This window comes from Poecilia mexicana, unplaced genomic scaffold, assembly GCF_051168715.1.
Source record: "Poecilia mexicana isolate PSO_F unplaced genomic scaffold, ASM5116871v1 scaffold_6, whole genome shotgun sequence".
Taxonomy (NCBI): Eukaryota; Metazoa; Chordata; class Actinopteri; order Cyprinodontiformes; family Poeciliidae; genus Poecilia; species Poecilia mexicana.
This window is the reverse complement of record NW_028263375.1, coordinates 29,685,921-29,742,775: the sequence shown is the minus strand read 5'-3', so window position 1 is coordinate 29,742,775 and position 56,855 is coordinate 29,685,921. Positions and strand designations below refer to the sequence as shown.

The following is a 56,855-nucleotide window of genomic DNA, read 5'->3' as shown; positions in this document are numbered from 1 at the left end:
CAAAATGTCCTCTGCTGCTTGTTTGTGAGGCAGCTCACCTTTTCTTCAGGGTGCCGTGGGGCTCCACAGGGTCCCCTCTGATTAGTGGGACCACAGTGGTGAAAACACAGCAGCACATCACAGTTTGGAGAGACAATCTCATTTTCGAAGCTGTCAATCAGAATATGTAAACTGCATTTAGTTTGCTCAAGATTAACAAGTTATGACTCTTTACAGCTTCTAGATTTAATGTTCTCAATATTTAGAACGGCAATTTAAAATCCACAAAGTGTTACTCACCACAGAGTCTTTCTTGGGACGTGATATAGAGGAATCAAAGTCTATTATAAGTGAAGTTGGGTTTTTTTTTTTTTCTTCAATGCTGTAAAGGCTTTGCCATGGGTTGAAGTCTGAAGATTACATTGCTGACATGAGGGGCTTTATAAGAGGAGGGAGGGAGCTGTACCTGAATGCCAGACCCAGTGGGAGGGACTGCTTGACAGTTCATGTCAACCCCGTCCACCCCTCACGAAGACACTCAGACCAGAAACATGCAGAGACCGACTGCTGCAGGCGGACCCACAAATGGCATGAGTGATAGTTTGTGGGAATCAAAACTTCATCAAAGTTATTGCTCCTTTTTGTCCTGCTCTGACATGTTACCAGAATAGCATGCTTTCACACTTTGGCCTTTGTAAAGTTCATTGACATTTACAGCCAGGCTGCACCAACTGTGGTTTTCTGGGCGATCTTACCGATCTTTAAGAAGCCTGACCTGCCGATTCCGACTTTAGTCGAAAAGAGAAAGATTAACTGCAAACCTGCAGATGTGACCTTGTGGGGAGCGGTTCTGTCGGTCAAATCTCTCACACAGTAGAGCAAAAGAGAACAGTAGATGATTTTTAGATCTTTCCCAAGATCGGCTTCACGTGTAAGTCATAGTATATTTTGCTTATAATGTCCTTTACATCTTGACATCTCAAAAGGAGAAGTATCAGTTGATTACTGATCTGCCAAAATTAAAAAAATCAAGGTTACTGCTGGACTCCTAATTTATGGTGATTATGAAGTATTTATGTCCCTCAAACTCTCACATCGTGTTGCTTTACATCCACACATTTCATTATATTTCATAGGCATTTCCTATGATAGCATAATTGCATTTGCACATAGCTGTCAAGTGAAGGTTGTGATTTGCTTTTCTGTTCTGAGGTGAACATTAACCTGAGTCTTGAGTCTCCTTTCTTTTTTTATGTCACTTGTAATCGAGGGAAATTAAAGTATCCCTATAGAATGATGGTGCCACCATGGATGACGTACAGTTCAATCAATCAATCGATTGACAAACTGAACTGCACGTTGACTGGGCCTGATATGGCACCTGGCACAGCTCTTTTTTAACGCCGTTCTTCTTGCCAGTCTTCCATAAAGGCCAGATTTGTCAACAGATTCTTCCACCTGATCTTTACTTGCAACTCCCCCAGAGTTATCATGGGCTGGTTCTTTGATCAATGCTCTTCTTTCCAAATCGGTTGTAACTTCTTCAGCCATGTTTCACCAAGCCATTTCTGTTTTTATAATAGTGATAATGGAATTTTATCTATAACACACTTTACATGTAAATTTCAACGGGCTACGGAATTAGAATAAAAACATGGATGACAGATTGTATATGGTGGAAAGTCCAAAGCTTGGTGTGTTGTTTTTAAATTTATACCTGCTTTAAACTTCTCCATAACTTTATCCTTCCTCTGTCTGCTGTGTTTCTTGGTTTAAGTCATCTAAAACAATCCTTAGCAGGGGATTTACTGTATATAGTTACTAACTAGGTGGTTTCTGAAGGCAAGTGGATGCACTGGATCTTAGTGTGGGCTATAAGGAAAGGAAAAAAGTTGGTCTACATAGTCAGGTTTTCATTATCAAATTTTTATAGGTGTATATTCTTCAGCTTTCACTGCACCATAGTATGCTTCTAAAACCCTGATAAGATTCTGTCCTGACAGAAGCTTTTGGTTGTGATTAAAACATAAAGAACTTTTTTTTCTCTCGGTTGTTGTATAGAGACTGTTTCTGAGTGTCTGGTAAATTCAGAGTGTAAATGAGTGTTTCAAATGGCTTAGCTTCACTCTGACTCAGTCAGGTGTGATTTTAAATTTCCACACAGATTCCATTATGTATAAATTAGCCCATTGTCGTTATGGAAACTACACGCACTGCAAAAATTAGGAACTCAAGCTTTAAGCTGAACAGGCGCTCCCCAACATAAGCTAATCAATTCAAACAAACCGGATCTCTCCATTAGCATCTGTTTGTTGGTGACAGAATGAGTGTGCACTAAAGTTTTATTCCAGGTGTCAGAGAGTGATGGCTGCTATCTCAAAAGTTTGTTGTGCTAACCCTAAAGCACTAGTGATAGACATTAGTTCCACTATTGCTAAATCGCTACACCAACAAGGTATTTAGCAGAAGCTAATGCTAAAGTGTTAAACTCAATGATGTTCATATCTACTGTGTCAGTGATACAACAACTGTGTATGTCGCCCTCATAAGGGACAAGTTGCACACCTACCTGTCTGGTTGTATTTCAAGAAGAGATTTTTTGGAACAGAGCAAGACTATAAAACGTCTGACTACTTGAAGAACAGTCGATAACAAAAACTTCAACACAAATGTTCAACTTCAACTACTAAAGTTTATAAAATCGTAAAGTAAATTAGCTAAATTAATTTAAGGGAAGCTACTTGTGCTAACTGTTTTCAAAGTTAGCAAAAACCCTGAACAAAAAAAATATCTATGCTATTAACACATCAGCTAAAGTATGCTCATCACTGCCTCCGCCCAAAACAATAGTAAATAAAACAGTAAAATCTGATTAAAGTAGCATTAATTTAAAATGGTTTCTAGCGGTTATGGTTTAAAACCCACATAATGCCACGCTAATCCCAACCGTTGATTGCCCATCAGAAAGCAAGGTGACAGAAGACAGAAGACACAGAAGACAAAGCAGCTGCCACGGCTCACCAGAAAGTCCGTTGGATGTTAGAGTCTTTGTACCGTTTTTCTTTGGTAGCCCGCACACTATACTATCGCCATTGCTTCTTCCCAGCCGGCCATGTTTGCTTACTCTGAACTCACGTTGGGTCTCAAGACATTTTGAAATCTGAGTGACAGTGAATGAGTTTGTGTATGGTGTGTGTTGCTCCTGCCATGTGGCCCCACACCACGCACTCTACAACCAAACCCATTATACCCAAGACTTTTTATCGTGTGTGTCGTCTCTCACACACCTACAAATTGGTTGATAATTTTAAAATTTTGCAATGTGTACCAGGCAACAGTCTCTTTGGAGGAGTTTTTTTTCACCCAAAACAATAATTCAGGTTCTGTCATAAGCTGCACTATTTATGACGTAAAATGGTGTGTTTCGTTAAAACGAAGCACACCAAAGTAAAAGTTGGTGTGCTTCGTTTTAACTGTCATTGTAATTTTAGGAAAAAGGAGAGTCTTGAATTCCTAGAGCTCATCCGATCTAAACTCTCACCGTTCCAAAATCAGCAATACCTCCTCCTTAGTGGCACTTAAAGGCATTACGTAAGAGCATTACTCTGGAGTAAGAAGGATTTTTTTTGCATGCAGCTCAGTCAGCTGCTCTCGTATGCAAGCAGTTGTCCCGTTGACATGGGAACTGATCAAAACAGATGACGAGTGCCAGAAGGACCAGAAGAAATCACTTAGTCAGCACGACATCCAAATCAGTGTGAAGGTTTTTGAAAAATACCAGTGAAAAAAAGAAAATCACAATATGGGATGAGAATTCGACCAGAGCCGGGTTTGGGAGGGTGTGGGCCCCTGGGGCGCCAACAAAATTAAGGCCAGCGAATATAAATAATGATGGTACAAATCAACTTGATGGTGATGAGTCACACAGATCATAATATTAAATGTAACCAGAGGTGCACAATAACAGGAAAACAATTTTGCTACGATGGCATTGATTATCATTAACCCACTTTTTTATTTTTACTCTTTTTTAATATAATTTTATTTTGATCAGTCCAAAATGTCCATAGTTTACTGTGAGCTGCAGCATCCTAGCTACTAAAAATGTACATCTGATCTGGGCATCAAGACCAGTCAGAGTTAGTTGACACTATTGAGACTAAATATTAACAAAAAGCTGCCTCGGTAACTGGCAGCTTTTTTAGTCACCAGAATCTCCAACTGTCAGTCCGTTTTCTGCCAAAACCTTAAGAGAAAAAACTCAAAATTTCAGTCCAAAATCAGATTATTTATGTCATTGTGGGTTCACAATGACCTAAAGCTAAAATGTGTTTCGAAGCAAGACTAGTTTTTAGGATCACTGAGACGTCAACATGCAAAGAAAACAAAGCTGTGATTGACAAAGATTAAGGATGTTTTCCACCTGATAGTCTGGTAGACTTGGTTTGATTGGGGACCAAAATTGAAACATTTGTGACATTTTCAGCTGCTGCAGTATCAATTGATCCAAACCCTTTAAAAAAATCTGTTTCTCTCCTCGCCTGTGGTGGCGCTGCACCAAGTACCACTGAAGGAAACAAAACCACTAAATAAGACACTGAACGCAACTTTCTTCTTCGTGGAAGATCTCAGTCAGGTGTTAGCAGTTGTAGGATTTCTCTTTTGTCTTAGGCTGCTAGCATTTCTCCCACTAACACTGGACTCATACGCTTGTTTTAGTTGTATGTACCCAGAATGCCTTGCGCTGTAGTCCGCTTGCTGCTTTTAGTGTGATCTCCGGTCCACTTGCCGTTCACATATGCACTCAAACCGCGCCAGAGTTCACCTCAACCGAACCAACACCAAGATTTTTTGGCAGACCAGATTTTGCTTTTTAGGCCTGCAACAAATGTTTGCTGAAGGTTATTTAGTGCCCGAAACATGTGTTTGTTGTTCTAAGTTAGAGCAACAAACACATGTTCCATCTTCACAACAAGACCAAAGCATGGCGAGTTATTTGTCCCGGCAGGGTGGGCTTCTCTTATCTTTGGCTCCTTGTAACTCAACCAAACTAGCTGCACGTTCCAAACATGCAGACAGTCATTTTCCTCTCAGTTGTTTACATAGAAATAAAAGATCTGACTTTTGAGTTGGTGCTCTGTAGATTCATAAAATTAATCATCAGTCATGAGGATTTTTTTTTTCATACCCAAAAGTTTTCAAGACATAAAAAAAATAAATCATGATTATGTTGGCACATTTAATAGCTTTTTTGTTCACAAAAGGATGCGGGTGATCCAGCAGTTTCTTGTTAAATTGATTGCACTGTTGAGGATATGTTGAAGATATTTCTCTAACAATGAATTTTAATTTCTATAGGTAGTTTACTGCTGTGGAAATGCTCACATGTAGACAAAGATAAGCAGAGGAAGCTGTGAATGATGGCATCTGACGGCTGGAGGAAACTTTATAGCTCTCAGAATCAAGGAAATCCATGTCATCGTGACCTTATCGCAAACCCAAAACATCTGTAAAGTCTCTGTGTCACTAGTAATAGCTTAAAAAAGGTTTATGAGTTAAAGCATGATGGTGACAGTTTGACAGTGCGACTAGTGACTTCCAAGTTTCTTAGGAATTTGACTTTTACACCAAGGGGAAGTTCTGGCACTGACTGGATCAAATTCCTAAAGATGGAATGGTTAGAGATTTTATTGAAGAAGATAGTAAAAATCTTCACATTAATCATTGCAAGGTAAGCAACACTAGATAATAACATAATGATAAATGTAGTACAGTGCCTTGCAAAACTATTCATATCCCTTAAAATACACACAGGTCATGGAGTCAGGAGTGGTTGTGCACAAAACATTTTGTGCACAAAAGATTTTGTTTTGTGCACAAACTGTGTGTGTGAGACAATTGCTTTTATAGCATTTGTTTTCAAATAATGCTTTTCTACATAAATGTGTCAGTCATTGTCCAACCTAGTGTTATTTTAGCTTTCCATAAAGTCAAAGTTTACAGCAGGTGTCACAGTTATTATCATGTTATATCAGTGAAAAAGTTGCTAAAGTTGACAATTTTTTTATTGGTAGGGTAAACAGAAAAAAAAACCCACAAGTGAAATCTTCTTTGGTTTCCATACTTTAAGAAGCCACTTTAACAAAGAGCTCTTTATTTTACATGGATATATATGGACAGGTTGCATGTTATTATTTGCATCTGGAAATTTTGCGCTTTTCTTTTACATCCTTCAGAATCATTTTGTTGACAAAATGAAACCTGGAGATGTAGGTATTATTAACTTATCGCAGAGCGCCACAGAACAGGTAAAATAACGCCAAAAAACTCAAAACCACTTCTATTCTTCATTTTTCTCTGCCCGTGTCAGCTACGCTACGCACAGACGTTGCCATTGCAACTGATAACGCCACTAATGTATCACAACTCAACACCAAAAAACATGCAAACCTTTCCCACACAAAGAAAACATTGTGTGGGATACAGCTTTACGTTTTCAGGCTTGATGTTTATTACTAAAAGTTGCTGTAGTTCTGCTACCACTGCTATTAGCTAATCTACAGCAGTGGTTGATTAGCTAATTTAAACACCTGTTCTACTTATGATCTGAGTTGGTGTGTGAGTCAGCTTTTTTGTTTTTTACTGAACCGAAATACATCAAATTCAACAGCAAATCTAAGTGTTACGGTTGTCAAAGTCAAGCTAGCATAATTGACCTACTTCCTCACTATTTTTTTTTTTATTAAAACTTTTTTCCTGACTTTGTTATCTAATTGTTGTCATGTTGACAATTAGTAGTAGGTCATTGTGTCCCTTTTTCTTTTAAATATCATACATACATTTAAGATTTAGCGCATTGTGTTGACAACAGCTACAACCAATGCTAGTCATCATTAGCTAGCAGTTTTTTTGCCCTCCAGCAGGATGCTGGGGGCTCGTGACGTCACGCTGCAACGTGTCTGTGGTCATATGGGCATAATTATGTTTTATTATGAAGAGCATAGCCCATAAAACAGTAAAAAGACATCTCTAGCAGTTTCTCTGACATTCATTTTCACTTCAACATGGCTTAAACACACTATGCTATGCTTCATTTTAACTTCTGAAACAACACAAAGTACAGATATATCTTGTGGTATGTTGTTGTACCTTCGCATATCCTATAAAATAATCACGGTGGGCCACCATAACCAAAAACGCCAGCGCCATCTTTTGGGTCCCAAGGCTTACTTGTAGCGTCCTGAGGAGCACAACATCAACGCTGACCCAGTTAGGACGCTCTACCAGCCACGTGCAACCGAGCAAACAGCCAACGCCCTGGAGAATGAAATCGTTGGCGTGCACACCTGGTGCCTGCCACACTAATGAGCCACGGATCGCTGCAAACGGAAAGCCGGGGGGCGGGTGGCAGGCGGAGGGGAGCCGAGGTGCGTTCATGGGCCCAACACGGGTGGAACATTGCAATCACCACCACATAAATACTAATTTAAAAACCAATAAAACACCGTAAAAAATTTTTTTATTGAATTTGTCGTTTTCAGTAGCCACATTTTCAGTGAAAATTATGAAGTATGTCACTATACATGCAATTATTAATTAAGCTTGTAATTAATAACTGATGAATGACAACCATAGTGGTGTCACACTTTCTTGAGATGCACATGTTCCGCAGGTCGGACTGCTCTAGATCTTAAATATTTCTGAGAACAGGAGAGATGTTTGCCCACTGTGCATAAATCTGAATTTATCGTACATGCAGTGTTTTCTGACTACAGCACTAAAATCAAAGCAGACAATTGCTCTAAACTAGAGTGCATCAGCAAGAAAACAGCTTAAAGCTGCAGTATGTAATTTTTAAAACATAATGTTTTTTTACTTGTTTCTTAAAACTGTCACTTTGTCATGACAGTATGATACAAAACAGATCTGTGGAAAAAAACCACTCTACTCCACATCCTCCCTGGACTATTACTGCTGTCCAAAGAAATGTGCCACAAAAACTACCAATGAGAGACAGAGGGGGGGACCTGATGCTGCCAATAACCCTCATGTACTCGCTGCTAAATGTGTAGCACTTACCTGGCGCAGAAACAACTTACCGTTACAAGAAAACAGTTTATCCACCGTCATCAGTAGCTATGCTAACTAGCCTTAGCATTCACTACAGGCTCTGCTAGCTGCAGCATAGCAGAGAGCAAAGGGGGGATGAGCATCACCATACGGAGGATGATTTACAGTGCTAAGTCCCGCCTCCTGGCTCTGATTGTTTCTAGTTAGCGCTGCAAAAAAGCAAAGAAGCTAAAAAAAAAAAAAACAATTCACAGATTATGTGTCTCATACCTTACTTTCACGACATGGTGACAGTTTTGAAAAATATCTAAAATAACATTTTTATAAAAGTAACATAGTGCAGCTTTAAGTAACACGTGAGCTACTGGTTTTAATCCAGAAGTATAATGTCAGAGGAACACAGCGTTACGTCTCTGGAAAATAGCTTATTACTCTGTGCTTGGACGCCGTCCAGATTTTTAGTTGCATGTTCTGCATGTTGATCATGAGCTCCAGAATTTTATGTTACCCAGACAGTGCTCTGAAGGTACAGACCATTTTAAAATGGACTTTTCAGTGTTCTGCATGAACTGATTTCATTGTTAAAAAAAAAAAGAAACAGAGACAAAAGCAGTTTTCTTTGGATGCCGCTCGGGATGAAGCTGCGGTGGATTTCCACACCGAAGGGTCAGTAGAACACAGCATGAGCTCAACACTGGCAGGCAGCCAGCGTGTGATATTATTAGTTACTTTGAGACTATTTATAGTTCCACATTTCATCCAGCGTTTTTATTACTTCGGAGAATGATGTGCAGGAAGCGTGAGGCTCTCATTAACTCGGCTGCTCTGGAATGTGACAGAAGAATTTTTTTTCCTCTCTCTCTCTCTCTCTCTCTCTCTCTCTCTCTCTCTCTCTCTCTCTCTCTCTCTCTCTTTGCTCTGAAAGAACATTTCCTCAAAATGCCTTTTTTTTCAGATAGACAGCCCAAACATTCCTCTTTGCGTTTTTTTTCCTTTCATTTTTCCGAAAAACAATGCAGAAAACAACAAGAGAAATAAACAAATGTCATGCATGTGTTTTTCCTTTTTTGGTGGAGAGCTACAAGTTCAGGAATCGTCAAGTGGAAAATACCAATTTGCCCAAGGGAAAAGCTATGTTGCACATAGTCTGACAGAGAAATAATAGCCTGGACTGTTTAGCTGAGGCAATAATTTTAATCTCTTGTTTTTACTTTAGCCCAGATGTTCCTAGAAAAGCCAAATCCAAATCTTAATACTCTGTCAAGCAGACTCGGTCTGGGTTTAAAGTTAGATCTTTCTGTAGACTGAAACATGGCGGTTACCTCTACTGACTCTGAAAAAAAAAAGCATCAGCTGGTCATTAGCACTAAACACTAAAGCTGTGTTTATTTTTGTGTTTATTATTAGTGTTTATTTTCATGTCCAAAATCAAAAAATATGAGAAAATGTTAAAAGGTAAAATTTATTTCTTTGAGCATCAAGTTATAATGTTATTCCCTTTAATCTCCCATGGCAACCATTCAGCTGTACAAAACGCCCGGGTGGAATAGAATAAGTTACACACAGTGACATTTTCAAACCTTAAGTACAGCTAATGACTTTTATGATTAGAATGTTGCAGTAGATCAATAAGAGAATATAAAAAAATGTGGACTTATAGAAAAGTATGTTATTTGCAGAAAGTGCTTTTAGTCTGACAGATGAGCTTCATTGGAATTCACATTTTAATTTATGTAATGTGACTGCATGTTGCCATTCCAAAATAATGATTTACAATCTGTCATTCATTCGGCTCAAACAAAGCAAAATGAGTCACTGCTGTAGGTAATTATTGTAGATAAACATAAAATAAAAGCATTTGGAGATGGCAGTTTGTGGTTTTATTTCGGAAAATGATTTGTGGACTTTAACAGATTTTCTTGTGTTGACTTATGACATATGAAATGTGAAAACTAGATTTGCTTTAGGTGTATGAGGAGAAGTATGTCCTTTAAACTCCAAATCTAAGAGAGAAAGGTTAAAAATATATAAGAAGTCCTTAAATTCCCCCCCAGTGGTCAGTCTGTAAATTTAGCTCATGAGGGATTAGCTTTGAAATGCAGCTTTAGGTGATCTGACACAACTTTCGAAACTCCATGACTCACAAGAGCGACTGACATATTTGAAGAGGAATCAGTGAAACTTGTTTCTGGTTTGTCTTTTTGTTTTGTTGAAAGTGCAAAACACACCAGGGATCCATTTGGAGAGTCCTAGCATTCCACCGGAGGTCGAGCAGGACGGAAAGTGGATTCTGATTGCCAGAAATTTCAGCACCTGTAAGAGAAGTCTGTGACAGTGATCGACATCAGCATCTCGTTGAGTTCTGGTTGAAAAGCAGCTTTAGTGTTGACCAATGACCAATGTTGTTGTCAGGAACAGTGGGTTCCCGACCACTTTCACTAAAAACATGCCTTGGTCCACCGACAGACATTCTGCACCTCACACCATCATTACACACACACACACACACACACACACACACACACACACACACACACACACACACACACACACACAAACGCACACCCCCACACACACACACACACCCCCACACACACACACACACCCCCACACACACCCCCCCACACACACACACACACACACACACACGCACACACACACACACACACGCACATACCCTTGTACTTCCACAAAACTAACTGTGTATTGACTTAAAACTTACAACAATTATATATTTTAATAAATAAAAAATAGCTATGCTGGCTTGACTTTGACAACCTTAACATATAGATGTGCTGCAGAACTCTGTGCTTATTAAAAAAAAAAAAAACAGAAGGCAGCCCACACACTTACTAACAGGTCAGTAGCGCAGGTGTTTAGCTAATTAGCTAATTGAATTAGCTAGTCAGGCAACCACTTATTAATAATCGCAAAATAAAAATCAAGACTGAAAACATAAAACTGCAACAGACTGAATGTTCTGTTCTTTGTGTGGGAAATGCTTGTGTGATTTTTGGTGTTGAATCCTGATACACTAGTGGAGCTGTTGTCAGTCAGTTGCTATGGCGACGGGTCACGTAGCCCAAAAGGGACATGAATGGTTTTGAGTTGTTCTTTAATGGTTGTTCTGCGTTGTTCTCCCTTTGCTGACATAAATGAATAACACTTACATCTCCAGGATTCATTTTAAAGGAATTGTTCTATAGCGGCAGAGCGTTTTATGGATAGCAAGTAAATGAATCGTCTTTTTGCTCTGCAGCGTTGTGTGCATGCACAAAATTTCCAGATGTAAGCAATAACATGCGACATAGACCCGGACCCAAAACCTAATCATTACTACTACATGCCTAACCCTAAACCTAACTTAAACTCAGTTCACATCTTAGTCCTAAACCCAAACCCTAACACCAAGCAGAGCTTCCTCTTAGGAGCAATGAGTCCTCACAAGGCACTAACACATACTCTAGGACTTTTTCCTAAAGTTTGTGTTAGGAAAATGCCCTCACAATGCATCCAATACAAGACCACAGACACAAAAAAACTTTGCATGCCAGTTTGTTTTCTTTCCCCCGTTAAACTATAACGCTATTTTTTTTAGGAGTGAACAGTCGCCTTTTTCTTTCATGCTTCCGTACATTCTGTACTTTCTCATGCTAATGCTCTGGTCTGATTTGTTGGTTCGTTTACTTGCTGGAATGTATGCGGGAATGTGCAATATGTGTTTTTATAGAGCAATAAGTGTTTTATTTTATTGTGGTGTTCACATGGCTTATTTGTGGCGTGTTTAATTGTGGAAGCAGCTTTGTTCGGCGTCCAGTGTCTAAGATTAAGTATTTACCTACCTACCTTAAGTACCATGTGAACACATGAGGTCACATTGTGACAGCGTGAAAGTTGCCACGACTTCCTGAATGCTCAACAAACCTCCTCTGAGAATCACAAGGCATCAAAAACGATATTCAGTTTGAACACTAGAGATTGGTCTATCTGGTTTTCAGACTTTATATCTGCTTAATACTTCCACACACATCCCACTAACCACTAAAGTCAAACATAATCACCGTCTTATACTCCCTCATTTTAAGGTAATCGTGGTTAATCTCTTCATCGCCGTTGGGTGTTAGATTTTTCACCCGTCTGCAAATAGTTGCTACGTTTTTTTTTTTGTTTGTTTGTTTCTTTTCTCTCGACTTGGACGAAGGCAACAAGCAGAGCGAATTCAGATTTCATTTCCAAGATGCTTCATCACACATCGTCTCCCTCAGTTCCAAGTGATGGATCCCCCCCGAGGGGCCCATGAATGTGTTTCGAAAATAGCATGTTTACTATTGTTAGCCTTCCGATGTTAAAAAAAAAAAATCGTAATTAGAAATTATATTTCCTGTTCCATCGCATTCTGCAATCATGAGTCATGTGCAGCTTTGCGTGCTGAGCCCTTTACAGCCCCCCGACCCCCATTCAGATCCTAACCCGCCCAACGCTGCATTCACAGTGGATCGAAACAATAAATCTGGCTTGCATCTCTGGCCATCACTCCCTCTGGTTTCCTCAGCGAGTGATTCAGACTCTCTGAAATGTTACCCTGGAACTGCAGTGTGCTAAATGCTTGTGTAACACATCATTAGAAACGGGGGATTATCTGTAGCTTTGGAACCAAAGGATCACTTTCACATTGTCTTCATTAAAGCTTTACGGTTTAAGGGATGTTTTGTCACTTTCTAAAAGGATGATTGTGAAACTTGTGGATTTAGAACATATTTTCTAAAGGTTTGGCTCTTCAAGCTGCCCAGCAAGGTTCAACTCTGGAAAATTGGTCATTTTCATGTGTAAAAACAGATGACATTTGGTACAACATGTAGGTCTCCGCAGCATATCTTAGATGCTGTAGGAACAGAACTGCATATTTCAGTTCTATACGACTGAAACGTGCGTGTCGTATAGAACCGTTTGATGCTAGCAGCGTTGTTCATCCAGAGGCTGAACTTTACACACATCTCTGAAAATTTGTTCCATCTGAAGGATGAAACCAGCAATGTGCAAAAATAAAATGGAAATTGTCTGACATGAAAATAAAAGTCTGCGCGTCGATAACTTTTGCAAATACGCCTTTTGGCATATTTGTTCAAACTGTTGTGACAGTTTGTTACGAGACAGACAATCTGTGAAAAGATCGATCTCCTCCACCTCCTCCCCAAGCCGCTACTGAACCACTCCCGACCAAAAACAACCAATCAGAGCCAGGAGGCGGGTCTTGGCGCTGTCAATCACCCTCATGTACTCGCTGCTAAATGTGCTAATGATGGAGAAACAACTTACTGTTACAGGTAAACCATTTATCTGTTGTCGTCATCTGTGGCCAATCTATCTAGCCACATTAGGCTCCAGTGTGGTGAACTAGCTGTAGCATAGCAGAGATAGGGAGAGCATATAGATACAAATACATACATACTAATTTTTTCTAGAGTTGTATGACGGTGATTGACAGCACTAAGACCCTCCCTCCAGGCTCTGATTGGCTGGATCGATGCATTTGTTCAGATAACGGTACGGTAATGGATGATTTTTTCACAGATTATCTTTCTCATAAACCGTCACAACATAACAGCTTTAACAAATACGTTAAAAAAAAGAAACATTTTTAAATAAAAGTTACATGCTGCTGCTTTAGCGTGATATTTGCTCGTACCAACAAAGAGAAATAGAGACGGCATTTAATCCTGAAGTCGAGATCTATGATAACCAGTCCAGGGTTTTTCTAGCTGAAATCACAGGATAGAAAATGATGTACAAGTCTAAGATCGCTGCTATTCCAGTGTTATTTTAATTGTTGTGGTGACACTGATATTTTTTAAAATACAAATTAAAGTCTGTTACTCATCAAGCAATTGAGCAAGTGTAAGCAGTGCGTCTTCTCTGGGTTATGAACAACTCTCTCACCTTGGAGCTGCGTGTGATCGCTCGGATGCTCAGAGTTATTATTCTCGCTGCACAGCTGACATTTTTCTTATGGTAACAAACCTGAACGGCGTCCCTAATGAAACCCAGACAGCATCTCGCTGTCAGTGCACATCCTGCACAGCTTGTTTAATGACAATTTACATCCAAATGTGTTTCTATTCACGCACAGTGTAAACAGGTAAAGTTCTCGTCATACTTACCATTGACCTCTCTGGTTTTTCGCACACAAATAAAAAAAAAATAGAGGATTTTTTATTTTTTCACGCTGATGGAATGAAATGGATGACATTAGTTTATAATGGTAAATTAAACAAAGCTGCCTGCTTCAGTTTATGCTTTCTGGTATTTTTGCATTGTTTACACATATTTTTTCAGTGATTTAGACCTAAACTTAGATCACATTTACTTTAAACCTAGACAAAATATTTACAATTGAAACCCGACATTTTCATACAACTTCTCCCCCCCCCCACCCATCCCTCTCACCAACTGAAGTTGAATCAGACCAAACTTCTCTCTCGTTTTGGGTTAGTTAGATTTACCAAAAATATTTTTTATTTGCTAAATAAAAATGAGAGAATATTTCAGAGATTTACTCATTAAGGTCTTCAAAATCAGAAGTTTACGTACAGAACACTTCGCATCTCTTCAAGCTACGATGTAAAGCCCAGACAGCGATTATTTTATATGGTCGTTCGAAAGCAGATGAAACCTTAAAACAACAGAACCACGATTCAAGAAATCTACCGAAGCGTCTGACAGACAGACATTCTCGTCTCAATATTTTGAAGAGAGACTGCTGAAATTTATAGACTTTAAATATGCTTCTTTCATATATAAGAAACAAGCTCAAGTTTCAGTTCAACCAGCATGGAACGTTATTGAGGTTTTTCTTTAAACTGTTAGTTAGACCTCAACGTTTCATTGTATTGAATTTGCGGAGGGTTAGTTCACAGGAGGACTGCGGTCAGCGATGTAAAGTCAGGGCTCAGGAGTTAAGCACAACCCACATATGGAGGCCTGAGTCCTTGAAGCGGCCGTCACAGGTTCGATTCCCGACCAGGTGACCTTTGACCCATGTCTTCCCTCTTTCTCATTACCTGTCTGAGGCCGCCTGAACAAAAAAAAACAACAACAATGGGACATCACAAAGGTGCGGTCAGCGTTAATTTGAACTAAAATAGCATCACAATGGACGTTTAAACCGAGGCAGAACTTAGCTATTTACTGGGAAATTCCAAAGTATTTGAAAGTAACAGGAATATTAATATAGAGTTATTTAACTTCCCTGAATTAGCTGTTTGTGTTTCATGTAACATTACATTGTTGTAATACTTGTTTTCATTGATTTGTCTCTCCCTGATGTGATTAACACCTAATAAAATCTTTGAAAAGTTGAAATTGATGTAGCCTATTTATTGTAGTTCAAAGTTCAGTGGAAACATGGCCAGTTTATCCTTAACATGTCTAAATTACATCTCATCCAAAGTAACTTCTTTTAAACCGTCCTGAGTGTAAACACCTGGGAAACAGAGAAGTTTTACGCAATAAAAGATTTTCTTTCATATTTTGTTTAGGTCGTGATGCATTTTTTACATTTCAAGATTCCAAAGTTTAGCACGGTGATTATTGGTGATTTGTTACTGCGCTAAAATGTAGTCTGGATCCTTTTTCTAATCGATTCGCAGCACTAATTCCTCAACAGATGCTCCCTCATCCTCTCATTGTTCAACTTGATTCTTGCAGCTCTCACTGTGTTCAGAACTTCGGCAAAGACAGATTTTATTTTTTTAAATCAGTGGAATGACAAACAATCTGTGTCTCAATCTGATGGAAAATTTAAGATGGAAAATGGTGACATGTAAGAAAAAAAACCAAAGGAAAACAGGTTCGTGACAAAAGCTCCAGTCTCAACTGTTATGTAAGACAGCTATTGTTATCATTGGTTTTTATTAGTGAATCTACCACCAGCGGTTGTCTCGCCACAAAGACGATTTTTTTTGTTTTTGTTTTTTAAATAGTTACAACCAAAAGCTTGAAACACGCCGGGAGCGTGAAGATGGTAAACCTCCAGCTGCTCTCCTCCCTGCTCTGTCCCGCTCAGGTTCATCCAAACACTTCACCAGATAAACACCAGCTTCGCTTGACCTGCTCCGTTCAAACCTGCTGCGCTCGGTTATATTTTTTTGCACGATCGCATGCGTTCTGTGCAATTAGGTAGGATGCGTGTAAACAAATGCTTTGGGAGAAGGCCATCTTCCAAATGTGGCTCAGCTGTGATAAGCCTGACTGTTTAAGCTGAAAAAAAAAAAAACAGAGGGGGAGAGAGGGATGTAGCTTCATGCGCTGGCAGGAATGCAGCAGTCCATGGGGGGCTGCAGGGTATTTTTTTTTCCCCTCTATCCTCTTCTTCTTCTTCTACACTTGTGTTTTATATTTGCGCCTTGCTACACATTCTTTTGTGTTCACGGGGGAGGAAGAAGATGAGTCTCTGACTTGTGAAGTCTTTCCGTCTTGTCACGTAAAGCGTTCTTCAGATACGTCGTAGTTACGCCGTCGGTTGCCTATCACCTATTGTCTGAAGGGCTCCAGTTAAAATGTCCTCTGTTGTTTACCTCTTCCTTTCATGCGCCACTAACTCTTTAAGTGCTTCATAGTTAGGAATGTGTCACTGCGCATTTGCGTTCAAATGTGCTTGCATCTTCATTCCTGTTATACAGTTGTTTACTTACCTCTTACCTGTAAGGGATGATGGTAAATTAAAAAAGGGAAGTCTGAGTGGCACAGAGGTCACCTTTGGCTCCTGGTTGTCAGTAGATATTTATAATCTGGAGGGAACAATTGAGGAAGAGGGGTCTGATTTCCCTGCCGCGGCCTCGGGCTTGGACTTCCTGTGGGTGCAGAGACAACCTAAGTCAGATGCACTGATTGGAGCCAGATTCCTCGTCCTGAATTTTGTCTCCCTGCACCCTACAACCTCATGGAATTTCTAAACCAAAACCTTCAGTCTCTGGTGTTAGTCCCACATTAAACAAGTCCAACTCTAATACGGTATTGTGAAATGTCAGGAGGGTGGGTTCAGGGGGGCGGCGGAGGGGGGGGGGTGTTTAGTGAAGAAACATGTGGTTGTGGTCAAGAAGGATGACATGCAGGTGAAATGAGGTTGAAGGTGACATTCCAACAATGAACCAACAGCGGTCTTTCTGGCAGTCGTCACCGCGGTTCTCGTGCAGCGGAATGCAGCTGATAAAGCTGCATTCTCTCATTCCTGCTAAGTGCTTTTCAGTTTTATGAGGCAGAGGAGGACATCTGCTTGCATCATTGGCCCTTAGAGGAAACGTCTCGGGGGGGGGGTCCTTTGATTTTCCATGGAAATCTATAATGTGAAAATGCTATTTTTGTCTGTCTCTTTTTGTCTGCCTCCATGACCTGCTAATGCTCTGCTATCACACCCCTGGGTTTCGTGAGCTGCCATGTGCAATACGGTGAAGGAAGGGAAATGTTCTGCAGGTGTTTGGTTTTACTGGTCCTCAGGTTCAATTCTGCTCCTTAAACCTACTACGTCCCTCGGGTGCCATGAGAACCTCATTTACTGTAAATACCCAGAATTCCTAAATCTTTCAAACCCTATGTATTTTTGGAATCCCTTGGTTGTCTTACAAATGTCTCAGATGCTAGAAGTCAAGGGAGGAGTGAGGTAGGCTTACAGAAACACAGTGCATTGGAAAAGTATTTACGTACAACAGCAAACATCTATTAGTTTGTAATCCTTTAGGGATTTCTGTCAGAGACTAAACATTGTATGATAGTGAAAAAAACAGACTAACATGTATGCTATTTTTCAAATAAGAGTCTGAAAAAATGTGTGTGTTACCAATACACCTGAATGATTCCAATAATACATTTTTATGTCTAACCCTATGTTGTGTTGGCAACAGCCCAAGCCCAGATACACTGGATGGATGGACACCGTCTATGAAAGTCGGTTTTCTGACATGAATATGCTTTGATCTAATTCACTGCAGCATAGGTTGAGCTAATTGTCATTCTGAGTTGCTGGAAGACGAATCACTCTATTGCCCAGTATCAAGTCTTTCCTATCTCTTAAGGCCGATACACACCGGCTCCATTGGCATCTGAGCCAATGGAAAATTGGATCTGATGATGTGCATCTCAATTACAAGAATCACGACAGACTCCACGACCAACTCTTCGCTCACATACAGGCTCTGACACAACGGTCCCTCCATGGACAACCAAGATTGAGTATTCATGTGATAGTATGTACACAGCATGAACATGAAGTAAAACATACCCACTTTGGGGGAAAACACAAACTAAAATATTTTACTTGCAGGAGCTCAGAAGTACAGAAGTACATCTTTATGCTGGTGGGATTTCCAGTACGTACTCTAACAGGAACACTTGACCTTGTGACCCTAGTGGTTCATAACGGGACCCTCGACTCAAAGCCTGTATCTCAGCATGAAGGATCAGACACAAGCGGTGTGTCATGGCCTGTGACAGCGTTTCTTTCCCTGCTGAAAAGCAAATCATTCCCACAACATGATTTTGCCACCATCATGTCTCACCATAGAGATGATGTGTAGTGTGAAATGCTGTGTTATGAAGTGTATGGGGTGCTCATCTGACATGGTTTGTGGCGAATGTAACTTTAAAAGTTACATTCCAGTTATCCTGGATTTTCTTTAGTAGTATCAAATTAAAAGGGGCTTAAAACTGCATGCCCTTACCTTTCAGATTTTCATTCGCTAAGAACTTTGAAACCATGAGTAATTTTCCTTCCACTTCATACATTTGCACGTCCTTGCCATGGCCTATCACATAAAATCTTTATAAAATACATTGACATTTGTGATTGTAACTAAAGAAAATATGAACTCTAAGGGATACGAATAGTTTTAGACATTCTAACCCAACCACAGCTTCCACAGACACACACTCTAACACACAGAGATATGCTATAAACCCCCTGCGATGGATTCCAGATCAGGAATTTAATGCATTTCTGTTTCGCATCACCTCCCAGGAATGCAGCACGCGTGCCACAGGCCTCATAACCTCATCACAGTGATTATGAGGATATATAAAGATGGAGCGATGATGGGATGCAGACGCTGCTGGGGGTTGTGGGGAGAGCTGGGAGTGATCGGAGGCAGAAGGGTAAACAGGGCGCATCCGGCACTCTACTCGACATTAACGTCGAGCCAACTTGTTGTATAAAGCGGTGTTAGTGCAGCTGTGGTATGTGGAGACTGCATCTGGACAACAGATTTTTTTTTTTTTTTTTTTGGAGAAGTGGGGGGAGATTTGTGTGTATGTGTTTGTTTGGCCCTTCCCTTTTCGCTCAAATGACTGTTGCACGATACGGAAAAGGGATGGAGTGAATTAGCTTGGTTGGGGATTCTGTGAGGATGGGGCTGAGGAAGGGGTGAAATAATAGTGGAGATTTTACAAGGTAGATTCATCTGCATAGAATGTGGATAAAATTTTTCTGTTGTAGGATGTCAGTCATTGAGATAATTGAGTTTTAGGACCGGACGTTCATTGCTGGGTGGATTTCCAGGAATGATGTGGAGCTGGGAACTTGCCTAATTGAAGTGGGGTGAGGCAGTAAAAACTCGGAGTTTACTTTTTTTTTTTCTTTAAAGTTTGATTTGGAATGCAACAGAAATTTTGAAACTTAGATGGGAAAAATAACAACTGAAGAGCTTACACACGAGAATATATTTTTTTAACCAATATTCATTATGATGTCAATGCTGGTCTTTTAAAAATAGATTTTCTGGCTCCCAGCCCTAAATCTGAAGTCAGAAAAGTCTAAGCGACAATAAGCAGGGACGATGTTTTTCCAGCCAACTCGGAGTCTGTCGGTCTCTTCCCCTCCTGCTGAGCCTAATTGAAATGCCTGATAAGGTTTAATATTTTTCTTTCATTTATTGGATTGCTTTGCCTGTTGTTGCTCTGCAATCCAATAAATATCTCTTTTATGATCCGTGGAAGTTGGGCGCCTGAAATATGTCCAGAACTATAAACACATTGACCTTACCTGACTGCGGTGAGCATCAATTTTATCTTCGACTGTACTGAAACACCACTGTAAATAAGAAAACCTGTTATAGCCTAAAGACTGAAGTCTGGAACTGAGGTCCACCATACTGCAGGATAAAAAATTACTTGTCTGTGATTGGCTGGTGATTTGGATCATTTACATATAACAAGTGGCGAGCACATAGAAACAGAGCCGCGCAAGTATTAAAAAATCGGAGCTAGCAGAGAAACAGTTGTGCGTGAGCAGAAAGCAGATTGAGTGAGTTGTCAAGAGATGAGCGCGTACCGAAGCACTACGGAGTGAGCTTTTGTGAGATTTAGGGTCCGTTCACACTGCAGCCTGAAGTGACCCAATTCCAATTTTTTGGCAATTCCGATTTTTTTTGCCAGGGCCGTTCACACTGCCAGTAAATGCGACCTGTTTGAATTGAATTGCTTCAGTGTTTGTGGAAGTAAACATGTAAACATGGTTGCTAACGGTGGAGCTTAGCTTACATATTTTTGAAGTTGTTGTCCAGCCGGAGCAGCATATTAACAACTTAATCCTCATATAATCCGTTTTGGTTGTTGTTTTTCTTCCCACTTGCGCTTATCAGGACGCAGAATAGTGAGATTTGTTGAGAAACAGTGACGTTCAGTTCGGATGAATGCGGCCTGGACGTTAGGTCGCATTTGAATCGGATACGTATCGGATATGGGTCACATTCGTAAAAGAATCCGATCTGTGTGCTGTTCAGACTGCCCTGAAAAGATCGGATACAGGTCGCATTATGTCAAAAACAATCGGAATTGGGTCACTTCAGGCTACAGTGTGAACGCACCCTTGAACACACTCCATTGAAATTATTGCTCGTTCACAAAGAAATGTGCGACCAGATAGCTCACTTAGCCCAATTGGTGGCGCAGAAATCACGCCATATTTTCATTTGATTTTGGTAGAACTTTATTCCCAAAGGGACTTAAGGCCTCTGTGAGGGGGAAAAGCCTAGATATGCTTATCAGAGAAAACTAGAATGTGTTTTTATTTTGCTTTTGTAGAGACATGTTTTTTTTTGTTGGGGTTTTTTTGTGTGCATATTCAAGCAGTTTCACTTTCAGATAGGTTCAAGTGTTCATATTATTTCTCATTTTACAATTGGAATTCACTTTGGGAATTATTTCTGTTTAGTAGTTGAAATAACAGTAAGACTTTCTATTATATTGAACGTCCATATGTTTGTTCGTTTGTTGTTTTTTTAAAGAAAAACTGCAATTACATTTGAAAACAATAAGAATAGCAACCCACTGATGTGAAAAAGTGCAAAGGTTTCTCCACAAGAGGGCAGCTGATGCTCAGCAATAAGCCAGGTAGAAACTTCCTGTGGTGCAAAATAGGATGCAATATTTGAGAGATTGAGGCAAAGAGATAAAGGTGGAATCTATAGATTATTTTTCATTCAACAAAGAGTCTCTCCAAAGATTTTTATGAGTCTTTTCCAATATAAAACTTTCTAAACTAATACTTTTACAGTAATGTATAAATGTGTACTTCCAGTGACAATATGCAGTATTTGCAGCAAACAACAACAAAGCTGGTGAACAAACAAGAGGTCTCACTTTGACATAAATAGGTGTGTCTGTTGATTTTTTGGCCAATACTTGTTTGTTCTTCATTCACTGAAGTTACTCAAAGTTGGCAGCATATCCAGAAACTACACTACGCTACCCAAAAGCGATACTTCATAATATTATTCAATTAAAAAAAAAGGGTGGTTAGTTTTTAGTGAACTGAGATTGTTGGAATTAATAAATATTTTTAAGCGCCAGTGTTGTTTAGGTTGTTTGTCCGGGGAGGTAAATATTGCGCACAAAATAAATATTGTTTAAACAATAATAAGCATATATTTGCGTCAAATTTCTACACCCTCTTTCATGCTTACAAAAACAACAAAAATACACAAAAATATATTCTGATATGTTTAGGAGAGATGAAAACAAACCTACAATGTCATAAATCACAATGAAATCAGATGTCAGCTATAGTCATTACTCTTTTTACATGTGATCAAAAACTGTTCTTTCAAATTCTACATCTATATTTAGTGTTAGCTTGTCCCAATACTAACTGTCGTATTAAAGATACAAATAAAACAATTTCATATCATTTCATTCATTATTACCAGTTTTGCCTGTTGTGTATTTAGTGCAAAATTTAGTTGTGCACAACAAATGAAGGATTTATCTTTTATTAACAATAGAGTAACAAAACTGATTGTTGTGTTGGCTAAATTTATTATTGACCTTGGCGCCCCCTGTTGGCAGCTCTCTTAATCACAGGCCTCAGTTGAAGGAAAGTCTATAATGAAAACTGCTGTGCAATGGAAACAATGTTGGGATGAAGAGAGAAAAATTAGATTCCACAACTCAATCAGAGCATAATTAGAAATCGTTTTTATTACACAGCTCAGTCTCCAGCTTTTTACAAATGCATATATAAAAAAAAAACAACAACAATCACAGGAGTTAATCAGGACATTATGAGTGCAGCAGAGACATCCAGCAGTTAGAAGTCCTGCTTGTAGTGGACGCTGGCTAAAATGACAAAATGTCTCATCTTCATTTTAAAACGGTCCCAGAGAGTCCAGGGCGTTGGACAGATTTAGCTCCTGAACGTTTTTACTTTTAACAGCTTGAACTACAAGCCTTTTGTTAGCTTGAGAATCAGGTTAAAAGTAGTGCGTTGTTTACGTACGAGCAGAGAATCGGTTCCCTCATTGGATGAGATAAACCAACATCTTCCTTTAACCAGCTGCACATCATAAATCAATCAATTTGACAATATGTACAAACAGCTAACAATGTTACGGGAAGCGGACGGGCAGATCAATTAGCTCGTTGTTCGTTGCTCCTAAATGAGTTTACAGTCACAGCCACATTTTACTGGTTGCAGTAGCACAATTTGTCACTGAAACGTTTCAAATGTCCAACCTTTTGATGACAACAATCAGAGAGGAAAGCTCTAAAAAACAAAGTGGAATTAAAATCAAGAGTTTGCACAATTTTAGTGTCTCTCAGAATTTATTTTAAATAGATGTGGCTGAAAGAAGTTTAAGGCATCCTTTATTTTTTGAAGTTGAGATTTAAGGGACTTCCAGATATTATTCCATTCAACCCAATTCAAACATACTTTATTAATCCCAAAGAATACTTAGATCATCCTCATATGATCACCTGCTGTCTGGCCTAAGTGACGGGTCAGGGAAATCTAGAAAAAAAACATCAACACCCCTCTGTCTGTTTGCTCCATTTGGGTCAAACGTTGCATTAGAAGAAGTTTGGTCCTGCATGCAAAGGGAGTTTATCTGAAACAGGGGCATCAGTAATTGCGCCACCAGTGATTTAATGCAATCTTTTTTTTCTTCAGGTCTGATTTATATCCCCACTTGGCCTCAAAGTAAAGGCAGAATCTTTTCTACGGTTGTCATTTTTAGACTATGCTACTCCATGTGCACCAGAAGCACAGAGAAATGCAGACTGCACACTGTAGAAAAAGAATAAAAAGAAGAAGAAAATGTCTGCTTGTTGTATTGATATCAATGTATTAGTGTGCTTGTCCTGTTTCTGCGTAGGACAACGGATCAGAATAAATCACTAGAAGAAACTGAAGAGCAGGACGATTCAGTTTTGTATTGTGTTTTTGTGACGATGTCTTAGATTAATGACTTCATATCTACAGCATTAACATACCAGCTCTGCTGTATTTACAGCCTTTAACTAGACCCTGTGACTGTCTGTGTTCCAGTGTTTCCTCACCGCTGTCACAGACGTCTGGATTCTTCACTGGATTCAAGCTAAACTTGGCGCATTACATTTAAACTACAGCTCTGGTCTTTAGTGTTGTACACTGACAGTACGGCTGGTTAGTCTATTGCTGGACAACACTAAAGATTCATTTAAAGGATCCAAACTAATCAGTTAATCAATGTCCTAATTTAAAAATGCCTCAGTTTGCTAGTAAACCAGGTATTTGTGTCCGGTTGGAAAATCCAGTCACCAGGTTTGATTTCAGTCACTACAGGTTTGTTTTACTGAACACGTCTAACCAGCCTTCTGCGTTAGTGACCAGTTTGAGGCCGAGTTCTCACGGCAGCTTCACTGAGCCTGAGCGGCTTGGTTCTTCATCTCCTGCCACTGCTTCTCCCGCAGGTTGAGCTCCACGTCAGAGAAGGCTGCCGGGCCCCAGTTGGTGATCTTCTGTGGCCCCTTAGAGCCTGTGGACGATAAGAAAAACGTAATTCTTCATCCAAAATTCTTGCAGGTTTCGCCAACTCGAAATGAATATTTTTTCAGATGGCTATGAATTAAATTTAAGAACTGTATCACAACAGAAACGTACAACAGAAAATCGCAGCACTATTTGTAAGATTAGCTACAGACATGTTGCCCCCTGCTGGAGGGCAAAAAAACTGCTGACCAACAATGGCTACCATTGGTTTTAGCTGCTAAGGTGTCAACACAGCACGCTAAATATTAAATGTATGCGTGATGTATAAAAGCAAAAGAGACTCAGTGTTTTGCTACTAATCGTCAACACTATGACTGCTAGATATCAAGGTCCAAGGATATCACATTTCACAGGTCAGTAAAAGGTTTTAATTTAAAATAAAAGAGAGGGAGAGAGAGAAGTAGGTCACTTATGCTAGCTTGACTTTTACTATCTTAACATGTAGATGTGCTGCAGAATTCTGTGTTTCGGTTCAGTTGAAAAAAGATTAAGTGACCCACACCCCCACTCTGACAGGTCATCAGTAGAGGTGTTTAAATGAGCTAACCAACCACCGCTGTGTTCAGACGATCACTTTTTAATAATCACAAAATAAACATCAAGCCTGAAAACGTAAAACTGATGCACTGAATGTTCTGGGAAATGTTTGTGTGATTTTTGGCGTTGAATTCTAATACATTCGTGGAGCTGTCGGCTGCTATGGCAACGTGTTTGTGTGTAGCATAGTCGGCACAGAGAGCGAGACAAACAAGTGGTTTTTGAAATGCTCTCCTTGTGTCGTTTCTTTTCCTGCATCTTCCACAGAAGCAGTTTTTGATATGAGCCATAAGGGCGGCTGCCCAGGCCGGCAAGAAAAGGTGGTTGCCATGTGCACCAGATAAAAAATAAAACTTATTTAGTTGCACTCTAAACAGGTTTTCCGTCGCTTTTATGCTGTTAATGTGGAGTTGGTGCCCTGATGAATGGAAACAGTGACCATGACTCCCCTAAATATAACCAAGTGTAACAATGTCACTGAATTAACAAGTATGAATCCTTCTGCAATAGACACCTGTATAATGTCAACATCTGAGAAACATCTAGAAAATCAAGTTTGGGTTCCTAATCATGGAACTGCAACCTTAAGATACCTGCAGCCTCTTCCTCTAAAACTAGACTCAGACTCTTATTTGGGGAGGACAGAGAGGGGAAGCAGAGCGCGTCACCTGGTTGGATGAGCCGCAGCATCCCTTCATGCTGAGCCACTTTGTGCTTCCATGACTTGGTGTTGTTAGTTGCATCTTCCAGCTTTTTCATCACCGTCTGATTCACACACAAAGAGTTGCTTTAGAAACCTTATTAAATATATACACACACAACTATTTTGAGCAGTAGTGAGAAATGGTTCGACATTTTTAATTGAATGAGTTTGACAGGCGGGGTATGAATTGAGAAGATTTCATTCCTGCTGTTTTAAACTGTGTTGTTGTGAGACAAAAAAAAAATCAAAAAACGGAGAATATTTCCATCTGGTTTGAGATTACTGGACATAAAACAAAACAGAAAAGGATGAAATCTAAAGCTGGTGTGATTTAGAAACACAATCAGGTTGAGAGGACCAAAAATGAGACAAGGAGGGAAAAGCTGAACTAAAGAATTTGTCATATTTAACACAAGTTAAAATGTTAAGGCCCTGATTATTTCTGGGTCACATGACCTTCGTAGCTGACCTGGTATTGCTCCAGTGCTCCTTGCCTCTCCTGCTCCAGCTCTTCCAGTTGTTTCATGGCGGCCTGCAGGGCGCTCTCCTTGGCCCGCCGCTCCTTCTCCAGCTCCTGTTTCTCTGCCTCGGTCTCAGAGATGGCCCGCTGCTGACGCAGGTGGATCTGCTCCAGCTCGGCTCGCTTCTCAGCCTCCTCTTCCAGCAACCTGCTCCACACACAGACGAGCAACGCAATCAGTGGCGCTTTCTGATACGGGCAACATGGGCAACTGCCCCCCTTAATCCCCCCCAGACCTCAGTTTTCTTCTCTGGTCACTTTGCTAAATGATAGAGATGTACATTTTAACCAATCACACTCTGATACTGGTGAAGGTGAAGCAGGAAGTCTCTGTCCCGTTTCCTGTTTCCTGTTGGATGACCGAGCCGTGCATTTGAAGGCACAGAATATCTTGTTACTAGAAATAGTAACAAGATTTGGACTTGAGTGTTTTGGGTATCTTATTACTTATTTAACGAATTTAATGTGAAAATATTAGCATTTGAATATTGTTTTATATATCTTGGTACAATATAAATATAAACCAGAGATTAGAATCAAACTGTCAGTAATTAAAAGTAATTTATTTACTAAACACATGTGCTCTTACTTACATTTTTGATGACTACTTCTTATTTCTGCAGGAGTAATGATCTTTAGTTGCTTGGGGAAACTTTTATGTTGCTCTAGCCACCTCTGACCACAAGAGGTCACCCTTTGCAGACGTTTTATTTTTTCCTCCCTTAATCCTGCTCTTCAGATTCTCCCAGGTCCTGGGAGGTTTGGGGGGATTTTTATGTTTTGCATTGCCTTGTAGTAAATTTGCAAATACATCCTGGACTATTTTGTGTAGAGTCACAGTGACCATGTCAGTTTAAAACAGAACATCTGTACACTTTTAAAGAGGTGAAAATCAATCTGAGTGGAGACGGGTCTGCACATGAAAACGGCTCTGATTAACCAAACTACCGACACAAAAAATGAAACCAAATTTGTCAGATGGTGCCGTTTCTCAAAATAATGCAAATAGTTTGGATGTATTGTTCCTCTGTTTCGTTCTTACATAAAGGTTCTATCATGTTTACGTCACAGTATGGATGGAAAGTTCATATTTGACCCGTTTTGCCTTCACCATGGTGACCTGAAATGGGTCATTAACCACCCAGAGAATCAGGAAGATGTTGATTATTAATTTGTTAAACAATAGATTCATTTGGATTCATTTTTAAAGGATTATCAGGGATGCAAACAATTGTGCCACCAGTGAGTTTATTAAAAACAAACATGTCTTCACCTGGACTGCCAGGAAATGTGGTCATGTGTGCAGGGAGTGTTTGAGCAGCATTCTGACAGCATGCAGGAAAGATGGCGAAAGTGAAAAATCACTCCACTAGTGTATATCTGTGTATGGAATGAGTCTGTGGAGTAGAAAATATTCCTTCAGGCTGAAATATCAGTGGCAGCCTGAGGTTGGATATCATTGTGCGTCAGCAGGTGGCAGGGTGGTGCCTTTACCGTCTGTGGCCTAATCTTCAGCCTTCACAGAAGTAGTTTTAAATGAGTAATCTGGAAATTCTTAAATCGTTTTTATTTTATTTTTGTATAGATATTAGAATCTTAATCCACATTTCTTACCAGTTGGTGGCAGCAATGCACCATTAAATTATTTGCCACTAACTACCACAAAAAGAAGAAGAAGAAGAAGAAGGTTCTCATATTGAGTTTGGACATTATTGTCATTGATTTGCAAAAACAAAACTATAGCTCCTCAAACACAGAAAGGAAACACAGACAAACAAACCTCATTTTGACTCTGAGGAGAGTCTGCCCCATCACTGCCAACTTCCAACAATCATTAATATAACCAACTATTCTAATTAAATACACTTTAACTCAGTTTAACCGTCACTCAATAAGTAACAAAACTTCCCTGTAGCTACAAACAAAAACTCAACCCCACCAATAAACTGCCTGCTCTTGTTCTGAAGTTCAGTTCAGATGAAGCTCAGGCTGGTAGAGCTGATTACACCAATGTAAGAAAAATCTATTTAGCAGCAAGTTAAGGACAGATTGTTGTCTTTCAGACACTGACTTAATTTAAGAACAGAATGAAACACTCTGCCGCTCAGCCAACGGGACAGTGGAAAGCTAATGTCAGCAGAGAGGAAGGAAGGACAAGAGAGGAAACACAGCGGCTCTGTGGCAAAAACGAATAAATGACCCGGTGAGACTCCCGTGAAAAAAAGAGAAGCAGTCAGAACTCTGAAGGCCTTTTGTGAGTTAGACGTTAATAACTTCCTTGTAATATTAATATCTTATCCCGACTTTACAGTGGAAAAGGAAAGAAGCCGTTTATTCTTCCTGTGAGGATATTTCCTCTCTATGGCGTAATCTCTGCCCTCCACCTTCGGACTGACCGTGCCTGCAGCTTACGGACGGTTTCCTCATCCTGCCTGGCCCGCCTCTCCTCCTCCAAAGCCTCCTCCAGCTTATGGTACATGTCCTCCAGCTCCTGGACCCTCTGCAGGTACTGCTCCAGCTCAGAGGACTTCTGGGCCACCTGCTCCTCCATCTGCTGCCGTACCTGGTAGACGAAAAATGAAACCCTGTTTCTATTAGCAACGGAGGATGGATGGAGGATGGCTTTTGTGACAATTTAACATTTTTTTAAGAAGATTCTAGGAAGTCATTTGTACCTGCTGAACGTCATGCTCTCTCTCACTCTCTGGCAGCATGAATGAACCACAGACATGTCTTTCCCTTTATGAGATTTATGTCGCTGTGCTTCCACTAACTACAGTTTAAATCACTTCAGTAGCTGGATTTCCACTAACCAAACAATTGTGCAATTTGACAGTTTGAAAATAGATTTGCTTATTGGAAACATGACAGTTTAGAAGATAACTAATTTTTTGACAAAAACATTTTGATGCCAGGATGAGGTGGTTGTATTGGCCGTATTGGTTTATTTTGCAAAACTGCAATGGAAATATGTTTTCGCATCACACAAGTCACATGATCAACAGCGAGACGATGCCACTGGAAACCACGTAGAAGAAACCGAAGGAAGTAGTTGGAGAATGTTGTTTTTTTATGATTTATCGCGTGAACAAACTTATTAATGTGTAATTTTAATTGAGTTTCTTATTTAAATGAAACACCGCAATTGAGAAATTGTGTTTTTTCAACAATAGTGGAATAACGACAAAGTTTTGCGCATATTTGTAACAGAATCACAGCTAGTGATGCTGGAAATAGAAACTTCAACACTAGATGTAAACAAAAGTTCAAAAAGTGGTAAAAAAAAAAATTAAAAAACCTCCCATCATCACAGCATACATTTGACAAACAAAAAATCTTCTCCACTACGCCCCCCAGTGTTCTTAATCTGTTACATTAATGGGAGGGTCTAAAAGTTATCAAAGTAATCAAAACGATTCCAAATACAAAAGTTAATGCAAGTTAATGCAAACTAACTTAAATATATTCTAACTGCCTAAACAAAACTAAAATTGACAGAACTTATGATTAACAAAGAATCATCGAGGAAATGTCTGGAAATGAACTATTGCTATACTTAGCAACTTTTCAGGCAAAAAAAAAAAGAAAATCTGCCAAAATTGGAACTGTTTTTTTACAGATTGGTGACTGTTAGAAAACTGCAATCAATGAATCCCTAACAAGTATGACAGAGGTTATGAAGGGCATGTATGTTGCACTGAACTTAATATTTCTTTTAAATGTACTTGCTGGAGGCGACAAAAACAAAGTTTGGGGGATTTCTGGTTGAAACCGAAATAAAATTGGAAGTAAATACGTCAATAAGATAGCTGATTAGGCTGTCTGAGCAGAAATACGTAGATAAACATCTTCATCAAAAGTCTGTCACACAGCCACAAAGGGTGGTCAGCATTTCATGTTATTTTCAGAGGAAGTCAACCACAAGATGAAACACCTTCTGATCGCTACAATTACCAAATGTGTATTTCAGTAACAAGAGCATGACTTCATTTAACAGAGAAACAAAGTTAAGCCAGATATATTAGGAACTGCACTTCAGGTCTTTATTGGGGTAGATTTTTTTATTTTATTTTGAGCATTGAGATTTCTTCCAATCGTTTGTTGTTGGGGGTTTTTAGCCAGGCATACCAAGATGCATGCAAATACAGAGCAGCTAAAGAGAGAGTTGAGTAAAAGTTGTGTTTGTTCTGCAGTTGCTCTGGTGGAATAATTTCCTGAATCACGTACCATTTTTTCTCTCTCAAGCTCCGTCCTGTAGCGGTCCTGAAGTTCGGTGTGAGTCAAAAGGCGTTTTTTCTCTTCCTCTGCTGCTTTCGCTGCTGCCTCCTCCAGAGCCTGATCAGAAATAAAAAACAGAAAACAAAAATCAAAAAGGAGATAAAAAACTAAAACAGGCAAAGTGAAAATGGCTGTTTGGACAGATATCAATAAGGTCTGGTAAGATCCTAAACAGTTAAAGCTTAATGTTAGATGAAAACGTCTGAGTGTAGATGTTTGTGATAACACATGAGGTGTAATTAGGGGTAGTATTGTGTAGCCAGCTATGTAGCTTCATTTTGTAGCACAATCAAGTAACAATGTTACCTTCAGTTGTTATAAAAATGCTGCATCAAATATGCCTTAAAATAAATTTGACTTTGTAATTTCACACCTTGAAATTGGGCCTCTTTCTCTTTAAGAAGCTCCTGGTCTTTCTGAAACTCCGCCTTCAGGAAGTCATCACAACATGCCTCCTGTTAGCTTACTTCCTTTGGGTTTCTTTTAGCAATACATTATTTCCTACGTTATCTTCCAGAAAAGTCAGATTGATGTTGTGTGGGACCAATCTCTGTTGCATCAACTCATCTCCAACCTCATGTCGGGTCTCTTGGCTGCATCTCTGATTAATCATTTCCTTGCACTGCCTGTTAGTTTAAATGGCTGAACATGATTTGGTGGGTTTGAATTTGAACCACGCCATTTTCATTCAGCATTTTCTGCAAATTGTCATAAAAGTGGGATCACCCTGAGAAGTATTGATCACAAATTTTAATCACAGATTACAGTAACACATAACATGGTTTACCCTATATTTGTTGGTTCCTCCACTGCAATTTTTATATTTATCTGAAAGACTTTAAATATCAAGAGCTTTTATGTACTGAATGACAAACAGCTGTAAAATCAGACCTGAGAATAAAGTTATGCAACTTGTTAAGATGTAACATCAACCAGGGGTGAACTTTGCGTTACCTTTTTACAACAGCACAGAGACAGAGTCGATAGTGTGTGTGTGTGTGTGCGTGCGTGTGTTTGTATCTGTCTGTGTGTTCCTTGTGCATTCATGCTGCTAACTATGTGAGATGGAGTTCTGCACCTCGACTCCAGACTGTTGTGCATTCTCATGCTGTGTCCCACACAAAGCCTGGCCTGTCCTCTAGTGTCTGTAGCATCACAGAGTTATTCTACTCTGTCTGTGCGACTCGCTGTTTGTCGCCATGACGCTGCCTCCCTCATCATGACATGTAATCCAGCTCACAAGCTAACAGATATCTGCTAAAGTTCCTCTGAGGCACATTAGAGGTGATTTTCATGTCTTAATTAAAAAAACATTTCTTTAGGAATTGTCAGCCTGGTAAAATATTACTTTAAATCAGTTTGTTGTGACTGTGATGATGGTAGTGAAGCTTCACTGAGGTCTGGATGTAGAGCTCTGTTCCTGTGCTGCTTTCCTTCTTCGTGTGTATTGATGATTTTGGTGATGGCACTCATCAACATGTAATGTTTAGTTACTGATTTTCTCAGTTGTTGACTCAAAGGCGCATGACTTTGTATTTTTATGATGTAAACCACGTTGGACTTCCTTGTTGCTGAAATGTGCAATAGAAATAAACTTCTTTTCCAGCACCGCCGCTCCGTCAGATTAAGGTTTGAACTTCAGGTCCACTGATTCTTCTCTTTTCCAGCCGTTCTGTCATCGCTGGCCATCACTGTCCTGATTAAATCTAGTTTGGCTGATGCTTCAGAAGTCACCCTGTGGTAATGGCTGCAAGGTGCAAAGCTTCTGTGGCTACAAAACAAACCCAAATCACCCCCGCTGCCTCCAATCCTTGACAAGGGCTGTAAAGTATTTGTGCTGAAATATTTCTAGTTTTCTCCTAACATGCTGCAGTGTTGTATAATAAATCAACTCTCTACTTTATTCAATTAAAAATACCTTATTTATTCCAAAGAAAAATTAATTGTGGGATCTTATATAATCGAAGTGTCTTCAACAGGTGGTTGTGGATGGTGATGCGTTGGTCAGGAAGCACCTCCAGTAGACAACGGTTTCCACCGTTTTTCACTCCTTTGAAGAGTATCGATTGTTGGACGTTTTCCACTGTGGATAATTTGCATCATTTTTGCTTCATACAGTTTGGAAATGGTTCCATAATTCTTCCCAGATCAATGGACAGCAAAGATTTGATTTCTAAAGCACACCTGTTTGCTTCAGACCATCAAGACGCCATGACTTCTTTCACTGATGTCACATTTGCTGGTGTTAATTTAATCAAATATATTTTATTAGCAACATCTGGCTGCTGCCGACGCCATCGCCACCAAAAACTCCCTGAAGAATCTTGGATCAATAAAGTGTTTAGTTTGGGGTGTTGTATATTACTATTCAGATTTAAATGCCCTGAAATGTAGCTGAACTGCTTTCCCTACTCCCTCCTCCCGCATTGGTCCTTTTATGGCAGCCATGTTGGATTTCGAGCTTGGGGGGTGTGATGTGAAATCCAAATTATTCTTTCCAAACTTCTAATTTGAACTTCAGATTAGAAATCAAAAGGCATAGATATACCAATTTATTCACCTGACTGGACAAGCGTGATTTTTTTGTTTTGTTTTTTCAAATTAAAAAAACTTTGCTATTCTGAAAACTTGTAAAAGTGTCACTGGTAACAACCAATCAAAACCAGAACTCTGAAGTGACTAAGCAGAGTAATGAGTGACATCACCTTTTTTTTTTGTTTGGTAAAGCTGACATTTCCTGTTCACCTCATTGTCTCTGGCGGTAATAAGAGGAAGCTGTTAGTCAAGACTAGAGTTTGATGAACTCAGGTCTAAAAAGAAAAACATCTATCGAGACACGTGTCCTCTCTGCCACGCCCACCATTTACTTTATTCATGAGCAGGCTGCGGCTTTTCAGAGCAAACCAGAGTTTTTAGGTGACCTAGTTGAGCCGGTTGAGACATCAGAGTGCATGTGTGAAACCAGCAGTGCATGACAAAGTGGAGAGCACTGAAGATAACCGAGCACTAAACACACTCCGGTCCTTTTATTATGGTGACATAGCTGCACAGGAATGCTGCCGAATCAGTTTTGTGTCTTATTTAGCCTCCAGGGGCAGAAGCAGTGCTGCTGTGACATAAGTGTGTGTGGGAAACCACTCAAAATAACGCAACACACACACATTATGAGGAAACGTGTTATCTTCTACAGCTCTGAATCATTAGCTTACAGCAAAACAGCTCGATAACTGAGCGCAGCAGCAGAGGAAAGAAAAAGACGTTGGTTAAAGATTTTATCTTGTAGAAATCGACAAGTTGAAAAGACGACCAGCACAATGTCATCAGACGGACGGTGTGAGGCAGGCAGTGAGGTTTGAGTAGCGTTACTCTGTGTTGCTTCTTTTTGCACACTGCCAGAAACACCAAATGCTGCGTTTCTCAGATCCACATTCAACTCTGAGAAAATCCTGATTTTTTTTTTTTTTTTACTCCAAAAAGTTGGAATCAAAACAGGTGAAAGGAGCTCAGATGTAGTTTGTGGTGTTGGTTGGTTGGCTGGTTGCTTGGCGTGTTTGTGGTTGTGGTCATTCATGTTTTGTTGTTAAGTGAGAGGAACACAATTCAAAGTGATCACCATTCTTCGGCTGGTTTTCTTCTACAGAGTTACTATTTCTTGATAGAATGAATTCAGTAGAACAGATCCCATATCAATATCTGTATGGACCCCAGTAATGAAAGCAATTCTAGGTCATGTATCAGTGACAATGCACCCGATCCATAAGGGAAGATCTATACATTCTAACTCTATGCTTTGTACTCTGAGCGACGTCAGGTTTTATCATTTACTTTACATTATATTTAGATTTCCTAATTGCACTTTCTGAAGTATTTGAAAGAAAGTTTGTTGCAGTTTATATGTTTGATTAATCCAGTGAAGCTAGACATTACTGTAACTCTGTACATTTATGTCTTTGTTTTAAAAAAGAAACATTTTAAGTCAGTTCAGCTGTTTTTCTGTATCAGATCGCAGCAGTTGATACTAAACCTCAGGTATCAAAAGTGAAAAAAGTGGATCGGTGCGTCTCTAGGGTTTAGGAACGCGTTTGTACTATTTGCCAGGAACTAGTTTAACCACATATTACTGGATTCAGTTGCCTTGCCTGTCATGTAGGAATGTGATTTTATTTTCTGCACTGCTCTCTGTGCACCTGAAAATAAAATCTTGACTCTCGAAGTCTGACTTTCCACGACTAAAGCTCTGCAGGTTCTGATTTGTTCTGTTTGTAGAGTTTTGTTCTTAGTTACGCTGGTTGAGGCACTTCTCGGCCTGTCACAGTAAATTCAGCTGGACAATTAATCGTCCCTGGAATTATTATGATAAATGATAATGTTGTTGCTTTGAGACCATTTCTGACATAATGATAAAAGCATAATAATGTAAGTTCCCTCTCTAAAACACTAATAAGCTTTAATTTTGTAAAGAACACTTAACAGTAGAACTGGGAGACATTTTAAACATCCAAAATAAAACTCAACAACCAAAGTCAATAAATGGAAATAAAAAACACACAACAATAAACCACAGATAAAGTGGATTATGATGCAGCTGTAAAATATAATCAGAATGGAAATCATTGAGCTCATTTAACTTATGCGACTGCGACAGGTCTACGTTTCCCTCTGGTTTTGTGTTGTTTGAAGGATTTTTGCTTTTGACTTTTACTTTTGCCTTCATGGACGCAGAATAACAATAAAAGCTGGCAGCTGTTACACTTTATCTTTACTTCCTCTCTGTCTAATTTATGTTTTACTGTGTTTTCATTTTTTGCTTGATCATAAACCACATTCGCTGAGTTGTTCCCATGAAGATATTCAGCACAGAGCTTAACTTCCTTATTTACCAAAGTACAATATATCCATCCAGCTGTTTGTTCACTTCAGATTACTTTGGGATTATATTTGCATGAGCCGCTGATTTTTTTATTATTTTTCAGTCTTTTTTTAGTTTGTTTTTTATTTCCACCAATTGAATTTATGTCTCTGTCCTCCAATAACATGCTTTCATTAATAGAGTAATATTTTGTCCTTACCTTCCTCATGTTCTCCAGCTCAGACTGCTTGGCCTCGTTTGCCGTCTGCAGCTCCCTCATCCTGAGCTCCAGCTCCTCCTGCTCCGCCTGCTGCCTGAGCCGCAGGTCTCGCCGCTTCTGCCGGGCTTCGTGGTGCGGCGCGGGCCGGCTCTGACGCAGCAGGTTCACACACATCTGAATCGCTGAGAGGAACCGAGGAGAAAGAAAAAAGCAAGATAAACATTTGCTGCATTTGAATGTGGGGAAAGTGCTTTTCCCACACTTTTGTTTTCATTATTTGGAAGAAAAGCATTCAGTGGGTCCACAAGACTTTAGAAAAGGTGGAGGTTCACTTTGAGGCAGGACAAGATACTAAACAAGAACTACAGTTTAGTCATTTAGATCACGTCAAACTTAAAATCCAGCCCACCAGAAGTTTTTATGTGATCCTCTGGACTCTGGAAACTTCAAGATAACATTAGTTATTATAAACATCACTGCATTTTTATCTATATTCTGCCAAATTACCCCATGGTGAAAATATGTTTAATTTTATTTCATTTCAATAAATTATCATTGAAAGCAGAGACAGGCATTCATTCATATTTGATATTAGGAAGCTTTACCAACACGGTCGGCCCTTTAAAGACATTCTGGATCCTGTTTGTGGCCCAAAATGAAAAAGAGTTTAACATCCCTGATTTAGACCAAACTATCATCATGTTGGAGCAGCAGAGACCAAAATCGAATTTACAATCATTGTCAATACTTGAAAACTCATGTTCAGAAACGCTCTCCTTTCAATTTCACTGAACTTCAGTGACTTTACAAAGACTAAAAGTCAGTAGAGAGAAATCCCAAGATACTCAGGAGGCTCAAGAAATATACAAACCAAAACAATAAATAAATAAATGATGTATAATTTTCTTAAACTTTACAATTATTTACTTTGTGCTTGTTTTTGTCACATTAAATCTTATTAAAATGCACTGATGTTTGTGGCTGTAAGGTGTCAAAAGGTGACAGTTCTAAAGGTTTGATTACTTTTCCAATAGGAAAATATGGAGAAGACAAATTTTGAGGTTTGGATAAACTGTCCACACAGCTCACCCTGGATCCACTCCTGCTTCTTCTTCTTGTCCGATGCGCTGATTTCGAAGCTTTTTTGAGACGACTTGATGAGGAAGAGGCACTTCTTTCCCTCTTTGTCTTGTAAGGACTGCAGCGGAAAGCAAGAATGAAACATTTCACCAGTCTGGACATATCATGTACCAGAACATAAAAATGCACACTTTAGAATTAAATATATATATTTTTTAATCTTCATGAAACAAAGCACAAAGCAGTAGAATGGGTGGTTTCGTGCCTCCACACTGCAGGATCCGTCCAATGGGATGTCTCCTTTCTTCTCTGCCAGGTCCTCGCCCACATAATACGAAATGAAGCCGGGCTTCAGCACAAACCAGCGCTCTGTCCAGTTCTTCCTCTTGTGGCCTTTCTTCATCATATATCCCTACAAAGAAAAAGAAACAGGATAATTTTTTTTCTTCCTGTTTGGGGAGTGATGTCAGCTTTGTGGATTGGCCCAACCGGTTCTGTGGAGGAAGCTACGCATTAGGGTGATGGTAAGAAGGCCTTTCAGGAATATGTCTGTCTCATTTTCTATCAGAAATAACTTTCTTGATTGACTGAATATAATCATTAATCTGAATATTGACCCCTTGCGTGACGTTCCGCCCATTCCGCCATGATGGACGTCAAAACTCCTGTTGAACTTGTCAAAACGCAGACGCTTGGTAGGATAATACTGCTTTTGATTAGTTGGTTGCAGTGTAGAAATGATCATATGGTTCACTTTTTACCTAGAAGATTAACGTTCTTACCTTACTTCATAAGTAAGAAAGTTTGGTAAGATACAATCGAATACAGCTTTAGGGAGAAGGGAAGAATCTAATCATTAGTAACCATGGAGGAAATACCCATCATGTTGCCTAGCATGTATGAAAACAACAACAACAAAAAGAAACGTGGCTAGCATCTAGACTTTTAGATACTTTCAAGTCTGCTACTGTGTAAGGGAAACACTGTTTATGACATAGTGGTTGGAATCGTGTGAATTCAGGCGAAGTCAGATTTGATCAAATAAACTAAAACGTCAGGAGGGGAAAGTACGGGTCGGTTTCTAAGCTAGCTGGTTAAAACTTTTGTAATTACGGCCGTCTACGAGTCCTGACAAGAAGAGTTACTTTCATTGACACATTAGCTTGACTTAAACAAGTGGAAACCATGGTTACATTAGCAAAAACAATCATAGTTCCTGTGTTCAATACATCCATCATGGTGCTGCAACGTTTTTAGGCTCCGTAGTTCTAAAGTTTCAATACAGAAATATGAATAACTGTATATGAGTGGTTATAGTCAACAGTTTAAGTATTTACTGATGAAAATCATCACTTTATGATTCCTTGATGCCAGAGTCTCTCTGCTTGGCGGTGGGAGGAGCTACTGTTAGCTTGTGCTGACATGATGGCTCCGTTCCACAGTTAAATATAACCTGGCTGGTTGAAACGATGCCTAAAATGTGGGAAAATACACAGCATAGAGTATATCAGAGGTGTCAAGAAAGGTAAAAATGTGGCCAACAAAATAAAAAGCAACCGATAACCCAAACATTTTGGAAATTGTCCGTTTTCCTTTTAATAAAGCAACAATCTGAAGCTGGGTCTTTAATGATAAACATGTTTCATAAAAATATTATTTACTGTTGTAAAACTAAAACTAAAAAAAAATAATAATCAGAAAGTTAATCTTGCATTTTTAATTGAATTAAAGTAGGTTAAATTTGCCAGTTTTGGCCCACAGGACAAAGGTTTGGACACCACTGGTATATACGTTAAGTAGGAACTATTTTCTGTGTTGGACCAATGGACAAAGCCGAGTTATTTCCTAATGAAAAGGAAGAAAAAGTCCTGGACTTGTATCATGTGCAGATATAAAACCTGATAACAGTTGTTATCTGAAACCAGAAGGGGTTGAAGTGTTGCCCACCTGTTTGAGGACATCCAGGATGAGCTCCTGGTAGACCTCGCTGATGCCCATGGACAGCGTCTGCTGGTCCATGCCCTTGCTGAACTGGCCTGAGCCCACCAGCGTGATCAGCTCCCACACATTCAGACACTGCTGCTTGGAGCTCAGCTCCAGCTTCAGGTCCTCGAAGCGCTCCTCCACCCAGCTTCCTCCCATCGCCTCTGTCAGCTTACGCAAGAAATACTCGATCTGTGGAAGAGGACACACGCCGCATACGGTCAAGTCCAACAAACAAGTTCGGTTGCTACAAAAGGGGAAAGCGCAAACACCGTTTGATTTCACGGAGTTATTCCTAGGGGTGGACATTCACACTGCAAAAACACAAAATCTTACCAAGTATTTTCTGTCTGGTTTCTAATGCAAATATCTTAGTACACTGAGTATACTAGGTAACATTTCAGCAAGATATAGGAGCTTGTTTTAAGACAATAATTCCTTAATATTGATGAAAAAGTACTAGTTTCACTGGAAGATAATTTAATTTATATTAAGACATTTTTCCCATGTTGTAAGTGAAATAATCTGCCAGTGGAACTCCTATATTAAGGAATTATTGTCTTAAAACAAACTCCTATGTCTTCCTGTAAAGTTACTTCTAGGTTAGTTTTGTCTTATTTCAAGTATACTAACAAATTTGTACTAGAAATTAGACCAAATATACCTGGTACGATTTGGTGTTTATCATTTATCGCGATAAATTTCTTTTTGTGATAAAATCCTGGTTTATTGTTGTTACGATAAATTCCAACTAATGACGTCCAAAAGGGAAAAAAGACTGAATGGTGCGTATTGTTGGCATTTTCTACAGTTTGCTCAGTCAGAGCATCAACAAATACCAATACATTTAAAAATGGGCTTAAATAAAGTTACTGTGTGCAGCTCAGTGATACAAATCTATAAGTGACTGGGAATGTTTTTCAGGAGCAATATTCACAGTCCTAAAGTTACATTAAAAAGTACTAAGTAGCTCTTATTGTCACTTTTAGCATTATACAAAATGTTGTGATAAAACTTCAAGTTCATATCGGTCACCTCTAATTATGGATGCTGGGCTGCTGAAAGGAAGTCTCTTACTTTTTTAGTACCTTCAAACAGTTGCTGTAATGGGTAACTACGGCAACAACATATCATTTTTACAACTGGGAGAAACATTTAAGGTCCTTTTGGGATGAAAAAAGTATTTATGAATTCAACAGAACCTACTTGAACAGAAGAAACAACAACTCTCCCTGATTTTTCTGTCTTTTACCAAAGTAGAAGTCTACATTAGCCGAGTGAAGTGTTTAAAATGTCGTTTCAATTCAACAAACACTCCTGTGATTCAGCTCTGATGTTTGTCATACTCAACAGTAAATCTTCCAGCATTTGTAAAAGAACAGGAAGCTGGAAACTTCCTTTTCTGCTCTTGAGCAACTGACCAACGGGTGAAACAGCAACGCACCACGTATGCAGCACATCACTCTGAATGTCTGTTACAGTAGAATCGCCTCCGGTTTGCAGAACTGCTGGAGAATTTAAACAAAAACTTATTTCAACAGCAAACGACTGAAACGAGAAGTTCAGATTAACTGGTTAACATGACTCTGTTCATATCTTGCAAATTTGTGACTTCCTCTAGTTACCAGCCAGAAATTTGTCACTTTGCTAAAAGTGCCTCTCTGGTGAGAACGACATCACAAACTTGCACACGCCCATCATGAGCTCATATTTATTTTAATTTGTTTTCAATGAGTTTTAATTCTCAGGGTGGAAACAATGTTTAATAGGTTTATTTTTAAAACCATGAACTTGGTGTTCCTGTTAGTATGCATTTTATCTGATCAACATGAGTCCCTTAGTATCAATAAAAAGATTGTTTAATCCATTTGGTGTTACAAATTTGGAACATGAGAAGCAGGGAGTTCATGTTCTTCACATTTTCATTTAGGTTTCTGCTAAACTTCCTAAACAGATGCAACAAAACTAAACTACGTGGAAATCAAATATGGAGGCTTTGCTGTTGCCGGGTGAAATGCATCTCCACCACCATGCAATGATAAAGATCAACCACTGAAATGCTTCAGAGATGCTGCTTCACAGCTGCTTTCACACACATTTTCACAACGGCATGGCAAAACTGATCAAATAGGATTAGGTGAGCATCACATACTGAAATGTTTGTGTGTAGTCCCATGTATTTATTGTATGGAGGGCAAAAGAAAAAAGGCAGCTTGCCAACAATTACAACCTTTGGTTTTCGCTGTCAAGTTGTCAACATAATGTGCTAAATTTTAAATGTGCAAGTGGTGCATAAAAGAAAAAGGGATGCAGCATTTTGCTACTAATTGTCAACACTACAACAACAAGATAAAGTCCAACAGTATCATGTTTAACAGGTCAGTAAAAAGCTTTAAAAACAGAAACAATATAGCAAAGGACAACAAGAAACTTGCTTAAGCTAGCAAGCTATGCTAGCTTGACTATGACTTTGCTTAGTTGTCATAGCGGTGCACTGCAATAAATGAAACATACCAACTTCTGCAGGTTTCATTTTGTTAACGGAGTTACTCTACTGCAGCAGTGCAGCGTTGGATGGCAGTAAAACGATCGTCTTTTTGCCCTCCTGTGTTGTGAGTGTGCGTGTGAAATTTTTGGATGTAAACAATAACATCCAACGTGTCTAAATGTGATGCTTTTTTGTACATTTTGCCACCTTGTTACCATAAAGTTAAGTGTATTTTATCTAATAAACCAACATGAAGTCGTACATCATAGCACATTTTACTAACCCTGAATAAAATCTAATCCAATTAAATGCCTTCAGGAAATTAAGCAAACAGAAGCCTGTTTGCTTCTGTTTGCAAACAGAAGTTTTTAGATACCAGACAGGGTATCTATAAAACCCTGTCTGGGTTTTATAGATACCGATGAGCCATTTTATTTTTACAGTAGTATTTTCCATGTAAGTCGGTTTGTTTCTTTTGTAACATGAATAATAGCTAGTGATACAGTTTTAGTAGTGGGGGGGGAAAAATGCCGCTTTTTGCCCCATGACCTTTCCTTCAGTGTAGGGACAGCTGCTGTGATGTAATCTCACCTCCTCCGTGACGATGATCAGCGGGTATCTGTCCTCAGACAGGAAGTTGAATATGCACCATATCTTGAAGGCGTCGTCGTTGGAGATGAAGAGCTGCTTCTGACCCAGGTTCTTCCTAAAGCACAACGTCCAGCACATTTTATTGAACTCCTGGCGGTCAAAGTTATCCTTCGCCTATTGCAGAGAGAAGGAGGGTGGGAGGTGTGAAGAGGACAACAAAGCAGGTCTTGTGAATTTTCTGTTCGAAAACAAGGAAGAGAATTTTTCTTCCCACAAACAAGAACAGTTTGTCAAAAGATAAAACCACTTCAACATTTCATAGCCTTGAACTTTCTCACATTTTTTATGCCACCAGCAGCCCAATAGAATGCATGTTATTGTTTTGGGGTTGTTTTTTTTTTTTGGAAGCTCAGCAGAAAGTGGTGCGTAACCTTGAATTGGGATGAAAATAGTACTTGGTTTTCCTTTTTTTTTAAAAAAAAAATAAAAGCCCAAAACATGACTTGTGTTTAAGTTCTGCCCCATTTCACATGGATACCCCTGAATAAAGTGCAACCATGCACATTCAGTAGTCAGATACTGTTACCTCTGTGTAAGTTAATCTCAGTATAAGTGCACTTTTTGCGCAAAAGCCTCAGATGTTTGTAAGAGAACATTGAAAAATAAAAACTTAAAAGTGATCCATACATTATTATTTAAACCAGGACAATTATTTTATTTAATTTTTTTTATTTCCTTTATTTAACCAGGTAAACCCCATTGAGATCTAGATCTCATTTTCAAGAGTGACATTTTCAAAACTGCCCTCCAGAGGACACACACTCAGTAAATACAGAACGTGTGTGTTCATTTAATTTCAGCAGACCAGCACAATCGTTCTATGAAATCAGAGGTTTAATGCTGCTATAAACACGAATATTTACTGCTCCTGCAATTAAGCTCTGCTGTTGTGGGAAAACAAGCATGGAGAATGACCCAGACCTGTAACCAGGCAAAAGTTGATATGACTGCAGAGCTGCTGTGGCGGTTCTGTGACAAGAATCAGAAACCAGCCTTTGTTTATGGTTCTCACATTCCAGAGCAAAGTGGGTAGAACGCTCTTGAAAAGGTACAATCGGAGCTGGAGAGGGAAATGTTTTCTTAGAGTCGGTGAACAGGGACGTTTCCATGGAGACTGCTGGCAGGCTGACTGTGCAGTGTTGTGGAATAGAAGCACATCTCATCCTGCTGGGTTCCTCTCTGTTCAGTAAGACCCAACTAACACACCACGCTGAAGACGAGGTAAAGCTTCAATCTAGAACTGTGATCGGAAACTTTAAGCAGAAGCACATGTACAGGAAACTTCAGTGTTCACTTCATTCATCTAAATATCTGATCTCGGTCAGAAACAAAAGTTGGTATCTAACCTGAATAGCTAACAACTATTCTAGGTTAGGTAGAACTAAAATGAGACATGCTTTTATGTATGGTGTTTACATAATTGTTTAAATTTAACCTGAAGTGAACAATAACACTCCATCATTGTTTTATCAAAGCTGAAATAGGCGTCTGCCTGGTGGTATGGCTCCACGGTCTCCTCATACAGCCGTCCCACACTGCACCCCGTAAATTGCTCTTAAAGTAGCAGTATTATGTGTTTTCCAGGCATACAGAATTATTGGTAACACTTTATTTGAAGGGGGTTGAATAAGACTGACATGACACCATCATAAACATGACATAACACCTGTCATAAACATGAATAAGCCTTCATGAATATTTATGACTGTTGTCATAAAGTGTCATTCGGTAAATTATGACACTTTTAATACAAAGTTGACATTATTCAAAATGTCTTTGTTATGACAACTTGACATTAACCAAGAAATCATTACTGATATAAATTTGTTACAAAAGAATTAATGATTGCACTTTAAAAATTAGGTATTTTTATGTTATTAAAGGTAAAGTTTAATCAGTAATGATTTATTGGTTAATGTCAAGTTGTCATAACAAAGACATTTTGAATAATGTCAACTTCGTATTAAAAGTGTCATAATTTACCGAATGACGCTTTATGACAACAGTCATAAATATTCATGAAGGCTTATTCATGTTCATGACAGGTGTTATGTCATGTTAATGAAAGTGTCATGTCAGTCTTATTCAACCCCCTTCAAATAAAGTGTTACCGAATTATTTTATAGCACAATCAAGTAACTATGTAGCCTTCAGTTGTTTTAACTCCCCCACTCAGTTCCTGCAGACTAGCCAGCAGCAATTAGCAAACCTCTGGTGGAACAGCGCATAAGCTGAAATCGTTATAGGAGCTTCTTCTCAGTGAAACACTGGTAAAAATTTTGTTAATGGGTTAATAGAGGAGCCATGTTGTGATGACTTCCTGAATGCGCAGTTTCAGAAAGAGCAGGATTTTTTAAAGAGACAGAGAGGCCCAATTTCAAGGAGTGAAATTACAAAGTCAAATTTCTTTTAAGTCATTTTCATCCATCCATTTTCTGTACACTCTTGTCCCTAGTGGGGTCATTGGGGTTGCTGGTCTATAAAAAGGCACCATGTGTCTGGAAAATTCACAACACATCTCATTTAAAGGATTTCTCAAAAATGAATTGAAGAAATAACAATAGAATCAAACTGGCAATAAATCCGGTATGTTTGTGATAAGGGAACAACATTATAACATGATCAAAAGAAGATGATTTTACATTACATGTGTTGCCCTGAGATTAACTGGCAATCTGAAGGTTTAGGGTGAAGCAGACCCGATTACAGCAAAGACCCGATTACAGCAAGGACCACATAGGCAACGGTTAAAAGAGCTAAGACATTTGGTAGACAGATGAAGCCAAAATAGCAAACCAGTCTGTTCAAAATGAAGGACGAACCAAGATTAAATAAGTTCTTGAGGCATGTTTTGCAGAAGTCATTTTCTGTCCGACTTCTTCACCAGTCAGTTCAGTTTCTAAGAAATGCAGCAGTTGTTTTCTAACAAATCAAGGTCTCTTGAGGGTCACTCAGGACAACGTGCTCAAAACCATTTGCCATGTGAGAAATATTTGTGAACCAAGAAGCCGGGTTTAAAAACAGAAACTCGAGATGGTTATTCATGCTTTTATTTCCTGTCTTCTGTAAGAATCAACAGAACTCATTCAGTCAGTCCAAACCAACAGAGAAGATCACAATCCTGCTGTTTTATTATCTTTGTACTAGTAACCTGTTGATTTTAGAATCCATTTTAAAAATCCAGACTGTAACTTTCAAGGCTCTTTATGGTAAAACTCCTTCCTCTGATACTACAGTTAAAACCACATCCTCCAACTACAGCTCTAAGGTAACCAAGCAAAAAGAAAAACCTACCTCTCTGTTTTAAATTTGATTTGCATCTTTAATCTTTTTCGTTTATTCGAGCTCTCGCCACCAGACTTAAGACCTCAAATAGAATTCAAATAAATAAAGCCTGACCCACATGGTGGCCGTAAAAAACCCAGAGTTATCATACCTCCATCACTGTGTTCGACAGTGGTTACCAGTGGTTACTAGGTGTTTACGCTGACCTGCAGTCAGACCTGTTCTCTGTTTAAAGGACATGACTCCAGCAGTTTTCAGATTCATTCAGATACATTTGCGAAACTAAGCATTCCTGATGTTTTACTTTTAGGAAGAACAAAGTTTTCCACAGCGACACTTCCAGAGGAACCATTCTTGTTCGATGGATACAAAAATAAACATTCCTGAGATTATTTAATATCTGGTGTATATTTCACTTGATACAGAATGTTTGCTTTTTGTCTAAAGAAACATCATCTAAAGGGAACTGGAATGTGTTTTTTTCTTACTTTCCTGTTTTCTGAACTGAGTACATTGCTGTAAATGAACTTTTTCAGCAGTCTTGGCGCAGTGTTGGTTTTATGTTGTGTCTGATGAATTTATTTTTGGACTTCCTCTGTATAAATCAGAGTGATCATGAAAGAAGTCACAGGTTCAAATGTGTTTTAGTTTAAAAGAAAAACGGTTGAGAACTATGTTTGTTTAACACCATGACAGAACTTTTCGGAGACACTTTTCTTCTGCTAGAATCTGTAAAATGCCACAATATTGACACATTCAGTGTTGTGAAAGAGAAATAAACCAAAGCAATAACTGCACCAAAGAGTAGAGGACTATTCTGAAACCACTCATGTTCTGATGCAACTCTCTGTCGTGCTCATTTAGGGTAAACCTCTGTGTGGAAACCAGTGTTGGATGTTAAAATGATACTCCACCCTGCAATCTATCATGACCTTAATCACATCAAGCTGAATCAGCAAATATAAAACATGTTCCTCCATTATAAAATCATCAACACTATTTTTAGATTTCCAACAGCTAAAAATGGCTGCAGCAGACATGACTAAACCAACGTCACTCATCTTTTATTGATAACCAGAAATGTATCAGCTTGTTGTTCCATGTGACAGGTGAGTTACATGAATAAACATGTTTCAACAGCCTCCGGCACACAAATAACTGAGGCTTTTCCCAAACACACCTTAGAAATGCTGTGGTTTCACTGAAGGTTCGGTGATTTTCCTTAATACGCACAAAACCAGCGTTTCATGTCAACATGTGACGTAACCAGACATTTACAGTGGAACCTTAAGCCACGCCATGAGGCATGGAAGCATTTCTGTGGTGGTAGAATTCCAGGCGGCTAGCTAACAAACGTCCAGGGCAAACCAGGACCTGTAACTCTTCTATACTGAAAAGGTTTTCCCTTCTAAGACAACATGGATATTTTAACTGTATCAATGAATGACAAGACCAACTGGAGTTGCCGTCTGCATTCTTTACCTAATATACATCATGACTTAGAAACTGATTCCAGTCTGATTTACTCTAGTTCTCTGACAGGAAATGTCTTCTGACAGAGGAACTATTCAGAACTGACCAAGACTTTTCAGAGTGTTCGCGAAATCGTCAACATCGTTTTTGAGTTGCCACCTTTCCCCGAGTACAACAGGTCACTTTAAAGTTTGAATTATTTCAGATTTTCTTTAGCATGTCTACTTCACTGAAGCTATAGCTGGGCAGCTATCCCCAATAGGATCAGTTTATTCATTGATAAATGGTAATGCTAATACTCCATTGGAAATAGGAGCAGAGATCTGGAAAATAACACCAAAACTGAGCTAAGGGTGTTGTAGATGTAAGTCGAGAATCCAGTTGGTGTTGATGATTGATGTAGCGCTAACGACCAGTAGCAGTACAAGTACAAATCAAGCAAACACTAAAGGAATATGTAAGAAACTAAAAATGGTAAAATACTACAAATGCCATATGCTAAGATACAAAATGGAAGGGGGTATATGTAGTTGTGTATATATATAATATATAGTTGCTATTGCTATACATGCTAGCCATTAACTTTTAAAGTCAGGATTTCAGTTTTAGGGAATATTCCTGTTGTTTATTCAACTCCCAAGTACAAAAACATGACTTTGTAGAAACTAAATAGTTCATTTGTTATTTATGTCACACAATAAAATAAAAATCAAATGGATGACTAAAACAAAAAATCCTATAAAAAACTTTCACATACCTAAACCATATCTACATATATAGATATCTATATCTATTATCTATAAATTATTATTATTATTATTATTATTTATTTATTTATTTATTTTTTTTACAAATTTGTTGAAGGATCTTTAGTCCCAATTTAAAGTAGTTACTAAAATGCATTGTAGCACAGACAAATCAAACACATTGTTTGGTTATAATGCAGCATGAAGCAAATTTAGTGTGAAGATCTCTTTTACTCAGTTTTACCCAAATATAGAACAGCTTTATATACTGATAGGTCTGTCAAAAAGTGGATTTAGCCATGACCATGGTCTACCTTTAAAGTAGCTGACGTTACTGATGTTCAACACAGCTGCTTTTTCTGTAGAACTATAAAGCTCCTGCAGAGCCGCCTCTAAGCCCTCCAGACGCCCCATGATGCTCTAAACAATAGATGTTTGGGTGGAGTTGAAAGAAATGACATGAATGCTGAGAAATAGACTCAATCCATAATAAATATTATATCATATTTCAGAATAAATACAGCTTTAACGAAGCACCTCAGTAAACAGCACTGCTGAGACAAGGAGGAACAGCACTGATCACATGTTGAGGTTGTTTATCTGGGTGGGTTGGGAGTGAATCAGAGGTTACAGCAAGGCAGAGGAGGAGGTAGCTGATGTTGTGAAACAGGGATTTGCTTCCCACATCATCTTTGTACTGTGTTTTCCCCATTTGTCTTTTTCCTTATGGCTCACTGGTTCTGTCCTGATGCCCTACTTCCAGTCCAAGTTCACATATTTCAAGTAAGATACTAACATGCCACGTGCTGAGTAGTTTATTGACTTTCTGGGTCCAAACTTCAGCTTCAGTTTTTAAAGTTCATTCTGCATTTCCTTGTTTATCAGAGCCAGACTGAACTGGTCGCTTATCTGAGATTGTTCCTTGAGAAATCAAATAATCTCCCAAGGCAACCATTCCAGCTGTGTAAAACGCCTGGTTGGACCTAGCTCTGCCTTCGAGGTGCAGCTGCTTCTCCTCCTCCTGCTAAATATGCTAATAGAGGAGTGACAACTTACCATGGAGGAAAAAATATTATATAAACTGCAGCTTTAATCTGTTTTTGGTTTTTTTATATATAAATGAAAATCTGAAGTGTGGCATATATCTGTACTTCTGCATTTATCTCCATCCTCTTACCACCTTTCTTGCCCTCATATCATGGTGCTGCCACCACTAAATTTCACTGGGCAGGAAGTAAAAGTCTGAACTCATCTGATCAGAGCAGCTTCTTCCACAAATTTGCCGTCTCCCCTACACGACTCGTGGCAAACTGGAAGCATGATTTTCCTTTATCAACCGCTTCCTGATTGCCACCATTCCGTATCGATCAGATTTATGGACGGCTTCGCTGATAGCCGTTGTGCCAACAGATTGTCCCACCAGAGCAGCGGTTCTCTCTAGAGGTGTCACACAACTTTTATCTGCTATCCTGACTAAAGATCCACCTTTTTCCCTATATTAGTGCAGTGGTGTCCAAACCTTTTCCCATTTGGACCAAAAATTGTTAGGTTGAGAGAACTCAAGGTCACTCTTTTCATATTTATTTTTATTTTTTATTGAACCTGAAAAGATTTCAATTCTGAAGACATTTGTTGTTTTTATTTATTCAATATTATCCTGAATAGACAATATTTTACTAAAACAAAGAGGATCCAGAGTGTAAATCCTTGAAGGTGGAGCTAAGTCCACCCAGCCGTTGTGAAAAGCTGAATGGTTGCCACGGGAGATTAAAGGATTTCTCAATCATGCATAAAAGAATCAAAACAACACTTCAAGGATGTTTTGACGAGGGAATAACATTATAACATGATGTAAAGTTTAGTAAAGTCAATTTTACATCGTACTGCCCCTTTAATACTTTAACTGTTTGTGTTTTAACCTCTTCAGTCCATCAACGCACTAAATGACAGACTGTCCCAACTCACTGAGCTCTGTCACAAGATTAAAAACAACTTTATATCCTGCTTTATTATAAAAAAAAACAGTGAGTCTCTGAGGAAGATGCACTTCTTTTATCTTCCTCCATTTTCCACCTATAAAAACACATGGATGCAGTTTCTCCTGGCCTCTGCTCTATTTAAATGTTCAACAGGATTTTTATTTTTTTTTATTCTGGTTCACACTCGGGCCCATTCAACACGATTTCCTTGTGTGGCAGGGTGGAGTTTCCTCGGCGGCCCAAAGCGTCGACAGCCACCCCTTCCACCCTTGTCCACAGGCCAGGGGGGTGGCTGTGTGTGGAAAAGTACAAACAATGTTAGGAAGGAGGGGTGAGTGTTAATTATTTTATTAGAAGTCACTTCTAATCCTATAGTCAGACTGATTTGTTCAGAAAACACCTTAAGCTGGTAATTGATTAGTCTGACGTCCAGGCTTGAGTAAATACGTCGGTTTGTGTTGAATGAACCTTTCTATTTTTTCCTGTGTAAAACAGCAGAGAGAATGTCTGACACATTTTGTTAGACAACATTAACACTGAATCAAATTAGTCTCTCATTTGCATCTGTCACCTACTTCACACACCAAACAGTGTCAGACTTGGTAGTCGTAAAACCCACTTTACAGCTTTATGACTCGATACCAAAAGGAACAAGGAAGTAGTGAGGAAACTTTGACATGAAAGGAATTCCCAGAGTTTCTTCCAGTGCGGTAATGTTGACAGTTTGCAGTCATCAGTTACCTCTGATGAAATGAACTCACCAGGTAGTGGAGAACGATTTTGTAATGCAGCGATTTAGTCGCAGAGATGCTGACATCAGCATCAGGTCTAATAAACCAAATAACAGAAAGAAACCAAAGATATTCCCAAAGGATGGAATGTGTGTTTTCCTTAAAACTGCAGTCAATAGATCAGTTAGTTATTATTATTGATTAATTATCAATTAATAATTATTAATTAGCAAAAGCAAACAACTGATTTTTTATGCAACAGACCAACAAACAAAGCAGGGCATAAATGTGAAATGGAAAGAAAATAACAGATTTACATAGCTATGAGTATTTGTTGACCAAAACACTGGCCTCAGTGAACAAGTGGCAAGTGGTAATGAAGCTACAATCCACATTAAAGGACAAACATGTGGAAGAAGTCATCATAAAAATGGGTCATGCATGGCAGGAAACTAGTACTGAACATCATCTAAAGTCACAATCTCTACAGTTAAACATGGAAGTGACTTCATCATGCTGTGGAGATTCTTTTGGAGTGTAGGGACAGAGAGACAATAAACAGGACAACCCAGAAAGGAAACCTCTTAAAGGGTGTTTGCTAATTGCTGCTGGCTAGTCTGAAGGAGCTTAGTGGGAGAGACATGGGGTTAGCTGCTCTGAGGTAGAAGTTCAGAAACACCTCAAAGGTGAAGCTATAGATCCACCTTTGAGCTCAATTGCTGCCATGTTGATAACAGGATTTCTCAATAATGCTTGAAAGGATCAAAGCAGCTCCCCAGGTAGGTTTTTGATGAGGGAATAACATTATAACATGATGTAAACCCAAAAACGTACATTTTACATGACACTGCCCCTTCAAAGGCTGCAGAAGACTTTGCTAGAGCTCAGGTTCACCTTCCTGCAGAGGTACTTTACAAATAATAATGTGCAAAAAACATCATTTTCGACATGTGTAAGGAAGACAAAGGGAATGAATTGCATACTTTGAAAAATAAAATAAATCTATTCATGTTATACATTTTTGTTTTAAGTTTTAACACCATGTGGTATTTTTACTAAACATTAACTAAAGATGGATCACCAGCATGATGGGTAATAAAACTTGAGATCACATTTTTCAATCTGTTTTGCATTTTCAGATGTTGAAGTCACAAGAGACACTGGGCATCCCGGCACACGAAGGGAAATAAGGAAATAGAGAAACAATCACTAAAATATCCAGCGTACAATAAGCTACAGTTAAAATGTCAGATAACTAGATGATTGCTGTGTAGTCCAAACTGCCTTGGCTATCAGAAATGCACTCATTGTTTTGGTTTGTCCCTGTGGGGTTGCCACAGTAACATGGTCTTATTTTCACACATTTCTATATTCTAATAAGAGCTTGAGCCACAGCAGCTCCCGTTGACAGTGACCTCTTGGTATGATGTCATGTAATAGAAAGAAAAGGCCGTTTCAGACTGTCCAGTTGAACGAACACCAGAGGCCTTTTAAACAGTGACGGTGACGCCACCATGAAGGCGCAGATATTTTAATGAGCGAAGTCAGCGTTTAGCTCCAAGGATACTGGGTGAACATTAAAAGGGAGACACACAACAGATTACTCTGTGTATATAGCTAGCATGCTAGCTAGTAAACTGAGCAAAAATGTCTACACCTCCAGAATTAAATGGCAACCAATTTTATACTTTAGTAACAATCTTTATGATCTGATTTAAATACTGAAGAAGTGGAAAATAGTAAAAAATGTTTGACGTTTGTCTTGTCTTGTGGTAATTCCACCTAAACCGTTGTAAGTTATTGCTAATTTCCTGTTGAAAACCACAGTGTTGCTGTGAGAGTTTGATGTTACGATAACCTGTTGATCCTTTGATTTCATTGTATTTATACAAAATTTAAAACTAAATAAACTAATTTCTTTGATCTAAAAACAGAAAAACAACAATTCCCACCGATCCTGGCTTCGTCTAAGAGTATCACACTTACAATAACTTTATGCCAACATATTTTTTAAAAGGTTTTGTTGGTTCTAGTGGCTTTTATTTGCAGATGGTTGGACAGGAAAGTGAGTCATGAGAGAGGGGGAAGACGTGCGGCAGAGGTCATCAGGCCGGGAATCGAACCTGTGACGTTCACACTCAGGTTGTGCTTTACCCCTGTGCCACCACAGCACCTGTAACTTCTATTATTTTGAATAAACACCTCCTAAATATAACAGCTTAGTAAGACAAATGGAACAAACTCATATTAGCTAGTTAACTAGTCAGGCAATCTGCTCAGGTAGTGAGCCGGTTGCTCACCGCCTGTAGCTTACCAACTGTAGTTTACACAGTGTCACCCTAATGAGTCGTAGGAGACGCTCTCAGATCCGAACGTCACAACAATCAGGCTGTTATGGCTTTCTGGGAGTAGCCTTCTTAGACAAGTTTACCACTGTTTCAGGTCTGTTATATTGTAAATATACTTCAACTTAATAAACCTGCTGCCCCAGTTTATGTTCTGCTATCAACTCCCTGATAGTGCAACATTTTCCTTACATGCAGATAAAAAGTCATGGAGCAGATTGCTGACTCAACGTCAGTCATTTTGTTGCTGCAGTGTCCACAATGGTTTACCAATAGGAACCTTTGAATTATACATGGAAAACAAACATTAAGAGAAAGGCTAGGTTTGGTCCTGGGCTCATTGTGACCACACACGCTATGTGGTGTCACTGACTGACCTTATCCAGGATGAACTTGTTGAGGTACGGCATGTACCCCTGATTGGAAACAGGACCCTCGTCATCGTCCTTAAAATGTTCCTCCAATGCCACCGGGTCGTGTGGGATCCCCAACACCGTACACAAGTTATGAGAAAGCACCTGAAACAAGAGGAAAAATAGGTCAAATAAACATTATGTTAGGGGTGTCATAATATATATTCAGCACAGAAGAGTGAGGACACTTTGGTTGAGTTATTTACTTTTTTATTGTACCGATGTGTGACAAATCTTTTGCCCTTAGAGAGGCTATTCTGATTCTATTCAGTGTCACCACATTTGATCTGAGTGGCAAAGTTCTTGCCTACAATGAAAACAACCCTTGCTTCTCATTTTAGGTCACCCAACAAAATCACACTACATCCAGATAAAACTGTTGGGCGATGGCAGAGATTTACTGGGGAGTTTTTCATGGGTGGGACTCATTTACCAACAAGTGCAATTTTTCTTCCAAATGTGGGACTATTTAAGGAGATATACACTTTTTAACAACATGCGATGTATTGACAGCAAGAAATGGTACAAGAAAGGAAAAATAATTGGTAACACTTTATTTGAAGGGGGTTGAATAAGACTGTAATGACACTTTCATAAACATGACATAACACCTGTCATGAACATCAATAAGCCTTCATGAATATTTATGACTGTTGTCATAAAGCGTCATTCGGTAAATTATGACACTTTTAATACAAAGTTGACATTATTCAAAATGTCTTTGTTATGACAACTTGACATTAACCAGGAAATCATTACTGTTTAAACTTTACCTTTAATAACATAAAGTTACCTAATTTTTAAAGTGCAATCAATAATACTTTTATAACAAATTTATATCAGTAATGATGGTCAAAAGCTCAGAATATCATTTCACAGCCTAGCATTGTTTAAAACTTCTCCAGAACTTCATCCATGATCCATCCAGTGTTCATCCGCCTGAGATTTTCTGTTGCTTTCTGTACGTTCCCTGTCCGGCAGCGTAGCACATACAGAAATTGCTTTGGGTTTATTTTAAAGGGGATGGGCATAGAGACAGGAAAATAAAGAGAACAAGAAAAACAGAAAAGACGAGAGAGGGGGCAAAAAGTGAAATGTGAAAGAGAGATAAGACAAGAAAGGACAAAGAGAACACAAAAAAACACCTGCAGAAAGAGAGTAAAAAAAAAAACAGAACCGAGAAACCACATTGGTCTTGATGGAGCCGTCTGTTCACTAAAGTTCTCTAACAAACTTCTGAGGCTTTCCCAGAACACCTGGGTGTTTGCTGATGTTAATTACATTTAGGTTCTATTAAAAACATTTCACTGCTAGAGCTAGGAAACAAATACAGGAGGTGTGTCTCATTACAACAAAGATTCTTGTGAAAACAAGACACCAAGCTGATTAAAAGAAGAAGCTTTCTCGTTTTAACAAAATATAAAACTCATAATAAGTTTTATCTCATTAACATAAGAAATGTTCTCAGTCAACAAGGAATAAACATGAATGTATGACATATTGTGACTTCTAAAAACGACACATGGGATAAACAGCAACATATATGTTGGTTTTAACGATATAAATCTTGTCAAAACAAGTAACTTTCTTGTAATGGCAACGTTTATCTTTGTAACAAGATACTCTGTATTTATTTTCTTGCTTTGGAAGTTAAACACTTCTACAGAAGTAAGCTTACAAATGCATGCAAAACTTTTCAGATTTCAATTTAGAGAAATGATAATAAATTGAAAACTACAGTATTTTTACAATCTGTCTCACAGTTATTGACTTCTTTGGGTTGGTTATCACGTAAAACCCACTAAAATACTCAGAACATTTGTGTTTCTCAAAGTAAACAACGTGGGTACGTCAATAATCTTGTGAGGCATGTACTTGGATGCAAACACTAATGAAAGTTAAATGAGAACATCCAAAGTTTGCAGAGCTCTGGTGATCGACTCTGAAAAATGTCGTTCACAAAGTGAAGGAGCAGCTGCTACTCGATAGCAGAGTTTTGAGAAATGCAATCGGCTGCAGTTCCTGTGGTGTAGATGTGGGTTGCTTGAGGAAGAGTTCAACAATACAATGCAAAGGTATTCACATCTCATACTTTTTATATTTTAATACATTATTACCAACATTATTGCATTTTATGGAGATTTCATGAGATAGAACAACACAGAACCGTCCATCATTGTGAAACAGAGGAATATGCCATTTTTAAAATAAAAAGTATAAAATTTTTGTGGTGTTATTTTCAATTTATCCCCATTCAACACTTTGCAGTTACAGCTCAAACTCCTTTTGAGTGAAACAGAATAGGGGCCTGGGAGGCAGGGCCAGCCAAGTACTCGAGTTAAGCAGTTGCTTAGGACCACCACACCACTAGGGGGACCCCAAGAGCGCCAAGTTAGCATGACAATGGTTAATCTCTTCCCGTTAGGGAAATAAGATATCAAACTTGTCAACTCGTGTACTGTAAATTTAATGTTTATCAGCTAGTGTTACTTTCAAATATTTAAAATAATACAGCACACTTAAATACCACTCTGCATTTCAAAATCCTTTTTTTGTTTGTTTGTTATTCTTGTAAGGTTAAAATCAATGGTCTTAATAGCATTGGTATGATGAAAGCTAATTACAAATGATGCTAATGATAGTAGGTGTGCTACATAGAGTAGCTTAGGAATGATAAAGCATCTGGTGTTGACATGTTGGCATCTCAACACCAGATAACACTCCTCCCCGACACCCCAAAAAAACAAAAACATAACAAATAAAATAAAAAATTAGGGCCCCAAAAAGGTTTGGGGCGGCCCTGTTGGAAGGACTTTCACCCACAGACTTCAGTGTAGTTAGTAAACCTGAAGCAACTGCAGTGTGACTAATTTGACTCAAGTAATGACAGTTTCACATGTTACTCAAGACAAGAAACAACTCTGACTTGGCCAAACTCTTTTTTTTTCCTCCCTCTCATCAGAATCCCAGTCAGCTGACCTCCATGTTGACCTTTATTGTTGCTGAACAATGCTTGGCTGGCACTCAGCTTCTATCAGTGAGCGCTTCTGACACTGGAGAAGAGATTTTGTTGCAGAAAACGTTCCCTATAGTCGCGCTTGTGTTGTGGGTTTCTCAGTTTGAAAAATATGAATGGAGACAAACTGAAACCGACAAAGTAGCGATTTCCGTCGCGAGATGTGATTATTTTCCCACGGACACTTGTTTTAAGAGTTGGATTTGTGCCCCATCATCACCAGGTGCGCCTCCGCTGCTGCTGCAGTCTAACAGAGGCGCCCTGTGTTCTTAGGGAGGAGGAAGAGACGCGAACGGCATTAAAAACAAGGCAAACATACCAGAAGTGGGGAGAAGCATTGACTGATACTTCAAAAATCAAGATAAATTATATTTTAAAAAAATAAGAACAAGAAAAGAAAAAGTAAATTGGTGCGACTTGATAAACTTACTTTGAGCTGAGATTTGGAGACTTTCCCGCTTTTGTCCACATCCAGAGCTGTGAACGCGTGCCATATAGACTTTAAAAGCTCGTCCCGCAGCGTCATGATGCCAGAAGAATGTTTAACTTTTTTATTTCTTATTCCTGTTCTCTCTGAGTGTGTCTCTTCGCACTGGAGCCGTCTGTGTGCGCTGTCTCCTCTGGACACCGAGAGGGCGGGTCACATGACTGTGTCTGGCATGATGATGATGAAGGAGCGGAGCGAAGAGCTGCAGCACCGCTCAGCGAGAGGGCCACGCTCATCAGGAGGAGCCCAATATGAGAGGGTGGATGTTAGCATTATTATGAGCTGTCACTGCATAACAGGGGGTAAAAGTGACAGCATGGTAAAGATAGAGGCATGAATAGGAGATATTTTTACAGTAAAGTTAACCATGAGGGTTGAAAGAAATCAAACTTTCATGGAGGGAATAAAAAGAATTCAACTGTTAAAGTTAAGCCCGTTTTATATTGGAAAAAACGAGTATGTTAGCACTTAACAGATAGCTAAAAAGTCAAATTTTCAACATAAAATTGCAGCATTTTAATTTTTAATGCATGTTCTAGAATTAGTTTTTTTTTTAAAAATATGGTTTCAAATACCGTTCTAGTTTTTTTTTATTATTTTGTTCTGCCTGAACAAAAAAAAACTTAGCTTAGCAAGCTAACATACAAACTTTCGCGCGTGGCGTCTTTTTCAGTTAAGTTATTCCAATTTAAATTAATACATTATGTCTGAAACTCAAGAAAAAACGC

At 39.0% G+C, this 56,855-nt stretch overlaps 2 protein-coding genes across 2 annotated transcripts in view; both read right to left on the bottom strand.

The window, feature by feature from the left end:
- admb (adrenomedullin b) overlaps nt 1-673 on the bottom strand; it is a 2,651-nt gene extending 1,978 nt beyond the window's left edge. Inside the window, exons 1-2 of the mRNA XM_088006790.1 lie at nt 280-673; nt 39-150 (exon numbers count right to left, since the gene is read on the bottom strand). Of these exons, the coding sequence (XP_087862916.1) occupies nt 39-142 (104 nt within the window). The 5' untranslated portion in view covers nt 143-150; nt 280-673. The remainder of the gene's footprint in view (nt 1-38; nt 151-279) is intronic.
- Nucleotides 674-22,486: 21,813 nt separating this feature from the next.
- Nucleotides 22,487-56,303, bottom strand: swap70b (switching B cell complex subunit SWAP70b). The gene is made up of 12 exons (XM_014995692.2): nt 56,071-56,303; nt 52,589-52,729; nt 41,593-41,766; nt 38,478-38,705; nt 36,796-36,942; nt 36,540-36,648; nt 35,451-35,632; nt 30,331-30,438; nt 28,500-28,666; nt 26,053-26,251; nt 25,549-25,645; nt 22,487-24,329 (listed from the first exon to the last, which is right to left on the bottom strand). The coding sequence occupies exons 1-12, from the start codon at nt 56,164-56,166 to the stop codon at nt 24,211-24,213; spliced, it is 1,767 nt and encodes a 588-aa protein (XP_014851178.1). The 5' UTR covers nt 56,167-56,303; the 3' UTR covers nt 22,487-24,210.
- Between the last annotated feature and the right edge of the window lie 552 nt (nt 56,304-56,855).

What these genes read in the sequence shown, in the direction of transcription:
- swap70b (XM_014995692.2), bottom strand. Translation starts at nt 56,166, where the DNA reads ATGACGCTGCGGGACGAGCTTTTAAAGTCTATATGGCACGCGTTCACA. An exon ending in TCTCCAAATCTCAGCTCAAA is followed by an intron (nt 52,730 to 56,070) that starts GTAAGTTTATCA and finishes CTCTTGTTTCAG; the next exon opens with GTGCTTTCTCATAACTTGTG. An exon ending in GAGCACTGGAGCAATACCAG is followed by an intron (nt 25,646 to 26,052) that starts GTCAGCTACGAA and finishes TGTGTGAATCAG; the next exon opens with ACGGTGATGAAAAAGCTGGA.